The sequence below is a fragment of the Chiloscyllium plagiosum genome, unplaced genomic scaffold (assembly GCF_037043375.1).
Source record: "Chiloscyllium plagiosum isolate Xiang-an unplaced genomic scaffold, Cpla_swu_hap1 HiC_scaffold_8, whole genome shotgun sequence".
Taxonomy (NCBI): domain Eukaryota; kingdom Metazoa; phylum Chordata; class Chondrichthyes; order Orectolobiformes; family Hemiscylliidae; genus Chiloscyllium; species Chiloscyllium plagiosum.
Genome location: NW_028270146.1, coordinates 61,793,458 through 61,865,546, shown reverse-complemented (window position 1 = coordinate 61,865,546; position 72,089 = coordinate 61,793,458).

The window sequence follows — 72,089 nt, the reverse complement described above, 5'->3', positions numbered from 1 at the left end:
CATTGATCAGAATGTCTCTAAGCATCAGAGAAATAGCCAGCCTCTCAAAGGTGGAAACTCAAGATCCATACTGTAATAAATCTTCATACTCCTTGCATTTAGCTTGGAAATCTGACTGGCAGAAATATTAACTACCGTTTCCTGTCCTTGAACCTTCTGTGCAGCAATACTCCTGGGCCAAGGAAATACCCATCAGTTTCCACTATAAGAGGGATTTGAAAATATAGATAGCCAAGGACAAGCTGCTAGCTGAGGATGCAAAAAGAATTTTCATCAGCTGGGGTCCAATTTCCTGTGATGTTCTGTGAAGGATCATGCCTCATACATTCTTTCCTATTCTCTCCTGGAACATTCCCTGATTTCCTCAGTAAATCTGGGAGCGGAGCTGCCAACTGCATATAGCTTCGCACAGGCCTCCTCTAGCAATCTACAAGACGAAAGTACCCACACAGTTCCCTGCCTATATTAAGCTGGGACCACTCATCTACCATTGGATTTTCTCACTGTCAGGAGTAAATCCCTGCAAATGAAGTTGCTGTACTCTTGCCCAGGGAAGTTGGCCCTTCTCTAGTTTGACGTTCAAATTAAACTGTAACAGCTGGGCAAGACAGTGTCTCGTCATGGAAAGGTCTCCTCGATTGATGAGCCAGATGAGTATATTGTTCAATGATATGAGGAGGGAATGGAAACTAAGGTCACAAAAACTTTTATACATCATACACATGAAAAAGATTGGAGTATTACAAAGCCAAAATGACATTCTTGTTTACTCAAAAAGTCCTCAGGTCCCTATTCGTACACTAATGCTTTCAATGTCTTGTTCTATAGTAGGGAGCTAGTTATAGCTGTGTTTAAGATTAAGACTGCAGAAAAACAATGCACCTTTGAGGACTTCCAATGCTTCCTTGTTCTTAAGTAAAGATTAAGATCCTTATAAGTCTTTGCATCGAGTGCCCAATAATTGACGTAGAATCTCAGTTTTCCATTGTTCTTCCTCCCCAGGACTTTGGGGGCAGATATGGTCTTGCTGACTCATGGATGATACCCTGCACCAAAGACTTTTGCAGATAGAGTCAGACTTCATCTAAATGACGGGGTAAGGAATTTTTACAGATTGTCATTTTTAGTCATAACCCTGTGAATTAGCAGATCAGAATACCCATGAGCCTTCAAGAACAGTGATGGTGCAGGCAGGTAATACTGCCTGATGACCGAGCACTCTAACAGCTCTAGATACATACAGGGTCTTACACCTTGAGTGCATGGAGAAAAAGTCAAAAATTTCTGGTCCCATAAGCTGATGTTGTATTCTGCTGTTCATGGTTGTCACTATACATGCTTTCCAACGATACCCAGATATCTCTCAGTACACTCATCCCCAAAACTAAGGGTACTCCTAACTTCATTGCTTTCATTAATCAGGTCCTGAACTTCCACCAAGCTGAGGCAATAAAAGGTGTGATTAAACACAGATCGGTAGAGCTCAATGTAGCCATAACAGGGGATGCCCAACATCTGAAAGGTAGATGTAAAGATGAGAGAAGAGACATCAATTAGCTTTACACCTAAGAGAGCTGCCTCATGGTAAAACCAATGAGTAATGGTTGATGTCCTAACTCTTGTGTCAATTAGGCATGATGCTTCTTCCTTGCCAAGTTTCATGTCACCTTTCGGACAAGTAATGTTTGTTCTATGTAAAATCTGCCTCGTCCTGAAAGAACCTTTCTCTCTGCCTGGCTCTCAGTGGGATCCCAATTGGTTTACCACCTTGTGACAAGGGAAGGCCATTTCATTAGGTGGAATGATTTACAGCATCCATAGTTCTTTTGGTTTTGGTTTTTATACACACTCGTTCACCTGCTCTAATATCTCTTTCCATGTTTTTATGTCAAATTCGGGCTGATAACTCTGCTTTAAAGTATCTTGAAACATTTTGTTAAGATAAAGGTGCTATATAGAATGTTCTAATCAAACTATTCGCATTGTTAAAACTCAGGTGAACCCAATTCCCCTGGCCCAAAGGTAGGGAGAGTACCACTGTGCCCCAAGGACCCTGAAAGATGCTGCATAAATGCAAGCTGTTAATGAGCATTATCTGCAGGAGTTCTTCATCTCAAGTGATTTCAACAGAGTCTGTACTCATTACATTTAGAATACATTTTTGAAAGAATCATCAGTTTACTTTTGACTACTTTGAAACAGTATCACAACTCCAATCAAATAAACTACATGTTTAAACTATTGTTGTGTCACCATGGACTTACCAGACCATATAGGCTGCTCTCTCATTAGAAAGAAGCAACTGGTGGCAATTTAACCTGAGGGCCACCAGACCTTAGGCAAGGGGAGAGGTTGAGAAGGAGAGTCCTTCAGGGTAATCTCAAACCAGTGATGGGAATTGAACCCACAGTGTGTTGGCGTCACAATACTCTACAAACCAATTCCCCATTTCAACTAAAATAACATTATAAAGATATGTTTTCTGACATCAGCCAATATACTACCCTGTCGTATTACTGTTACTTGTCTGAAATTTCACATTGCTATTCCCAACAGAGATGTTCCAATCTTGTGATAAGCTTGACAAATTTTATAATTTTTTTTTCAGTTTTAACTAGGTCACTACCTGGAATGGTTCATTTCTGCTCATCTACTACATTCTCCATTTCCCGCTTCCCATGTTGCTCACATGGATTATCATTTTTTGTATATATACATTACCAGCACAATCTATAGCAGAGTTTATTATTGTTTCTGCCAAAAACAGAAATTGGGTAATTTTATTTACATCACAGCGATAGTGGGAGGCATTTCTGATCATTGATAAAGCATCTTTTGTTTTATTTTCCAAAGGTAACATTTGTAATATCAACATTTGATGTCATCCTTAGTTCCTCACTGCAGCAGTTCAGAGTTTACCACATTGTTGTGGTGCAGAGTTACACATAGGCTAGGCCAGATTAAGCCGGCAGATTTTCTTCCCAGTTCGTCATTAATTAACCAAATGCATTTAGGATCATTGATGACACCACTGAAAATAGTTTCCAATTCCAGATTTTTAAATTTACTTAAGTGAATTTATCAATTGAATTTAAATTCCATCAGCTGCAATGGTAGGACTTGAAGGTGCGGATCCAAAGAATCAACCTGGCTTTCTGGGTTATAAATTCAGTGAAATTAAAGCTGCACCACTGTAGGCAAGCTAGGTACTTAGGGGCAGAGGTTTCCCGGGCATTTAACAGATTGGACAATGGCAAGGAAGTTGGGAAAATACAATGAGCATGAAAAAAAAGCAAGATCTTGCTGATACAGAAAAATAGAGATTATTTTCCTTAAGAATTTAGTGGCAAGTCCCAAATTTCATGAATGTGTGGTGACTACGTTAGATTAGATTACTTACAGTGTGGAAACAGGTCCTTCGGCCCAACAAGTCCACACTGACCCGCCGAAGCGCAACTCACCCAGACTCATTCCCCTACATTTACCCCTTCACCTAACACTACGGGCAATTTAGCATGGCCAATTCACTTAACCTGCACATTTTTGGATTGTGGGAGGAAACTGGAGCACCTGGAGGAAACCCACGCAGACATGGGGAGAATGTGCAAATTCCACACAGAGAGTCGCCTGAGGCGGGAATTGAACCCGAGTCTCTGGTGCTGTGAGGCAGCGGTGCTAACCACTGTGCCACCGTGCTGCCCAAAATGAATTTTTATTCATTTTTTTATCTTATTAATAGCTAATCTTGCCTCATTTCTAAGCAGCTCTCCATTGTCCCCTCCCTCCATGGGAATCTAGATGACACCAATTCCTAATGGCACAGTGGCTCAGTGGTTAACACTGCTGCCTCACAGTGCCAGGGACCTGGGTTTGATTTCAGTTTTAGGCAACTGTCTGTGTGGAGTTTGCACATTCATGCATCCGTGTCTGTGTGGGTTACCTCCGGGTGCTCCGGTTTTCTCCCACAATCCAAAGATGTGCAGGTTATGTTAATTGGCCATGCTAAATTGCCCACAGTGTTCAAGGATGTGTAGGTTAGGTGCATTAGTCAGGGGTAAATATAGGGGAATGGGTCTGGGTCGGTTATTCTTCAGAGGGTCAGTGTGGACTTGTTTGGCGAAATGGCCTGTTTCCACACTGTAGGGATTCTATGATTCTAACATACATGTGAAAATTTCCTCGTGCCACAGCTCACTGCACAGCACCATCACCCACTATTTCTCTGTATATTCCAGGGATGTCATCCTCTCCCAGTTTTCCTCCATGCAGCTGGGCATCACCAAACCACCAACCTCACCATATCTACATTGGTTTCTTTCAGAATAAAGGCTTATGGCCGAAATGTCACGTCGATTCTCCTGTTCCTTGGATGCTGCCTGACCTGCTGCGCTTTTCCAGCAACACATTTTCAGCTTCTTTCAGAATAAATCACACTCCACTTCAACTGTTCAGCACTTCACTTTGGAGTTCATGGACATTTATGTTCAGCATTTGTTTGTCTAATTGTTTTACACACATACAAGCATCTACAAAGGCTGCCTGGTATGCCTCCAGATTATGTTTGTAGTTCTTACTCACTTTGTGCTGACTTCAAGGGTGCCAGCCTCCATAACATATTAGCAGCCAGTCTATGTGGCATGCATTGCTCTTTAGCACAGATGGAGAAACAAGCAGATTATCATGGTCCAAAGCATTCAACAGTTAAGGGACTGGCCATTTTACTGTGCAATACCATGCCACATCATTGCCACCTATAACAATGTGCCCACTCTCACTATCTCTCTCTTTCTCTCGCTCTCTCTCTCTCTGTCTTGCGTGTTTAGCTGGTGTTGGTTCTCTCTCTGGTGTGATGTTTTGTATGGTGTTTGCTCTGTCTCACAGTATTTTATCTGCTGTATATACTCTCTCTGTTTCTCTCGCTCTCTCTCTCTCTCTCTCTCATCTCGTAGTGTTTCATCTGGTGTCTCTGCTCTCACTCTGTCACAGTGTTTTATTTGGATAATGGAGGATGAGCAGAGAACTGGTGAAATGGCACAGCATCCTCTATTCCTGACCTTTGCATTAATATCAGATGGCAGTGTTTTGTAATTTACATTTATACATTTTATTATTTTATAATAGCTTTCAAAATTTTAGAATTAGCATTAAAACAGGCTTGAGTATAATATGCAAATTTTTCATAGCTGAAGTCTCAGACGACACTAGAAGAAAATTATCAAACTCTGTCACAGAGTTGACTGCAATATTATAATCACATTACTCTGAGAAAGACCTGTACGTTTCTATATTCATGACATATCAGGCTATATATTACATTTCATATATCTTCTTTTGTAAAAATTATTTAGTCCACAATAAAATGCTTCAAAAACAGAATAAATAAGATTCTATTTCAGCAGATAGATTTTATTTGTGTATAAGCACAGTAATTGGAATCTCTTGTATTCTATGAATGAAAAGCTTCAATAATAATTTGAACAGTACAAAATAAATTGAATCATATACAGCAAAAGGATTATCAGTTAAATAGAATGTAGCATTAAGCAAATCTTTCACTCCTTTTGAATTCTTTCTAAATCCAGAATTTTCCCAAAATACTGATCAATCAAGCCTGAACCATATTGGGGCATTTTTTTTGTGAACTGCATACCTAGAAAGATAGAAAGAATTTTAAATTAAATAGTAGGGGCAAGCGATCAAGTGTGAAAAGATTTATATCTCAAAAAGTAAAAACAATGTAATTACAAAAGATAGTAATATGGGAAATGAGGATCAGAGAATGGCAGGAAGGCACAGGGAGGAAAATCCTAGGATTATACCAACAATTAAGACTAGATATTACAAACTAAGAAAAAGACCAAATGTACAGCTCTGTTTCATAATGTACATCACATACATAACAAAGTAAATGAATTGATAGTGCGCATGGAAACAAATGAATAAAATCTGATAGCCACTACAGATCCATGCTTTCTGGATTTCAAAGACTGAGTTATGAATATTGGTAGGTGTATCACATTCAAGAAAAATATGAAGATAAATATGGAGGAATGGAACTACTAATCAAGGAAGGAATTTGTGTAATGGTGAGAGATAACCTTGGTTCAGGTCAGGAGTAGAGGGAAAATGTTATTAGTAAGAGTGGCTTCTAACAGTAACTAGAATGTGGGGTAAGTATATAAGAAGAAATATTAGGTGCTTGAGATAAAGGGACAGCAAAAGTCATTGGTGAATTTCACTTCCATTCCAAGGAGAAAAATCAGATTGACACTAGATACTGCGACAAAAATTTTATAAAGTGTTCCTCAGATAATTTCTTAGAGCAATACATTTTGGAACCAACCAGATAGAAGATTATACTTAGACTTGATATTTTCTCTGTGTCAAGGTACCTCTATGTAACAGAAATCATTTTATGACTGAATATTACATCCAGTTTGAAAGGGAGAATGTGGGTCTAAGACTAGTTTTTTAAGCCAAGATAAAGAAAATTGTATTGGCATGAAAGCTGATCTAGTTGAATTGATCTGGTATATGTGGCTAGGGAGTATATCAATAGAGACAGAGTGGAAAACATCTTTGATATATTTCAGAATAATCAGTATATTCCCAATATCAAGAAAACCTTTGAAGGGAGGACGATGGTTAACTGAAGAAATTAACAAAAACACAAGATTTAATTTAAAAATGTGTATAACTGAACATAGATGAGTAATTGGTCAAAATATAAAGAATAGCAGAGAATGACTAAAAGATTAATCAGGACGCAGAAATTAGAGCACAAGAGGAAGTTAACTTGGAGTTTAAAAACAGATAAAAAGAATAACTATGGTTATAATTGTAGTTATAAAGGAAAAGGCTAAATAAAGTGAAAGTTGGTCTTCTAGAATGTGAGAATGGTATATTTAAATAATAAGGAAATTACAGATGAAATGAACAAATATTTTTCTTCTGAACTTGCTGTAGAAAATACAAAATAAACATTCCAACAATAGCTATAAATCAGGAGGTGGAAGAGAAAGAAGGAATTGACAAAAGTACAATCACAAAGAAGTGGTACTAAGCAAACAGTTGGGAGCTGCAGGCTGCCAAGTCTCAAGGTCCAGATAGACTTTATCCCACAGTCTTAGTGATATTGCTATTAAGGTACTAAATGTGTTGGTGTTAATTTTCCAAAATTTACTAATATCAAGAAAGAGTCCATCTTACTAGAAAAAAAACAAATGTAACCCTTCCTCTCAAGAGTAGATGGACACAGCAAACAGTAAGATAATGATTAATTAGCTTGTTGTTATTTTATCATGGATAGAAGATTGGCTAACTTGCAGAAACCAAAGTATGCATAAATGGGCCTTTTTCTGATTGGTAGGTTGTGACAAGTGGGGTCACACAGGGCTCTTTGGTGGGACTTCAAGTCTTTACAATTTACATCCATGACTTAGATGAGGGAAGTAAAGCTTATTTCAAAGATATACCAAGAGAGGTAGGAAAATATGTTGTGAAGTAAACATAAAGAAGTTGGAGACAGATACTGATAGATTGACTGAGTAGGCAAAAGATTAGCAGATGGAGTATAATGTGCAAAAATGTAATATTGTTCACTTTGATAGGAAGAACGGAAAGGTTAAGTGTTATTTAAATGGAGACCAACTGCAGAATTCTGAGGTGTACAGAGATTTAAGTGCTCTGGTGCATGACTCACAAAAATTTGTATACAGGTATAACACGTAATCCAGAACTCTGGTGTGTTGCTAACATTTGTTACAAAATTAATTGAAGATAAAAGCTATGCTTCAGTTCTACAGAACATTGGTGTGACCACATCTCGAATACTGTGTGCAGTTTTGGTCTCCTTATTTTAAAGTGGATGTCAATACATTGGTATAGTTCAGTGGACGTTTACTTGATTGATATCCAGGATGAGCGGATTGTCTTATGAGGGCAGGCTGAGAATGTTTTGACTGGGATTTAGAACAGTGAGGATTAATTTTATTGAATAGCAGAGCATGCTCAAGAAGAGTCTCTTTCTATTCATATTCCATATGTTCATAAGATGATTTACATCAGTTATGACTACCAGTGAAATCTTGGGTTAAACTTTTTCCAAAAGACTGACATACAGCTATTTTATCCCAATGTATTAATAAACTCTTTTCCAACATGCGCACAAAATGTTAGAAGTGAAACTGGTTATAAACCTAATCAAATCTTATCAATGCCCCTGTCAGAAGGAAATACACAAATCTTTTGTGCAGGTCAGAATAAATTCTGCTTGAATACTTAGAAATTGAAAAAAGCCTGATGAAACCAAGAACAACACAAATGTTGTTTATGTTGCATCTGTCGATAGAAAACAGAGTTAACATTTCAAGTCTCATAACCTTTCTCAGAAGAACGGTCACTGGACCTGAAGCATTAACTCTGATTTCTCTCCACAGATGCTGTCAGACCTGATAAGTTTCTCCAGTAATTTCTGTTTTTGTTTCATGTTTCCAGCATCTGCAGTTTTTTGTTTTGCTTTATTGTTTATATTGTATATTTATGGATGATTGTCATAAACAACACTTGATAAGGGACTCTGTACTAATGAAATCATCCTGCTTGGAAACAAGGAAACTGTGCATTGATGCAAAGTGAATAGTATCTGTTTGCTTAAAATTATGAAGTGATTTCCCTATGCCAGCATAATTTTCAACAGCAATACTGGTCTTATCAATTGGAAGGAGAGAGCTCTGCACTTCAGCCTTGCGATTTCCTTTCCAAAGCAATCAGTCTGTTTCAAATTATTCCTGTAGATTACACTAACTGTCTTGAAATTATATGTATGCACACTGCATGCCATTGAAAATGAAGGCATTTGCAATTAGCTTCACTTGTTAGCAATTATTGGATGAAATTAGCCCATTTCGGGCCCAAGCTAAATGGATTGTGAGACTGTTTGGTTTAGATGCAAGGGAGAGATATCTATTTAAAAATTAGTTGAAGAACCTTTCCTGGCTATTATTATTCTTTGAATGTGTTTGGTCTGTCAGTGAAAGAAATGCTTGTATTTTTAAATTCTTATACTGATAACATAGAATTGGAACAGATAGATTAGCAGCAATGCTTTTAATACTTACACAGAGCAGTGACAGCTTCAACATGAGAGGCTTAAGATACTGTGCCAAGTGATTATTTCTTTTCTCTGAAGGCTGCTCATCCATGCCTTTCAAAGCCATGCTTGTAGAATTCATGCACAGCACCATGAAAGTAAATGATCCATCTTCCTTGAAGTTCATAACATTTTCATTAATGAGATAGCATTACAGAAGAACTTTCCTTTTTAAAAAAATGCATGAATTACCAAAATCCTTCCTTTGCTGAATATATTAGTTTATGTGACTCTGAAATAAATGGCCAGAAACATTCTAGTGTTTACTTCCAGTTAATGCTGATCTCTGTGCAAAATGATCGCTGTGCCCCTGGCAAACAGAGAAAGATCAGCCAGAAGTTTTCTAGACTTTTTGGTCACTATGAGGTGTCTCTGCTTTAGAATGTACCATTGAAAATAGGGTAGGGGCAGCAAAAAATTGACTGTGATAACTTCAGCAAGGATTCTTACTAAGAAGTACTCCAGCTTGATTCCCCCCTTACTCCCATTCCACTAACTCACACCCCTACTTCCCACACCACAATCACCCTGATCACCCCCACCCCCAACAGTGTACCCCCCAACAACAAACCTACCCGATTTGCCAATCTTTCAAATCAATCCTCAAAACTATCCAATGCCATCACCTACTTATCAGCCAACTTAATGGACTATCCACCTTACCACCCATGTACTATGCACCCTGTCCTTCATTCACCAGCCTCCTCTACCTCCTTACCTACCTGACAACCACCCAGTTGGCACCATACCAACTCATTCACCCTACTACTTCATGCACCTGTCACCCTACCCCCTTACATACCTCACATAGACACTTACCCCCTCACAGGAAATGTCTCGGTGGCTCCAGGATCCATAAGCCACAGAATATAGAAACTACTGATAAAAGAATTGTGTGGTTTCAGTGTCAATCTACCCCACTGCTGCCTGGGTGGATTCTCGAACTCACTGCTGCTGTTTTAGCCTCCTGGCTCATACTTAAGGCTGAAACTCACCTTCAAAAGTAAAAGTGGGCAACTTTTGTCGGACTTGGATTAGATCCACCTCAGATTGGAAGGTTTGGATCATTACCATCAGAATAGAAAAAAAGGATAATGGGGAAAAATATGGTTTGCTGTTTTTTTTTTTAACTGGAATGGAGCATTGGGGCAATTGAATCAAGTGACTATCCAATTTCTGTGTAATTGTACTAACCATGATGTTAATTCGACTTCATTTATGTAGCTGAGGTACTGACTGAAGCAGAGGGCTTTGAGTAAAAGGTTATTTACATCTTTAGATGAAGAAGAGTTGTGTCATAGTGATGTCAGATCACATGGGATTGAAATCTGAAGGATGAAAGTGAAGCACTACTTGACCTTCTTTTGTATATAGCTCATAGTTAATAAATGTTGAGCGTGTATTAAGTTCAGTCTGTTCCCAGAAGCATCTAGTGATATTCGTACAGTGGCTGCCTTATTAATAAATTAAATCAGGGTCTACTGTAGGTAAAAACAGCAAGAGTTATCAAATAACTACTGAGAAGAAGATGAACATGTGTGATTTCTGTTTGCTTTATGCATATTGAGAAGGAAGAAGATGTATTATGTGTATGCCTAGTAGGTCCCAATGATTTTAAAATAATCACACTTGTTATATTTTGCAAAAATATAATTTATTCATAAAAATAAATCTTTGGTTGGCTAGAATCCAGGGGCACAGCTTTTGAGTGAAGGAACGACCTGTTGGAACTGAGATGAGAAGGAATGTCTTCAGCTCGAGGGTAGTGATTCTGTGGCAATCATTGTCACAGAGGGTTGTGGAGGCCAAGTCTTTAAGTGTTTTTAAGGCAGAGATAAATAGATTCTTGATTAGTAAAGGGATCAAGGATTACGGGGAAATGGCAAGAGAAAGGTGTTCAGAAACTTATCAGCCATGATCGAATAGCAGAGCAGACTCAATGGGCCGAATGGCCTAATTCTGCTCATATAACTTATGGTCCTATGGAAAAAGGCATTTTTGTTTGCAAGTTTTTCCATGAAGCACAAATGACATGGAACAGTCCAACTACGGGTGGCCCAGTGACTCTGTGGTCAGCACTGCTGCCTCACAGCGCCAGGGACCTAGGTTCAATCCCAGCTTTGGGAAAATGCCTGTGTGGAGTTTGCTCATTTTCCCCGTGTCTGCGTGGGTTTCCTCTGAGCGCTCTGTTTTCCTCACACACTCCAAAAATGTTCAGGTTAGGTGGATTGACCATGCTAAAAATTGTTTCCAGGGATATGAAGGCGAGGTGGATTAGCCATGGGAAATGCAAGGTTATAGGGTAGGAGTGGGAAGCTCTCAGGAGGGTTGGTGTGGACTCGATAGGTCAAATGGCCTGCTTCCACACTGTAGAGAATTTATGTTTCGACGTGAAGCATTCCACATTGCCAAGTCCAGACCCATCCTTCATAACACCGGAGAAAGGTAGAATCTCAGCACCTAATGACACTTGGTGTTTGTGTACTGACGGTCTGCGCACTTCTTCATGAAGCCACACATAAAGGTGACCATCAGAATGAGGGCAGAGTTGGGGACTTTCCTCCCCTCCTTATCCAGATCTTTGTACAGGTGACCCTGTGGACACAGTTCATCTTTGTATCCATGATTTTTTTTAAATTTGAAAAATATACTTTGTTCATACAAAATCTTTAACTATATTCACAGGTACTAACGCAGTTCTGTACAGTCTTTGAGTGTCAAGAAAAACAAACATTAGTGCTTGACATTCCCTGCAGTTGCAAAAACTGAAGGTGTTTCTTACTCATGCAGAATGCTGCAGCTAACACAGACTATACTGCTCCTAGCCCTCTACCAAGTTGGTAAAGAAATATAGTTAATATTGCTAATTTGATATGCACACTGTAGTGTTGTGGTGAATGACACAGCATTATGGACACTTAGGCATACATGCTCTTAACAATATAGTGCCTGACCATTTTTGAATGTGCAATAATATAACAACATGCAAGCAGGGTGGAGATATTAAATGGAAAGCAAATAACTCGAGTGAGACAGCAGACATCAGAGGAGTTCTTTTTTTCTGCAATTGCTATCATGTGATGAAAATTGATGTCAGCGTCCACTGAATGCCACAAACTAGAGTTGAGATTGTATTCCAGCTTTCTTCCTAGGTTCTTGCGCTGATAGTCCTAAAAGAAATGATCACTGTCATTTCTCTCTCGGCTGGTCAATGCCAATTCTTTCAATTTTCCTGCTGCTGGGAAAGATTTCTCATTGCCCTGATATCTTTCAGTTATACACCTGACATTTATATGAGCTTTGTACGACCAATAAATGTCTCAAAATTTTTGACAACTATTTATATATTATAAACAGGTTCTGTTGTAATGTTTATTTGGGTTTGCTAATTTGAGCATGGCAAACAAGACCATAAAGTTGTAACTCTCAATACGTGTCTTTTTGATAAAAACATGATCCGAAGTTAAAATTAGCAACAATCTCCACCAATCATGCAGCCTCTAACTTTATCTGGCTCTCTGATCAGAACAGCAAGTTACCCATCACAGTGTAACTGACTGCAGCTTTAACCATGGAATCGAGTACGAAAGCAATTGCAGCATATAGAGTCATAGAGTCATAGAGATGTACAGCATGGAAACAGACCCTTCGGTCCAACCTGTCCATGCCGACCAGATATACCAACCCAATCTAGTCCCACCTGCCAGCACCTGGCCCATATCCCTCCAAACCCTTCCTATTCATACACCCATCCAAATGCCTCTTAAATGTTGTAATTGTACGAGCCTCTACATATCTTCTGGCAGCTCATTCCATACACGTTCCACCCTCTGCGTGAAAACGTTGCCCCTTAGGTCTCTTTTATATCTTTCCCCTCTCACCCGAAACCTATGCCCTCTAGTCCTGGACTCCTCAACCTCAGGGAAAAGACTTTGCCTATTTATCCTATCCATGCCCCTCATAATTTTGTAAACCTTTATACGGTCACCCCTCAGCCTCTGACGCTCCAGGGAAAACAGCCCCAGCCTGTTCAGCCTGTCCTTGTAGCTCAGATCCTCCAACCCTGCCAACATCCTAGTAAATCTTTTCTGAACCCTTTCAAATTTCACAACATCTTTCCAATAGGAAGAAGACCAGAATTGCATGCAATATTCCAACAGTAGCCTAACCAATGTCCTGTACAGCCGCAACATGACCTCCCAACTCCTGTACTCAATACTCTGACCAATAAAGGAAAGCATACCAAATGCCTTCTTCACTATCCTATCTACCTGTGAGTCCACTTTCAAAGAGCTATGAACCTGCACTCCAAGGTCTCTTTGTTCAGCAACACTCCCTAGGACCTTACAATTAAGTGTATAAGTCCTGCTAAGATTTGCTTTCCCAAAATGCAGCACCTCGCATTTATCTGAATTAAACTTCATCTGCGACTTCTCAGCCCATTGGTCCATCTGGTCAAGATCCTGTTGTAATCTGAGGTAACCCTCTTCGCTGTCCACAACTCTTCCAATTTCGGAGTCATCTGCAAACTTACTAACTGTACCTCTTATGCTCGCATCCAAATCATTTATGTAAATGACAAAAAGTAGAGGGCCCAGCACCGATCCTTGTGGCACTCCACTGGTCACAGGCCTCCAATCTGAAAAACAACCCTCCACCACCACCCTCTGTCTTCTACCTTTGAGCCAGTTCTGTATTCAATTGGCTAGTTCTCCCTGTATTCCATGAGATCTAACCTTGCAAAACAGTCTCCCATGGGGAACCTTGTCGAACGCCTTACTGAAGTCCATATAGATCGCATCTACTGCTCTGCCCTCATCAATCTTCTTTGTTACTTCTTCAAAAAACTCAATCAAGTTTGTGAGACACGATTTCCCACGCACAAAGCCATGTTTACTATCCCGAATCAGTCCTTGCCTTTCCAAATACATGTACATCCTGTCCCTCAGGATTCCCTCCAACAACTTGCCCACCACCGAGGTCAGGCTCACCGGTCTATAGTTCCCTGGCAGGTCCTTACCACCCTTCTTAAACAGTGGCGCCACGTTTGCCAATGTCCAGTCTTCCGGCACCTCACCTGTGACTATCGATGATACAGATATCTCAGCAAGAGGCCCAGCAATCACTTCTCTAGCTTCCCACAGAGTTCTTGGGTACACCTGATCAGGTCCATTTATCCACCTTTAACCTTTTCAAGACATCCAGAACTTCCCCCTCTGTAATCTGGACATTTTGCAAGATGTTACCATCTATTTCCCTACAGTCTATATCTTCCATATCCTTTTCCACAGTAAATACTGATGCAAAATATTCATTTAATATCTCCCCCATTTTCTGTGGCTCCACACAAAGGCCGCCTTGCTGATCTATGAGGGGCCCTATTCTCTCCCTAGTTACCCTTTTGTCCTTAATATATTTGTCAAACCCCTTTGGATTCTCCTTAATTCTATTTGCCAAAGCTATCTCATGTCCCCATTTTGCCCTCCTGATTTCCCTCTTAAGTATACTCCTACTTTCTTTATACTCTCCTAAGGATTCACTCGATCTATCCTGTCTGTACCTGACATATGCTTCCTTCTTTTTCTTAACCAAACCCTCAACTTCTTTAGTCATCCAACATTCCCTATACCTACCAGTCTTCCCTTTCACCCTGACAGGAATATACTTTCTCTGGATTCTTGTTATCTCATTTCTGAAGGCTTCCCATTTTCCAGCCAACCCTTTACCTGCAACATCTGCCTCCAATCAGCTTTTGAAAGTTCTTGCCTAATACCGTCAAAATTGGCCTTTCTCCAATTTAGAACTTCAACTTTTAGATCTGGTCTATCCTTTTCCATCACTATTTTAAAACTAATAGAATTATGGTCACTGGCCCCAAAGTGCTCCCCCACTGACACTTCAGTCACCTGCCCAGCCTTATTTCCCAAGGGTAGGTCAAGTTTTTGCACTTTCTCTAGTAGGTACATCCACATACTGAATCAGAAAATTGTCTTGTACACACTTAACAAATTCCTCTCCATTTAACCCTTTAACACTATGGCAGTCCCAGTTGATGTTTGGAAAGTTAAAAGTCCCTACCATAACCACCCTATTATTCTTACAGATAGCTGAGATATCCTTACAAGTTTGTTTCTCAATTTCCCTCTCACTTTTGGGGGATTTATAATACAATCCCAATAAGGTGATCATCCCTTTTTTATTTCTCAGTTACACCCAAATAACTTCCCTGGATGTATTTCCAGGAATATCCTCTCTTAGCACAGCTGTAATGCTATCCCTTATCAAAAATGCCACTCCCCCTCCTCTTTTGCCTCCCTTTCAATCCTTCCTGTAGCATTTGTATCCTGGAACATTCAGCTGCCAGTCCTGCCCATCCCTGAGCCATGTTTCTGTAATTGCTATGATATCCCAGTCCCATGTTCCTAACCATGCCCTGAGTTCATCTGCCTTCCCTGTTCGGCCCCTTGCATTGAAATAAATGCAGTTTAATTTATTAGTCCTACCTTGTCCCTGCCTGCCCTGACTGTTTGACTCACTTCTGTTCTCAGCTGTACCCGTCTCAGATCGATCTCTTTCCTCACTATCTCCCTGGGTCCCACCCCCCCCCCCACCTTACTAGTTTAAATCCTCCCAAGCAGTTCTCGCAAATTTCCCTGCCAGTATATTAGTCCCCTTCCAATGTAGGTGCAATCCCTCCTTCTTGTCCAGGTCACTTCTACCCCAAAAGAGATTCCAATGATCCAAAAATGTAAATCCTTCTCCCATACACCAGCTCCTCAGCCATGCATTCATCTGCTCTATCCTCCTATTGCTGCCCTCACTAGCTCGTAGCACTGGGAGTAATCAAGATATTACTACCCTTGTGGACCTCCTTTTTAAAATTTTACCTAACTCTCTGTAATCTCCCTTCAGAGTCTCAACCTTTTCCCTTCCTATATCATTGGTTCCAATGTGGACAATGACCTCCTGCTGGCCCCTCTTTCCTGTGAGAACATTCTGCACCGTCTCTGAGACATCCTTGATCCTGGCACCAAGGAAACAACACACCATTCTGCTTTTTCTCTGCCGGCCACAGAAACGTCTGTCTGTTCCTCGGACTACAGAATCCCCTAACACAATAGATCTCTTGAAAGCCGACGTACCCTTCGTTGCATTAGAGCTAGTCTCAATACCAGAAACTTGGCTGTTTGTGCTACGTTCCCCTGAGAATCCATCACCCCCTACATTTTCCAAAACAGCATACCTGGTTGAAATGGGTATATCCACAAAAGACTCCTGCTCTAGCTGCCTACTTCTCTTACCCTTCCTGGAGTTAACCCATCTATGTGACTGTATCTGAGACTTCCCCCCTTTCTGTAACTGCCATCCATCACACGCTGTAGCTGTTGCAAATTCCTCATCGCTTCTATTTGTCTCTCCAACTGATCCACTCGATCTGATAAGATTCGCATCCAATAGCATTTATGGCATATATAATCCGCAGTAACCCTTAAACTCTCTTTAAACTCCCACATCTGACAAGAAGTACATATCACTGCAAAAGCCATTTTTGCTCCTTCACAATCTACAGAAAATAACACCGTCTTATTCCTCTACAAACAGTGCCCCAGGTTAAATTAATAGCTATGGCTTATATTTTAAGTTTAATCAAGAGACTTATCTCCAAAAACATATAATCAAGAAAGAATCCAATATACTCACCCCTGCAGCCTTTCTATTGGACAGACTTAAAACAACAATTAACTTATCTGATTCTGTGCTGTGAACGTCGCCCAAACCAGTTCCTCCAAGATTAGTTGTGAATTTCACTGTTTGTTAATTTTCCCAGATGCACTCCGATGTCCAGCGATACACGAATTCAAACAGCAAAGGCGGTAACTGTGCAGGTTTTTTCTCTCTCTCCTGCCCTGTCCTCACCATGTGCTTCCTTTGTCTGCCCTTCTCCCTTTTAAACTGCTATTGTTTTGATTTTTATTTTTCCAAAAGTTCCAAAACAATGCAACAGCATATAAAACAGTAATTGCTGCTCCTGGAATTCGAGGAAATCACCTCCAACACCTAAAATGCCTCAAAAAAAGGAGCAGCTCTTACAGCCAGAAATTTTTCCTGTCCTCCATCTTGGATTATCCAGAATCCTCTGCCAGGCCAACATAGTTAGAAGCAGTACCTCGAGCGGCTCAAAAAGGTAAGTGTTGTTTTTACTTCCCTTGTAGGATTTGTTGTCATCATTTATAATGTCCCATTATGTCCAAGATGAATCTCTGAAGAGCAACCCACCCAGACCCAGACACTATGGGCAATTTAGCCTGGCTAATACACTAAACCTGTGCAACTTTGGATTGTGGGACAGAAGCTGGAGCACCCAGAGGCAGCCCACACAGATGCAGGGAGAATGTACAAACTCCCCACAGTCACCCAAGGCTGGAATTGAACCTGGGTCCCTGGCATAGTGGGGCAGCAGTGCTAACCACTATCTTGCCCCAATTTGTAAACTATTTGGAGGAGAATATAGGAGGCCTGGAGATGACACCAGAATTTCTGAAGAAGGTGATCTAAGAGTGCAACAGAGTCTTGATCAACTGGGCGAACGAATGACAGATGGAGTTTAATGCTGATAAATGTGAGTTGTCGCATTTTGGTAAGAAAAGCCATGGCTTGACTTAAACAATTAAGGGTAGGACCCAGGGGATTGTTGTCGAATAAAGATACCTATGGTTGCAGGTATGTAGTTCCTTGAAAGTGGCATCACAGGTAGACAAGTTGATGAAGATGGAGTTTGGCACACTTGCTTTCATCAGTCAGAACATTGAGTACAGGAGCTGGGACATCATGTTCCAACTGTACAATATACTGGTGAGGCCACATTTGAAGTACTGTGTACAATTCTGGTTGCCCTGCTATAGGAAGGATATTATTAAATGGAAATGATGCAAAAGGGATTTACAAGGATGTTACTGAGACTGGAAAGGTTAGCGTTATCACGAGAGGCTGGTTAGCATGGGACTTGTTTTCCTTGGACTGTAGGAAACTGAGGGGTGACCAAACGGAGGTTTATAAAATCATGAGAGGCCTAGATAAGGTGAGCAGCTAAGGCCTTTCTCCCAGGGTAGGGGAGTTCAAAACCAGAAGGCATGGGTTTAAGGTAAGAGGGGAAAGATTTAAAAGGGACCTGAAGGGCAATTTTTTCATATAGCGAGTGGTGCATATATGGAACAAGCTGCTAGAGGAATTGGTGACTGGTACAAAAATGATATTTTAAAGACATTTGGACAGGTACATGGATAGGAACGATTTAGAGGGATAGTGACCAAATGCAGGCAAATGGGACTAGTTCAGCTTAGGAAACCTGGTCAGCATGGATGAGTTGGGCCGAAGGACCTGCATACTAGCTGTATGATTCTATAACTCCAGTGGTTGGTTGAGCATGTGTCTTCCAACACCCACTTCCCCATCACCCCAATTTCTGGTCCTCACATAGGTAAGGGAGTCACAATTTGTCACAACCAGTGTTTAAAAACAATGTTTAAAAGTTTGTTATTCAATGTATTTTTTTATATTCTAACTAATGCATTGAATAATTATTCATTTAACAAGAATGATGAGGAAATGAATCTTAAACATTTGATACCCAGAAAAGAATACCTATTTATCAGTCACTCACTGTGTTTTATTACTTGACAAACGTGTTCTTATCGGAGGTACTGCAATTATCTTAATTTTAACTTTCTTGGATTACTGGTACAGATGTTGTATTGATTTTGCTGAGCGAGTAATGTATGTTTCACAGAAGATTGAACAAATAAATTAGTTGGTTTAGATTGTGATTAACCCAACCCAAAATCAATCGATGAAAAGGCCAAGATGGCACTCATCTAGTTAAGGTCAATTGACATTTCTAACTGATATCCTACAATCTAAATATACAATTACATCGATCAGATCAAGGCAATGAGCACTGTCTTCTCTAAAACACATGAAGAAAGGCTGACACTTATCGAGCAACTTTCCTAATCTCATGACATTTTAAATTACTTTACAGTCAATGAAGTACATTAGAAGTGTAGCCACTCTTAAATTGAGGTAAATATGGTAGCCAATCTGCACACAAAATTGCCACATAATATCAATATGATAATAATCTCTGTTGTTTTTATCTTAATTGAGGAGTAAATCTGGGCTTGGGCACTAGAAATAATTCTCTTATTATGCTTCTAATAGGATATTTTACACCCAACTAAGAGAAAGACATCAGTTCAATATTTCACCGAAAACTGGGAAACAAGCAATGCAGTACTCCCTCAGTGCTAGCCTGGATTATATGCTCACTTTCTGGAGTCACAAATTACAATTCTACACAGAAGCAACAGATTTACAGCCTGCAATTCGTTGTCCATTCAACATCTTTATTCATGATATTCAGTACACATCTATGAGTCTCTGGGCTGCATTGAAGAATGTTGTTAAATGGGGCAAAGAGCCTTTTAAATATTAAACTATATCTCACATTAGATTTATTTGAGGCTAAACATCTACATTTTACATATGCTTGCTGCATATTCAATAAAGTCTTTTCTACAAAATATCACTTGCCACTCTAATTTCAATAATACCATCTCACTGCACTGCCTATCTATCATAACTATCTCAATCCCTCTCAGAATTTGTCTGATTGTGCATACTCCCCTGTTTGCTCTGTATGTTGTTTTTTCCCTTCAGGCTAAAAAATAATAGAGGAGAAAATATTATGTGGTATGAAGCTGTGCACAGTACAGATGCTGGGTGATATAGTCTTGATCATTTCACTTGCTTGAAAAGATGTACTGCAAAAGAAAGAGGAACTACTTTTATCTCCATCTGTTTTATTATTTCTAACCTTTTAAAAGCCAAGATTTTGCTGTCAGAATTGCAGTGAGTCTAATGGTGCAAGTAGTTATTTATTTGCAAACGATACAGCAAATTTAAGTGAAGGCAGGTGCCAGGTTAAATACAATATTCGAAAGTCTTAGTTGACAGACTGTACTGTTAGAACAAAGAAAATGACAGTGCATGAACAGGCCCTTTGGCCCTCCAAGTCTGCGTCAATCCATAGCCTCTATCTAAATCTGCCGTTGATTTTCTAAGGATCTGTATCCCTTTGCTCCATGCCCATTCATGTATCTATCTAGATACATCTTAAATGACACTATCATTCCCACCCCTACCACCTCAGCTGGCAATGCATTCCAGGCCCCCACACCCTCTGCGTGAAGAACTTTCCACGTATATTTCCCCTAAAGTTTTCCCCTCTCACTTTGAACTCATGATGCCGAGTAATTGAGACCCCACTCTGGGAAAAAGTTTCTTGCTTTTCACCCTGTCTCCACCTCTCATTATTTTGTAGGCCTCAATCAGGTGTCCCCTCAACCTCCTTCTTTCCAATTAAATAATCTTAATTTACTCAACCTCTACTCATAGCTACCACACTCCATTCTAGGCAACATTCCTGGTGAACATCCTCTGCACTCTCTCCAAATCCTTTTAGTAATATGGTGTCCAGAACTGTATGCAGTATTCCAAATATGGCCAAACCAAAGTCTTGTACAACTGTAACATGACCTGCCAACTCTTATATTCAATACCCCTTCTGATGAAGGAAAGCATGTCGTATGCCTTTGTGACCACTCTACTGACCTGTGTTGCCACCTTCAGGGAACAATGGACCTGAACACTAAGATCTCTATGTACATCAATTTTCCCCAGGACTTTTCCATTTACTATATAGTTCACTTTTGAATTGCACCTTCCAAAATTCATCACCTTGCATTTGTCCGGATTGAACTCCAATTACCATTTCTCTGCTCAAATCTCCAATCTATCTATATTGTGCTGTATTCTCTGACAGTCCCCTTCACTATATGCTACCCTATCATTCTTAGTGTCATCTGCAAACTTGCTAATAAGACAACTTACACCTTCCTCCAAATCATTTGTGTATATAACAAACACCAGTGATCCCAGCACGAATCCCTGTGAGACACCACTGGTCACAGGGCTCCATTTTGAGAAGCTCCCTTCCACTACTACTCTCTGTCTCCTGTTGTCCAACCAGCTCTCTATCCATGCAACTTCACTTTCTTCATCAGCTTACCATGGGGAACCTTATCAAACCCCTTACCAAAGTCCATGTACATGAAATCTACATCCCTTCCTTCATCAATCAACTTTGTCACCATTTCAAAGAATTCTATTAGGTTTGTAAGACATGACCTTCCCTGCACAAAAACATGCTGCCTATCACTGACAAGCCCATTTTCTTCCAAGTGGATATATATACTATGCCTTAGTATCTTCTCCAGTAGCTACCCTACCACTGGTGTCAGGCTCACAGGTCCAGTTACCTGGATAATCCCTACTACCCTTCTTGAACAAGGGGACAACATTAGTAATTTTCCAGTCCTCTGGGACCTCCCCGTTTTCAAGGATGCTTGCAAAGATGTCTGTTAAAGCCCCAGCTATTTTCTCTGTCACTTCCCCCATCTGATCCTGGGGACTTGTCCACCTTAATGCCTTTTAGAATACACAACACTTCCTCCCTCCTCATGCTGACTCGACCTAGAGTAATCAGGGATCTATCCCTAACCTCAACATCAGTCATGTCCCTCTCCTCGGTGAATACCAATGCAGAGTACTCATTAAGAATCTCTGACTCCATGCATATATTTTGTCCTTTGCCCTTGAGTGGGCCAACTCTTCCCCTCATTACCATCTTGCTCCTTATATATGAATAAAAGGCTTTGAAGTTTTTCTTAACCATGCTTGCTAAGTATATCTCATGACCTCTTTCAGACCTCTTAGTAACTCATTTCAGATTGGTCCTACATTCCTAATATTCTTCCAAAGCTTCATCTGACTTTAGTCGCTTACACCTTATGTCAGCATCCTTTCTCTTCTTAGCTAGTCTCACAATTTCACCTGTCATCCATGGTTCCCTAATCTTGCTATTTCTATCCCTCATTTTCACAGGGACATATCTCTCCTGAATTCTAATCAACCTCTCTTTAAAAGTCTACCACATATCGAATGTGGATTTCCCTTCAAACAGCTGCTCCCAATCTACATTCCCCAGCTCCTGCTGAATTTTGCTATAGTTGACCTTAGCTGAAAATGTGTTGCTGGAAAAGCGCAGCAGGTCAGGCAGCATCCAAGGAACAGGAGAATCGACGTTTCGGGCATAAGCCCTTCTTCAGGAATAAGGAAAGTGTGTCCAGCAGGCTAAGATAAAAGGTAGGGAGGAGGGACTTGGGGGAGTGGCGTTGGAAATGCGATAGGTGGAAGGAGGTCCAGGTGAGGGTGATAGGCCAGAGTGGTGTGGGGGCGGAGAGGTCAGGAAGAAGATTGCAGGTTAGGAAGGCGGTGCTGAGTTCGAGGAATTAGACTGAGACAAGGTGGGGGGAGGGGAAATGAGGAAACTGGAGAAATCTTAGTTCATCCCTTGTGGTTGGAGGGTTCCTAGGCGGAAGATGAGGTGCTCTTCCTCCAACCGTCGTGTTGCTATGGTCTGGCGATGGAGGAGTCCAAGGACCTGCATGTCCTTGGTGGAGTGGGAGGGGAGTTGAAGTGTTGAAATCAATATAGTTGACCTTACCCCAATTTAGCACTCTTCCTTTAGGACCAGTCTCATCTTTGTCCATGAGTATCCTAAAACTTACGGAACTGTGATCATTATTCCCAAAGTAATCCCCCATTGAAACTTTAACCACCTGGCCAGGCTCATTTCCCAACATCAGGCCCACTCTGGCCCCTTCACGAGTTGGACTACTTCCATACTGCTCTAGAAAATTCTCCTGGATGCTCCTCACGAATTCTGCTCCTTCCAATCCTCTAACACTAAGTCAATCCCTGTCAATGTTGGGAAAATGTTAGCTTTGATGAAAACAGAATCTCACTGCCTGTCTCACCCATGAAATGTATTTATTTAATGTTTTGTTCTGCTAGCATGGTCCATACAAACTAAACTTACACATAAAGTCTTCCCTTTCCCTGTATAAATGCTCTTTATGTTAATTATCATTGATCAACCTGTCTGGCTATTTCAATGGTGGAGTTTCATTCGTTTACATTACAATTGATGCCAGAGATTTTGAACATGTGATTTATAAAAAAATAACTTTCCTTTCTGCTGCTTTGTTTCATATCTTAATCCAAACTTTTCTTTTAAAATCACTCATGGGGTGAGGGCTGGGGCAGTATTTATTGTTCATCGCAAATTGCCTCGAGAGCAGTTAAGATTCGACTGTGAGTCTGGAGTCACATGTAGGCTGGACGGCATAAGGATGACAGATTTAATTTGTTAAAGGTCTTTAATGAATCAGAATGGTTTTCCCACAATAGTTGACAATGGTTTCATGGTCATCATTAGATTCCTATTTCCAGATTATTTTTATTGAATTTAAATCCCACCACAGGATTTGAAGCCAGGTCCCCAGAACGTTAAATGAGTTTCTGGAATAATAGCTTAGCGATAATATCACTGAACCATTGCCTCCTCAATGGTAAGGTTGCAGCAGGGACCTATTGGACAAAGTGTTAAATTTGCAGGCTAAAGGAACACTTGCAACTGAGCATGTAATGGTGTTATTTATGTTTATTCATGGATGTTGGTATCTCTGGTTAGGCCAGTATTTATTACTCATCCCTAGTTCTCCTAGTGAAGATGGCAGTGATCTGCCTTCTTAATCTGCTGAAGTCAATGTACTGTAGGTAGACCCAGAATGCCATTAGGGGGAATTTGGGATTTTGACCCAAAAATACTGAAGGAACGGTGATATATTTCAAACTCAGGATGTTGCATGGCTTGGAAAGGAACTTGCAGGTGATAATATTTCCATGTGTATATGTGTATCATTGATTAAATGAGGCAGGGCATGTTTACAGGGAGCATTTAATAAAGAATGCAGTGTTTATGCTTTCTTAACAGGGAATAGAGCAAAAAAGCAAGGAATTTATGGTTGAGTATGGAGCAGATATGATGAGCTGAATGGCCTCTTTCTGTGCCATAGTTTTTCTATGGTTCTGTATAGAAGGTACTAGTTAGCCTTAGCTGGATTCAGCTCTGGGCACTGTATTTCAGAAAGATGTGAAGGCATTAGAAAGAGTGCAAAAGATATTTCTGAGAATGGTTCCAGGGATGCAACACTAACTTTGGTTATGAAAATAGACTGAAAAGTTTTCCAAGGGTGAGAGGAGATCTGCCAGAAGGACTCAAAATCATGTGGGGTCTGAACAAAGTAGATTGGGAGAAACTGTTCCCTCTCATGGAAGGGTTCAGAAAAGGGCAAAAGTAATTGGCAGAATGAGCAAAAAGAATATCAAAAAATGTTTTTCACATCAACAAACAATTAAGGTCAAGAATGCACTGCATGAGGTTGTGGTAGAGGCTGATTGAATCAAGGTATTCAAAAGGGAATTACACTGTTGCAGAGTTATGGGGAGAAGTCATGAGATATTAGCATTCAGGGAAATGCTAATTTGAAGAACTTGTGCTGACATGATGAGCTGAATGGCTTCCTTCTGTGCTGTAATAATTCTGTGATTTTGTGATGAAATGTTAGTAATAGGCCCCAGTTAGAAAGCTTGTGTAGGAGTTAGTGTCCTTGAATTGATAGGTTCAGTTCAAGGAGACCAACATGCTGCCTTTATGACAAGAAAGGGCATGTGAAGCCTGAGTGCTGCAAGTTAAATAACAAGCATGTCACATTTGTCCAATCAAGTAATAATATCTTGACCTGTAAGGTACACACAAACCAAGAGTGTCCCTATATGCATTGAGAAGATGACCAGGAGATGGAAAACCTTGGAGAATTTGGTTCGAGGGTAGTACAGTGGCACAATGTTCATCTGGTGCGGTTGGCAAATTGATTATTACCCTTAGAAATAGGACCAGCACAGTCACTGTTATCAAATTACATAAAGCTCTTTCAAAAGTGAAAAGGTTTTGATTTGAAGCATTGATGGAAGTTGGTCTCCTGTTCCTTCACATGAAGTGAATTTAAAATGTGACGTGGCCGACAATATAAAACCATCTGAACTGAAAATGCATAAAAAGTATGATTCAGGCTTTTTTTCAATCCTTTACTGGATGATGTGGTCAACTCTGGCTAGGCCATCTCTAATTGGCTTTAGGATGTTGGTGCTGAGATGAAGCAAAGCAGATGGCAACCATATTCAAAGCTGAAGATGAAACACAGGGGAAACATGCTTTGAAGGAGAGATGAAAAGGCCCTGCATTGACATTGTAAAACACCAAGGGAGGGTACTTAAAACTTCAAATTAAATGGGCAATCCCTCTTGCTAGAAAGAAAACAGACAAAATAATTTGCATTGAATAGATCCAAAGCAAATAAAAAGGCAGTTAAAACAAATAATGAACTAACTGAAAAAAGAGTATGAAGCTTTCTTAGCTGATCATCCAGATTATATGAATAAACTTATTAAAGGAGTTAAAAAGGATTTTTACACAAAAAAATGAATTCCTTGTGCAAAAGGAGAGCAGTTTTAAACCTGCATCTCCTGGGAAAGAAAACCAATGGGATAAATCAGGAAAAAGAACCTGAAGTCGAAAATGATCCTGAATTTAACTGGAATGAGAGGAATGCAATTATTATAAGTAACATTTCAGATGTTTCCTGGTTGAGACTTTTTATTAATATATGGACATTATAAAACAGACATGGAAAACAAAATGGAAGTGAAGAGTTAAAACTTGAACAGTGTGGTTCAGAGTATCCTTTGCAAAGTGAAAACACAGATGACAATGTGACATCCAGCTTTAAAAAAGAACAATGGAAATTATTGAATCCTCACAGTAAGAAATGATGTGATAAGGTTTTTTCCTTGGATTCTAATTCTCAGCTTGTGGTACCTTGTTGCCAGGCAATTTGCCAGGCTTCAGTATTGTTGCTTTTGACAATCTTATTCAGACTAATTAGGTGATGAATCATTGTTTTCATATACTAGGCACAATTAAGTTTTGATTGCCACCTTTATAGAAAAAAATTAAGAAGTTTGAATATAGCAATTTGAACCAAGAATAGTACCTATTTTTAAACAAAAATGGTTTACTTTATTACTGGAATGATCAATTGACTACAAATGTAGAACTAAACAGCTACATTTTTAAAAAGGACATCTTTATATTTAGCTAGAAACATTTGGTCTTGATTGCTTTAATATTCCTAGGAATGTTAAATAAATGATTTTAAAACACTTGGCATCTTTGTACATCTCTGTACGTCTCTGTATCTCTGCGTGTCAATGGTTTGAGCAATGAAATGTTATTTCTGTGGTATACAAGATGGACGTTTGTTGAGCCTGTAAGACTCTACAGAGTTGGGGACCCCGTTCATAAGCCAATAAAAAGCACTTCTTAGTAATGAATAAGACACCCTCAGAATTAAAAATCAGAGGTGGAAATTTTGTGTTGAATTTTCACATACAGGATTTTGGCTAAACGTCAGTTTTAGTCATAGAGTCAGAGAGACATAGAGATGTACTGCACGGAATCAGTTCCTTCAGCCCAACTCATCCATGCTGACCAGATATCCTAACCCAATCTAGTCCCATTTGCCAGCACCTGACCCATATCCCTCTAGACCCTTCCTATTCGTATACCCATCCAGATGCCTTTTAAATATTGTAATTGTACCAGCCTCTATCACTTCCTTTGGCAGCTCATTCCATACACGCAGCACCTTCTGTGTGAAAATAATTACCCCTTATATCCCTTTTATATCTTTCCCCTTTCACCCTAAACCTATGCCCTCTAGTTCTGAACTCCCTCACTCCAAGGAAAATACCTTGTCTATTTACCCCATCCATGCTCCTCATGATGTTATAAATCTCTATAAGGTCACCTCTCAGCCTCCAACGCTCCGGGGAAAACAGCCCCAGCTTATTCAGCCTCTCACTATAGCTCACATCCTCCAACCCTGGCAACATCCTTGTAAATCTTTTCTGAACCCTTTCAAGTTTCACAACATCTTTCTGAAAGGTGAGTTTTATGAAGGAGTTTCATGAACATTGGTGAGTTATCTCACACAATTTTTACACTGTTCAACATATCCCCCCTCTTGTCTGCTCCTTTTGCATGGAGCACAGTGTGTTTAGAATACGTGGGACAATTTGGCTAGACTGTACTGCAAGATTCCCCCAACACTGATCCAACATCAAAACTTCATCTTGGGGTCTCCATTATTTGCTCAATGATGGCAATGTGAAAGAATGGGCTGCATTGTACCAATACTCTGCCTCAGACGTAATGTGTATTGCAGCATTCAGCCATGGTGGCAGAGAATAGGCCTTGTCTTCCAGCAGTCACCTTTGAAGAAGCAGAGAGTCCTCAAAAATGGTGTCATGGCAGCTTCCAGGGTACGTACAGCAGACTTTTAAGATGTTGTAATGATGATCATATATGATTTGGACTTCGATCCAATGCAAGTCTTTCCTGTTAATTAAATCAGCCCTGTATGAAATGGCACTTTCAGCATGAATGCATGCAATCAATAACACTCTGCAAGTGGGGGAAGCCAGTTGTTTAGGCAAAGATTCCTGATGAAGAGTCATTGGACCTGAAATGTTAACTCTGGTTTCTTTCCACAGATACTGAGTTTCACCAGCAACTGCAGTTTTTATTGAATGAGGTCATGGCATATATTGGCCAACACCTGGCCATAAAACTTCTATGTCATCTTCAATGCTTTTCATAAACATATGTTTAAATGTTTGCTCAATAAAGTTTGCCGTGAGTCTGAGCAATAGGTGCTATGGTGACATTTGTGACAGAATCAGATGGGAAATCTGGTGAGTTCTGTCTTGACTTGGAGAGCACTTCACGTCATCTTTCATTCTTTTCACAAGGGACATGGTGGGTTTGTCACTCAGTAGCAGTGCGCGGCCAATTAAGGGGATTATAGCTTGTTAAAAATCTACATGACCTGGTGACTCTTGACCTAGAAGTTTTGTTTTGTTCATTTGTGGGACATGGGCGTCGTTGGCTGGCCAGCATTGATAGCCCATCCTTATTTGCCCTTAAGAAGGTGGTGGTGAGCTGCCTTCTTGAATTGCTGCAGTCCACTTGCTGTGGGTTGACCCACAATGCCAGAAGAGAGGGAATTCCAGGATTTTGACCCAATGACTGTGAAAGAACGGCAGTACATTTCCAAGTCAGTGTGGTGAGTGGCTTGGAGGGGAACATGTAGGTGGTGGTGTTCCCAAGCACCTGCTGCTCTTGTCCTTCTAGATGGAAATGGTTGTGGTTTGGAAGGTGCTGTCTAAGGATCTTTCATAAATTTCTTGTAGATGGTACATACGGCTGCTATTGAACGTCAGTGGTGGAGGGATTGAATGTTCGTAGATGTGATGCCAATTAAGTAACATAAGCAGGAATCCGGGATGAAAAAAATAGTAAAACTGGCCAACGTGATGGGTCCAACTTATCTTGTATGCTACAAAATGGAGGATATTAAACACCAATGCATTCATCTCTCAGTGTTCCTTTTTTTATTGATTTTTCCCTCTGGGAAGGAAAGTAATTGCCTGGTAGATACAAAGGAGAGCACCACGCAGAGTAGCTGGGTGCGAAGGTGATCCCTGCACAGGTACAGACACAAAGGGAAAGCAGACAGAAACAGAAGTCAGAAAACCAGGAAATCTTGAGAAGAAAAGCAAATTAGGTTCAAGAAAAGGTCAGTTTTGATCCTTGGTGGAAAGGAAACAGGAGCTGTTGCCTATTGGACGTATAGTAGAGGTGAAAGAAAAAGTCAACATAGTCCTACCAGATCATTGGGCTGATCTCTCTTCAGAGAGAGAGACAGACAGACAACTGGTGATGAATTAACCTGAGGGTCACCGCATTTCAGTTGAAGGGAGAGGTTCAGAAGGAGAATCCTTCAATGGCAAGCTCAGCTGATGCAGGAATCAAACCCACGGTGTTGATATCATTCTACACCAGAGAGCATCAATCCAACCAACTGAGGTGTCAGTTATCTATATTCCATATGTAATATGTGGTGGTTCTGATTCATGGTAAGTGATAGCTACAACAAGTAGAACCTTGTTGGTATTTTCTTCATTTTGGGAAAGTTTAATAAACGTAATTATTTTGTTTTAAGGTTCCACCTTGGGGATCATAACAGTCTAGGTTTCAATAAAGGTGCCAGCAAAAATAAATACCAGACATAATTACATAATTATAACAATGTTGTATTTAATATTAATTGAAATGATTTAAATTAATGTGTTAGATATTTCTGAATTATATTTGTGACGAAAACGAATAGGTTATAAAGGTTTTAAACTAATTAATTAGAACTTACAATAGGACAAAATGTTTAATTAATTTATTTTTAAATATCTTTTTACAGGTGCAACATACTTTTGTTTTATGTGTGCCTTAATTTATGTTACATTTGGAGTTCATTCAATAATTTTATTCATTTGAATACAGCTCTATTGTATACAAACGTTTGCTTTCTGAATGATGTTATATTATTGAAGTCTTTGAATACAACATTATAGATATTACAAGGTACTATCTAGATATGCTACTATATGGAGGATTCACGTTAACCTATATTATTAGCACATGGTGGAAAACAAATGGGATGGATTTGCAGCAGGTAAATATGATAGTTTTATAATTTTTGCACACTATGTTCTTCCACATGTTTTGTTAGTCTGATGTGAAGAGACTAGAACCTTTTGTATTATAAAGTTGTATAAATCAATCTTACCCTGCAGTTTCAAAGTATACAAAGCTGAATCATTTACTTTTTATGGCAAAAGTGAGTTGTATTATTTTTTAAAGGGATTCTCACCTTGAGGTACAGTGAGATTTCTCTTTGTATCTTGTCAAATTTTCATATTAATTATCTATGCCACCTCATGGTAGGCTTCAGGTTTAATTCTGGCTCAATCGCACCAACCATTATTCTCAGAAGAATACATCCATCAGTGGATATCTACCAAAGTCCAGCCTGCATGGTGCCCAGATCATATTTTAAAAGCCGGACAACTGTTGGCATTCTGAAACTGTCTTATTCATTGAAGGATAGATCCCAAACATATCAGAGAAGGGGAAGAAGGCAGAGCAATTGTCTGGCAGGGTCCTAGAGGTTCTGATGATTGGGGTGGTGCAAAGGAGCGAAGTCTTCTTTGTGCTGGGCCAACAGGGAGGAAACACAACTGGATTCTGGTAGCCTGATCCAAAGTCACCAATGGTATCAGTGCTGTCTCAGTGGGAAGAGGAATAGCCAGCAGTGCTAAAAAAGCTCAATAACCTTCTCTGTTCCACCAGGCTAAGTCCCACACCCTTCTCTCTGCTGCCTCACTTTCACTATCTCTCTGTTACCAAGCCTCACACTCTGCCACTTTGACTATTGCATGCACTCTAACTCACTCTCACAAATCCCCAACCTTTCACACTATTAACCCTGTATGAACTCTATACCGCCTATTCAATCTCTCTGAACACCTCACCACCTTTCTCCCACTTGCATCAGCACTAACAGTTGTTCACCCACTTTGACCTCACTCAATTCGTTCTTTACTCTGATTTCAGAATACAACAGCCCTCAATAGGGCAGACATGGACAGATGGATCCACCAAGAGAAAGTGAGGTCTGCAGGTGCTGGAGATCAGAGTCCAGACTGTATTGCTGGAAAAGCACAGCAGCTCAGGCAGCATCCGAGGAGCAGGAGAATTGATGTTTCAGACCAGAGCCCTTCGTCAGGAGATGGGTCCACCATCAGATTTCTCAGCCACTGTGACGATAGAATCTTGACACTTGCAGCAGACCGGCACTGCTCCCATGTCTGGTCAAGTGAGTAAATATCGTTCTTCTTTCCCCTGTAACTTACACAGTCAGCTCACTGTCAATGTCTTACATTGTGTGCCACTCCTAATCACTGGCTGGGGTGCCTTCTCTCTCTTTACCTTGCAGAGATGTCCACACCGCCATGGAGAAACAGCCTCAGCCTCTTTCTCACAAGGAGACCACATGCACCCAGTAAGAGGAAGGACCACATTCTGGACCCTCAGAAGTATCCTCTCAAGAACGTCCAAATGAGGCCAGGCCTTCCACTTCCAACCTGCTTACTCCCGCTGCAAATCAACAAAGGCACTGTTGGAGACGGTCTTTTCCTTGGTGCTGAAAGTCAACACAACTTTGTTGTAAAGGAAATAAGATGTAACTACGGCAAACAAAATTTAAAAATTTAATGCACCTAGCCCTGTGGACATAAAAAATGACACTCATTTGCATGTGAGGTTGAAAATCAAAGGTCATTTGAATCATATCAAGACACTTTATAACATCTCTGCGTCTTATTTAACACTGTTATTTAACACCCGAAGTCATTACAAACTCATTGCTAATTTCCCCTGTTTTATTGTAGATTTGTACTCCAGGACTAATTACTTTTTCAGCCAAGCTACACCAGGACAGTTGATTAATGCTGATTTACTGACAATTCTTGCTGATGTAAATCAGATGGGAAGGAAATTGGTGAGATTATTTTCCAGTATGTTGGCCGTGCAGTAAGGTCAATGATGTGATTACCTGAGTGGCCCTTCAGAGAAGGTATGAAGGCCTGATTTAGACTCACCCTTGGGAATTCCAATAAGTAGTAAGCGTTTTAATGGGTGGGCATTCCAATTGGTTACAATTGTAAATCAGAGCTCTGACTCACTTCTTGACTGCCAAAACACTTAGGCAAAAGTGAGTAATGCAAATGCCGGAGATCAGAGTCAAGATTAGAGTGGTGCTGGAAAAGCACGACAGGTCAGGCAACATCCGAGGAGCAGGAAAATCGACGTTTCGGGCAAAAGCCCTTCATCAGGATTCCAGATGAAGGGCTTTTGTCCGAAACATCGATTTCCCTGCTCCTTGGATGCTGCCTGATCTGCTGTGCTTTTCCAGCACCACTCTAATCTTGCCAAAACACTTGCCAATTTCCAAGGCACAAGTCTAGCCTTTGATGAAATTTTCACCATTTCCTTAGATGACTATAGCTCCAAAAACACCTCAATTGGTCCATATCATCAAGGTAAAAGCAGCCCATTCATTTAGCACTCTATGCATCATCTTAAACAGACACTTTCTGCACCTTTAGCATTCAGTCACAGCAATATGCATCTTACAGTAAATTCACTGCAGTAACTAACCTACATTTATTCAATAGCATCCTGTAAACACTTGACTTCCAACTTCCAGGGAAAAAAACACGCACAGCAGGTGCATAGGAACACCATCAGCTACAAATCTCTCTCTAGGTCATATGCGTACTGACTTGGAACTTTAGTGGCATTCCTTCACTAACCTTTGGCCAATGCCTTTACTAACCACAAGTAAATGCACCCATACCATGTAAACTGCATTGGTTCAAAAGGTTATTCACCATGACCTTCTCCAGATTAATTACAGACATACAATAAATGCTGGCCTTTCTAATAATACTCACATCTTGAGAATGACTGAAAGCAGAATATTCCACCCAAATTCCCATGGTAGCAGTGTGACATTTATCACTAAAATAAGAATTTCATGTAGAATTTAAATTGATTTTCCTAATTTCCTAATGTATCTTCAGCAGAATTCTGAAAGAAATAGTCTTTACGTCTCTTCTTCAAAATTTTCATTGGTTTTTCACTGACATTGTGGTAAGAGGTTAGGAGAAGCTACAGTGAAAAAAAAACTATCTATTATTACTCTCTACATCCACTGACTTGAGTGAAGAAACAAAAAAGCAACTGGAAGAAATGGGAGGGATCTTTGAATAGTTTTAATTGGCTATTTTTTTTTTACAATGCCTTGCTACTTAATGGAGCTTATGAAGTAAAGTTGACGATTTGCTGCTTTTTACTTATTTTACTTTTTCACATTTTTGGTTCTTAACCCCACATTTTAACAGTGAAATATTAGTAATTCAATAAATAAGTGGTATTTAAACCGATAAAAACATTTTGATCTGGGGAGATGCAATGCTTTTGAGACCAGACAATCATATTTGAAAAGTATGATAATACAGATATGGAATTTCAATTAACATTCATCGGAGCACAGCAGAGGCAGATTCTTTAAATTAAATGGAAAGACATAAATGTTGTTGTAACAGTTGCCAGGTTAAATCACTAGAATCATGTATACACAATTACACTGTTTCATAGCTGTTTAGAATGAAGTTAACCTCTTGACCAAGCAATGAATATTAAAAGTTCTGCTCATCCATCAATTAGAAAATAACAATTCACATTGATTGTTGGTATCAATTCAACTGCATGCAAGTGAATGATTCTGAAATTTAACTCATAAGAATTGCTGATCAACCCTTTCAATCCATACCTAGCTCTTCAGTTTGAGTAGAATATTGTTTCTGTGAATCTTGATGGTTGATAAAGAAGCTTTGCACCAGTCATAATTTGACTAAAACTGAGCAAGTCTAAATCAATTACCAATATACTGAATTCCAAAATTCTCATGAAATCTTGCTGAATATAGGAGAGAGGCTGCTCTCCATAGAATCCAAATATTAGGCATCCAAAAGCTCTCTGGATGTTCATAAATAGAATCCTAGATGTGTATAGGCAATTCTAATTGAAATTGCATAAGATGTCATCTTGTAAATGGACTTCTATGCACATATCTAACAACAACTAGCAACATGTAGACTAAGCAAACTATGATATTAATCATATGCAAACTATGATATTAATCACTGATTTGTTGATGGCCTTTCCATTTCTGAAGCCCAAACCCCAGGTTACATGTTGTCTTAGCTTTGCACTGTTGAGAATGTGTCAAATGAGTTGGAGGACTTCACCCAATGCCCCACAATTGCTATTTAAAGGTACCTTAAATTACTTGCAGGTTAGTCGCTTGATTGTATAGCTAGTGTCTCAGATGTTTTAAGCATTTCCATCCTTGAGTAAATGTTCAATAGTCTGCAGGGAATTATCTGGCTGGTGCTGAATTCCTAATTTGACTGTTTAGAAATTTAAGTTGAAATAAGTTGTCTCCAGACATTGAAGGCAGTGCTCTCTATGGGAATCGAACAGGACTTGGAAAATGAAAAGATGGCATACAGAATAGGATAAACTATTTGAAAAGAGGAGGGTGAGGTAGCATGACCCTCTGCATAGATATAATGTGCACAGGTCTTTGGGTAACCATTTTCTTATATCAACATCCGTGATAATCAATTCTTATTATATTATCACCTCACAAAGGAGGTAATGTCTGAAATCTGTCAACTGTTGCAGCCACAAATGCAAAACCACAATTTGGCAAAGTACTCTCTTTGACTGTCAAAGTGACTCTGGCTTTTAACTCCTATGAACCTGGTTTTTCGGGGTGGTTGCTGAAGAGACAACACATTTCCCAAAATGTCAATTTTCCTGCTCCTTGGATGTTGCCTGACCTGCTGTGCTTTTCCAGCACCACTCTAATCCAGACTCGGGTTTCCAGCATCTGCAGTCCTTGTTTTTACCTAACACATTTTGCAGTATACAGTTGTAAAAGGAGTCACTGATATTCCATATAGACAGAAACATAACTTTAACTCATACCTTATTATCAGATATGTACAAGTGAAATGAACACAAGAAGTCGAACAGATTGCATATTTCCCCAAAATACAGGGTGCCATTGCCTCTATGTACATTGCCATTTTATGTACATTTACAGATACTGGATATATTGCCAAAAAGACTTTGACGTTGCAGCAGAACATCTTTAGATCTGATGTACCACAGCCACAATATGTTGGTCCAGAGGAACTGAGTGTTGAAGATGCTGGATGGGATAACAGTCAAGCAGGTTGCCTTGTTGGGATGGTGTCAAGTTTCTTGAGTATAACCAGCACACTACAGTTGTCAGTATTATAGGTGGTAAAAAGAGTCATTCACCTCCAACTTCCCAGCTTCTTACCTCTTGCACTCACCAAATTGTTGTGCTTGCTCAGTTAAGCATCTCTTGAACTTGGCTATTTTCATGAACTGACATTGATCTGAAATATACTGACTAAGTATTCAATTTTTAATTTACCAGCTTCTTAGTGGCATGATATTCAGAGTGTGCTTATACACACATGAAGCAATACATTAAGCTGCAGAGTAAGGAGCAGCTACTCCATGAAGTTTTATTACTGGCAATACAATTCTCTGAGGAGATAATTGGTGTTTTTGAGTCAACATAGCTATTAAACCATGGGCATACAAAAATGCACACTCATTTCTTCACTATTAAAGATATCCAAGATATGAAATTAAAATGTGTGGTCTAATAGCTCAAATCGATGAGTGGTTGACTCCAGATTATAATGTTGCATGTCAAAGGCTCAATAGTTGCTCTCAGTCACATGTCAGTAAATGAATTCCATTATTTGCCATCTGTGTCATTTGGCCAAAAGACGTGGTACCTTGGGAATCCATTTCTGGAAAAGCAATATCATCAATTCAAACTGCTTGACTCACAGGAATTTACATAGACAATGATATAGTAAACAGGTAATAAAGAGACAAGAAGGCAAATAATTAATCAAATATCACTGTCATGCTCTGCCATCTTCATATCATGATGCACATTATTTTGCAGATTGAGATGAGTTTCAATATAACTAGAAATTTTATTAGTATCATTATCATGTACAATAAAAATCTAATTGCCAAGTTGATGGGACAGTACATTATCGATGAACTGTAAGATTTCTTTTTAACTTTGTTTCCAATTCCATGCACACCATGGCTGCAGACTAAGCTCATTTATCATCTTTCCAATAATTTGAAGCTATGTTTTTCACTGACATTATCAGGAACGATATATTAAACTCTCCTCCTCTCTACTGAACACAGTTTATCATTAAAATTCTGAGGAGTTTCTGACTGATAAAAATAAACCTGGTTTAATGCCAGTAAGTTTAAAAACTCTGTTTAATTAGTCTCTGCAAATTAAAACACCCTAATCTGTACATCCTTGTCATAGCGTCAACACAATAACTATAACATAACTACTGGAGCATATAAACTTTGTTGGTATAATTCTGAACATTTAATTGGGTAAGCTGTAGTTATATGTTCAAATGACATAAAAACTTAAAAATAAGATTTTATTAAATTTTACTTGAAATTTCATAATTTTCAAGGCTATTGGAAAGTGGGATTAGTGTGGACAGGTCAGTGCAGACTTGATGGGCCAAAGGGCCTCTTCAGCGCTGTATGACTCTATGACTAAGCATGCTTTTACTCATTATATCACCCACCTTAAAGCATTATAAACATATGTTGACTTGATGTAATTGCCTATTGTCATGTTAACCTTTGTTTTGTCTCATCAGATTGCAATAGTATTCAGGCTGTACTCAAAATTGAAATTACTTTGTGGTATCCCTCACCTGATTGTGCTGCATCTGTGTTCTATCCATTCTAGAACACAAGAATTTCCTGAACTAGCTTTCCATTTTATCATAAAACAATTTTTCAATTCAGTGGATGAGTTCACCATCAAACAGATAGCTAGATAAAACAATGGTCATGAAAGATAATGCTCTTAATGATGTGCTTATTTGTGCATATTTCACACCATGGGAGAGACATGTTATGGGACAAGAGTTTTGCTCTCTCTGGTACCTGGATAACGAACAAATCTTGTACATAACTATATGCAAATGCCCTCCAGCTCAGAGAAAATTCAGCTGTAGAAGATTAGTAATTGGAATAGCAACTGATAATTTCCCTTTTTAAACAAATGTTCTTGTCAAGCTAAAATACAGGCATCATTTTACACAATCCCTGCTCTATCACAGCAGGAAGATAGACAATTTCAAATATAGTACAAATGCAGACAATCACTGACATTAAACTTTCTGTTAATGATAAATCTCTTGGTATAAGGAAACAGTTTGTATTGCATTGTTGGGCAGACAACGGTAAATAAAATAAACTGTTTTGATAAGAGATTACTATTCACACAGTCTTTTGTTGTCATCTACCTGAAGTCAGCAGTGTTATGCTTTGATCCAAGAAGTAAAGTCTTCTCTGGAAGATTTCTTTTGCACTACTCTAGTTCCAAATTAATATCATGCAAATGGTATTTGTCATCAAGTGATGACAGCTAATAGAAGACCACCTTTACAGAAGGTTGAAGGAAAAAGGAGGATTAACAACGGAATGATGAAAAACTGATGAGGAAGATTTCGAGATTTTCTTTGCCTGGTCACTGATGTCCTTACACATGTAGCCGCTGACAGAGATATCCGTAATTCACTTGACTGAAGATTGATGGATGTATGTGCGAATATTGTCACTATATACTTGACTGCAGAGTTTATGCATCAGCTGTATGTATCAACTGTCATTTAGTTGGTTGCACACTTGCCTCTGTTGCACTGTCAGAGGTTCATCTCTTAAATAAAACATTAAACTGAACCGAAAACAAACCAAAACAAAACTGCGGGTTTGAAATAAAAACAGTGTGCAGGAGAATCTGAGTAGATCTGGCAGGATTCCTTCATTCTCATTGGGTCAAAACCCTAGAATTCTCTCTCTAATAGTATTGTGGGTCAACCCAGAGCAGGTGGACTGCAGAGGTTCAAGAAGGCAGATCACCACCACCTTCTCAAGGACAACTCAGGATGGGTAATAAATATTGGCCAGCCAGCAATGCCCACATCCCACAAATGAATAAAAAAAGTTCTGGAGAGAGGAAAAGAGTTAACAGTTTGGGTCCAATATGACTCTTCTTTGTAAGTGAAGTGATAGGTTCTATGCTGGAAAATAAGGTGGGAAGTGTGAGCAGAGCTTGGGGAAAGAACAAACAGCAAAGAGAATAGTAATGGTCTTAAAGAAGTGACACAGGACCAAAGTAAGTGTTAATAGTGGGATATAGGTTAGCTCAAATCTACTAAAAACAAAACCATAAACCATGTGAATAAAACACTGGAGAATTGGTGGTGGAGGGTTGGGGAAGTGGAATATAACAACATGGAGGACAGATATCATTGTCTAAATCCATAGTTTGAGCTCAAGTTTGAGTTCAGAAGGCTGTAAAATGCCTTAGTGATAAATGAGGCACTGCTCTTCCAGCTTACGTTGCAGTGAAAAATTGCAGCAGACCCAGGACAGGAATGCAACCATGAGAGAAAGATAGTGTATTAAAACGGCAAGTGACTGGTAGGTCAAAGTCAGGTTAATGGACTGCATAAAGATCTTTTACAAAATAGTAATTCAGTCTGTTTTTGTCTCACCAATGTGGAGGATATTGTATAATTTAGATGGTTTGAAAGGGTTAACTTGGAACCTTTGGAATAATTCTGTCCACTGACATGTAAATGCCCCATGCGCCTCCTGGTACACACTTAGATATTTTCTAATTAGCCTGTTCAGAGATGCTATTATGCACCTCTGGAGCACATGGGGCTTGAATGCATGCCTCCTGGCTCAGTGGTAGGGACACTACTGGAGTCATAACTTGGTATTTTGATGTAACTAATTCACTCACAACATCTGTTTGCCTTTTTACCTCTGACTTCCAAGAATTTGCCATCCTATTAACAGAATTAGATAGTAAAATCCATATATATATGAGGAGACATTATTACAAGTTATACTATTTTGAATTTAGAAGCTTAGGAAATGATTTGATTTGTGTTTCTCAATACGTAAGAGGAAATGAAAGGGTAGGTGGACAGAAACCATTTCTGCTGATGTTATTTCTATTATCATGCATTTTCGATCATGTGCTGAAATGAGAAAAGGATTATTTTAAAAATCAAGGATTATGGAAAGATTACTACACTTTGTAGAAGTAAGTTACCTGTCACTCATTGTCAGTGCTGTTTACATTGCTGCTTATTCAGACAGTAGGAAATACATGTTTGCAGATGAGCTGGAGTCAAGCCATGTGTATCGAAACAGTTTTTTCTGGCAACAAACAGGTGACTGGTCAGGGGATTAGTGACCAGTTATGAATGGCAAAAATCTTCTGTCTGCCAACAGCTATGTGATTGGTTCCCATATAGGTGAACAGGTAGGGTGTGAATGTCCAGGACAGAAGGTATTGGACCTCCAGAAGGAAAGAAGCTGTTGCTTATTCAGCAATAACAACATCTCAAGCCTAAAGAAAGCAAGTTTATTTCCACTCAATAGTTGCTGTAAACTGTGACTTAAGTTATCCTGAGCTTCCTGCAAATAAGTAAAAGTATACAAGAAGGAAGATTGAGAAGCATCATTCTGATCAGCAAAAGGATCATCCCAGCTAATGTTTTAGACAGGGACCACTGAACTGCCATCCCAGTCTTTCCCTTCACCAATAATATTTATGATTTTTTGTGTCAGTCTATGTGAGTGTGATTGGGGGCGGTTTAACAAGTAGGTTATAGTTTTAACGAGACGAGTGATGTGTTGTGGTTCATAATTGTTTATCTGCAGTTAGAATCTATTTACTTGTAGTAAATAATAATTCTTGTTAAGGTCAGAAACCTAGTCCATGCTTTATCTAAATCCAGAGTTAAAATGATAGGTAAGTTGGAGAATTCTGCATATTTAAAAAAAAAATTATTATTTGTGATGACTGCAGAAACTGCAATAGCATTATGGGTGTTCTTTTGAAAGAAATATAATAGGACAAATGCTGACTTATTTCATTGAGTGCCTCAATTGAATTCATTATGTTAGCAGATTTTATAATCTTGAGTATCTTTTTCATAATTTTCTGAGTTGCTTAGACTACAAAAAATACTTCCAGTTCCTTTAGAAATCGGATGTTAAACTATTGTACAGTGGGTGTTCTAATGATATAACTCTCTGTGTTATCTCTCATCTCTATCACAATGGAATTGAGGCAAGTAAAAGCCCTGTAGTGACCTTGGGTAATTAGAATATACACACACGAAATTTCAAGAACTTTCACATCTGAGTATGATGATCAAAAAGAGCTGTTTTCTTCCTCGGCCTGCAATTCTACTTTTACTTAATGAAATATCCCACCAAAACTGTTTTCCCTGACTTAATTAATTGCTAACTAAAACTAAATTAATTTATAAAACTTATAGAATCATTGCATCAGACAATGGTTAATGTAGAGTAATTGGCATAAAGGCAAAAATGGCCCTCAAAATGGCTGCCTACATGTCTACACAGGTTCGATGACTTCCCTCAATCAGAATTAATGTACACACGCCTGGTCAACGTCTTTACATTCTGTTTGTATCACCGTCTGCACATGTGACTGCACTGAGGCAGACATTCTGTATATCAGTGAGCCAGGCACTGAGAATTTGGGAGTGGAAGAAAACACTGCAGACAACAGTATAAGCCAGGAGCAAGGGCAAAAGCTTGAAGGTGAGGCAAAGATCAAATAAGATTGCAAAGGATGGAAGCAGTGGCATAAGCTTGAAAATGGGACAAAGGCCAGAAATGGGATAAAGGCCAGGAGCAAGGGATCAGGCCATGAAAGTAATGCTGACCACTGAGTAGTGCAGCCAAGCAGCTCCTCATGCCATGTGACGGGATGATGGCAGCTTTAGGCTGAACTTGGACTTGGGAGAAGTGCTGACAGCACTGAGGACTTTATCTTCACTTCACCAAATGCAGAGGGCAGTCGACAGAACTAGCCATCTGGGTCAAACATCAATGCATCCCTCACTTGGCAGTGTTGGCATAGTGCCAGTTAAAGTTTATGTGCCTATGTGCTTCTAGGTGACATTCCTACAAAATACAGTCCTCATGTTATTGTTTCTGGCGGATCATTTCAGATCATTTCTATCCTATGTGACTTTTTAATGCTTTGATGGAGTGTGGGTGTTGTTGGCTGTCCAGAATTTACTGCTCATCCCTGGTTGCCTCAGAGAAGTAATGGTGTGACAATAATTTGGCTTTAAGAGGCGTATTTGGGACTTTTTTTGTGAAGAAAGACTGAGACAAAGGTCTAGAGTGGTCTGCTCAAAGCCAATAAAGTAAACAGCTTATGATGCCTTGGCGTTATTTTAAGGTTAGAACTATAGAAGCAGCCTGAAAGGGTGGAGTCAAGCGCCACAGAACCACAATTTTTAGTTTTAGCTTTCTGCAGTTGCTGACATCTTGAGTCTGGACATGGAAGCTTTTATTCCTCTCTTTGTTACAGCTAAAAGCTGGGGTTCTCTTCCGGCTGCTAGAATTGCATGTGAGACAATCTATTTTACTAATTTTGCCTTTTTAAGAATATGTTTATGGGATGTAACTGTATTGGAACAGTTAATTAGTAGCATGTATATTATTTTGATATGCATTTTGATACAGTCATAGTTAATCCAATTATTTTATTTTTATTTTGTCTTTATTTTAACTGTAGTGTACGAACAAAGTGTATTTTGCTTAAAGTTGACTAGTTTGACCAATCAATTGCATCCACAATGCAATGCCTGGCATTTGCCTTTAAAATAAATAAAAATTATGGTCTAAGCTATATATGTAATATGTTTTGAGGGGCAAGTTTTGAGAAGATTTCTAGATCAAGTTGAGGTCCTGAATGTAGGTTTTCTCACTGAGCTGGAAGGTTCATTTTCAGATGTTTCGTCACCATACTAGGTAACATCTTCAGTGAGCCTCTGGACAAAGCACTGCTGATGCTTCTTGTTTTCTATTTATATGCTTGGGTTTCCTTGGGTTGGTGATGCCATTTCCTGTGCTGATGTCATTTCCTATGCTGACATCATTTCCTTTTTCTCGGGGGTGGTAAATGGGGTCCAAGTCAATGTGTTTGTTGATAGAGTTCTGTTTGGAATGCTATGTTTCTGGGAATTGTCACACAGGTCTCTGTTTGACTTGTCCTATGATTGTCCCAGTCGAAGTGGTGTCATACCTTATCTGTATGTATGGATACTAGTGATCCGAGAAGCATGGCATTTGAACCAGAACTCTATCAAACTTGGACCCCATTTACCTCCGTCTAAGAAATAAAAGGAAATGACATCATTATTGGAAATGACATCACCACAGGAAATTACATAACCAACCAAAGGAAACCCAAGCATATAAATATAAAGCAGAAAACACCAGCAGTGCTTCATCCGGAGGCTCACTGAAGATTTTACCTAGTACGGTGACAAAACATCTGAAAATGAACCTTCCAAATCAGCGAGCAAACCAACATCCATATTTTGAGGGGATTTAGTCAAGTCCATAACAGTGGTGAGTTAGCTTCTTGAATTCCATTCCATATGCTGTAGGTTGACCAACAATGCTTTTAGGGAAAGAAGTCCAGGATTTAGACCCAACAACAATAAAGGAACAACAATATATTTCTGTCAGGATGATGTGTGGCTTGGAGGGGAACTTGCAAGTGGCACTGTTTCCATGAATCTGGTGCCCTTGTCCTTCTAGATGGAAGTAGTTCTGGGTTTGAAAGATGTTGTCTGAGGATGTTTGGTGAATTTCTGCAGTGAATGTTACAGGTAGAGTACACTGCCGCTACTGAGCATCGATGGTGGAGAGAGTTGATGCTTGTGAATGTAATGCCGATCAAGCATGCTCCTTTGTCCAAGATAGGGTCAAGCCTCTTGAGTATTTTTGGATGAATCCATCCAGGCAAGTGAGAAGTATCCATCACACACTTGACTTGTCCTTGTAGATGATGGATAGACTTTAGACAGTCAAGAGGTGAATTACCCATTGTAGTATCCCTAGACTCTGAACTGCTTTTGTAGCCACTGTGTTTACGTAATGAGTCAAGTTCATTTTCTGGTTAACAGTAACCCCAAGAATATTAATTGTAGGGAATTCATTATGGTAACATCATTGAGTGCAAAGGGGTGGTAGTTAGATTGTCTCATATTGGAGATGGTCATTGTCTAGCATTTGTGTGGTGTAAATTTTACTTGCCACTTGTCAGCCCAAGTGTGGATGTTGTTCAGATCATATTGCATTTGAACAAGGACTGTTTATTATCTGAGGAGTTGCGAATGGTGCTGAATATTGTGCAATCATCAGCAAACATCACCACTTCTGACCTTATGATGGAGGTAAGGTCATTGATGATGCAGCAGATATCTGAGACACTACCCTGAAGAATTCCTGAAGAGATGTCCTGTAGCTGAGATGACTGACCTCCAACAACTACAATCATTTTGCTATGTGCCAAGTCTCTTTGACAGGGCTTGCTAGGGCTCCTTGATGCCATATTGTCAAATCCAGTCTTAATGTCAAGTGCTGTCACCCTCACTTCACTTCTGGAATTTAGCTCATTTTGTCCATGTTTGAACCAAGGCTGCAATGAAGTCAGGAGCTGAATGGATCTGGTGGAACCCAAACTTGGCATCACGGAGCAGGTTATTGCTGAGCAGGTGCTGCTTGATAGCACTGTTGATGATATCTTCCATCACTTTACTGATGATCAAGGGTAGACTGATAGGGCTGTAGTTAGCTGGTTTGGAACTTTCCTGCTTTTTGTATAAGGGCATACTTAGGCAATTTATCCACATTGTCTGGTAGATGCTTGCATTGTAAGTCAACTGGAAGAGGAACAGCAAGTTCTGGAGCACAAGTCTTCAGTACCATTGCTGGGATGCTATCCTAGCCTTTGCATTATCAAGTGTCTCCAACCATTTCTAGATATCACATGAAGTGAACTGAATTGATTGAAAACTTGTACCTGTAATGCTGGAGGAGACTGAGATGGATTATCCATTTGGCAATTCTGCCTGAAGATTGCTTATCTTTGGACTGATGTGTTGGGATTTTTATCATTAAGGATGGGGATATTTGTGGAGCCCTCTGCTCTACTGAGTTGATTAATTGTTCACCACCAATTATGACTGATCGTGGCAGGACTGCTGAGCTTATATCTGATCCATTGGTTGTGGGATCGCTTGCTTCTGTCTATCTTGCTACTTCTGCTATGCTGTTTCGCACACAAGGACTCCTATTTGGTAGCTCGATGGTAATGGTTGGGTTGGGGATATACTGGGCCATGAGGTTGCAGATTGTGCTGGAATACAAGTCTGCTGCTGTTGAACATCCACACAACCTCACGGGTTCCCAGACTTGAGCTGCTAGATCTGTTCGAAGTCTGTCCCAATTACCACAGCAATAAAGCCACACAACATAGTGGAGGATATTCTTGATGTGAAAGCAGGACTTTGTCTTCATAAGGATTGTGCAGCGGTCACTCTTAACAATACTATAATGAATAAATACATCTGCAGCCAACAGTTTGGTAAGGGTGAGATCAAATATTTTTTCCCCACTTTTAGGTTCCCTTACCAGACTCAGTCTGTTGTCAAGGAAGCTTTTGCAATGGGACCATTCTTCACTCTTTTGGTGGGAGAGTGGAGAGTTTTATCAAAACTTCAGATAATAAAATGTACAAACAAAACTGATCACAAATCATATATTGCTATAAGCCCTTGCTTACTAGCTTCACCCTCAGAATCTGAAATGCTGTTATGAACAGAACTGATGATTCATAGAATTTTAAAATTATTAAATATTATTTGGCTGGTCAGCAAAAGTAGTCAATTGTCTATTTAGGGGAATGTAAGAAATTGCATGAATCTTTTTTGGTTCATCTTTCAATCATGCTGATCACTAAACAGCAAAGGCTGGGCAAGAACTTCAGTAAAAAGTTGACAACTCCTTATCACATTCAGATTGTCTTTATGTTCAGTATTGATAGCAAGTAGTTATTTTTAAAACAATAATGCATTTTTTTAATATTATGAATACTTATTTCAGGGCCACAGTATGAGCTGAAAAATAATGAAAACATGTCAACTGCTGAAGACAATCATTTTCCTGGAGTTTGTGGTGATCTGAGCACTAAAACAATACATTTGTAATTCCCAATATGAATAGCACTTGCATGTCAGACCAGGAATACAGTACTAAACATCTCCATTTACAGAGTCATTTCACCATCCTCTACCCACCTCCAACCACACACCAACCTTTAACAATATGCCTGACTCCTACTATCACTCTCCCAACACCCAGTCCTTCTCCATGACTGTCACCCTTTCCTCTCAATCCCTTAACTCCCCCCCTCCAATTCTCCCTTTGCACTACTCTGCCAGGAACCTGCCTACAAAATATAAGTAAGGTTGCCTCCAGAATTTGGACCAGATTCAGTACTGAGTTACACTGTACTTTCTGCACCAATCCCACTGGAGCAGCATATCGAGTTTGACAAAATAGCACTGCAGTGCCCGAATTCAATAAAAATGCAGAACACCTCCTCCTCTGCTTTTCAGTCCCAAAACAGTGACAATTTCCCTTCTAAAATGAAGCAGCTGCAGATACAAGCAGCAAGTGAGCAATTAGTCAGTGCTAAAGCTTAATGGGATCAATCTGTTCAAGCAGCAAATGGGGACATTTAACAGTAAATATAACCTGCTACTGTAATTAATCCTTATATGAAGCTACACTTACTGATTATCAAGTGTATTTGTTTCTGTGTGGGCAAGGTAAATGGTTTGGTGTTTGCACTTTCCCAGTATTGACAACACAATTCATTCAATCTTCAACTGGAACTTATTTCTTTCACAGGATCTCAGAACTGTAAAAGTGGTTTTCTCTTCCAGAATTCATAGAATTTACGTACTCCAGCCTGGGGTTATTCAGTCTTTGTTCCCAGATTCAGTCTCTCTTTTAGGGAGAAAGTGAGGACTACAGATGCTGGAGATCAGAGTCTAGAGTGTGGTGCTGGAAAGCACAGCAGGTCAGGCAGTATCCGAGGAGTAGTAAAGTCAATATTTCGGGCAAAAGCCCTTCATCAGGAATGAGGCTCATTCAGACTTATGCCCGAAACATCGATTATCCTGCTCCTCGGATGCTGCCTGACCAGCTGTGCTTTTCCAGCACCACACTCTCGACTCAATCTCTCTTTTCATTGATAATGTCTTGCTTTTGACTATGGTTTTTCATAATTTTTTTAAAAAAGGTAATTTAGATATTAATGTGCAGATCACCCATAAAGTGCATGATATAAATTATTAAATTATCTGTATTTCCGGCCTTTTTAAAATTTGAACTCTTCTACACACTTGATTTTTTTGTATATATGAGAAATTGTACATTATTTGATGCTGGAACAAATATATTGAGGCACAGGTACACCTGGTAATAATATCCTTTATAGGCGAGTAGCAATTATCTAGTTTTCTGGCCAATCCCTTGTCAGGAATGTCCATTTCATATGCATGTTTCTGTAAATCGTAGCGCTGCAGAATTCTGTCAGTATATATTGAGATTAAGGTGATATGGTGAGTGGCCCAATAACCACAAAGCTGGGTTGCAGATTCTCAATTACAAGAACTAATTTAAAATTCCAGTCTGAACTGACATTCGCATTCAGCCTCCCTGTCAGAACAGGTTTGCAAAGATTACCTTCATTTGGGTGGAGAAATCCTTTATTGCCATGGTCAAATGTGATTCTGACTGATTAACAAATGAGTTACATTGATATATCCATGGAGAGATTTAAGATTGGATCAGGCTAACCATCTGACTTTAAGATTTGACTGAAACATTTGGAAAGATCTCAGAGTTCCAAAGAAAGGATTGCACAAATAATTTAATAAAAGCTCAGATTTCCTAATTCTTTGAAAGGACGCATTGAGCTACTTTCATTCAGGACAAGTGTATTTGTTTTTTACATTTTGAGTCTGATACCACTCTTTTTCAGAATTAATGAATGTTCTGAAGCAGAATTACATCAGACTTGAAATCTTAATCTGTTTTTCTCTCTCCACAGATGCTGCTAAATCTGCTGAGTTTCTCCAGCATTCTCTGTGCTTGCTATTCAAATTTCATATTTCCCTGACACACACAGCTTGCAGAATAACATTAAATGATTCAGCCACTAAATCTCTTCTTTTATGTGCCTGGTTCAAACAATGCTCAGTTAAGAGACAGAATGGAAAAGATATGTCCATGATACTGTTGATGTATATTTGATTCCACAAATTTGGATGACACAAGTTTCAGTACAATGGTAGATGATTTATTATCGGAGAGCCGGAGAGATATTCTCAATGTCCCCAAAAGTAGTCGTGCATCTACTTGTGGTGACACTTCTCCACAAATCTCTGCTCTACACACAAAAGCAGTACTTTTTATTGGAATAATACAAAAAGTCTGTAAGTCACATGGTTGATTGTCGTTACATTGTTTAAATGGGCAATTATAATTTTACAAGGCCTGGTGAATGTTGATGTCCTGGGATAACGAGTGAATGGATTGCAGGGACTCATTATCGTATTCTTCATGATCATGTATTGATGGGAAGAGATTAAAACAGAAGGGTTTTGCCTGTTCTCAATGGGGGATTCACATACCTATGCGAATACAGAGGGGAAGCAAGATAATGGGAGCAGGAGGCAGTTTAACAGGGTTATGGCCAAAGCTATCAGTCTCTTCTGGGGAGGACAATACCTTTGCCTGAGGCTGCAGAGGATTCCACATGTGTGGCTCCAATGGATTCCTGTTCTAACATTCAGAGAGACTCCTCCCTACTGCAATGTTCAATCTATCCTGTAAGAAGACAGACATGCAATTGATACTGCAGTGAGTCTCTTTGGTAGTAGAATGTTTAACCCTTGAGTCCCCAGTATGCCTTAAAAGAGAAGTAAAAGAATGAACTGATCCCTTTGTGGCTTTCTAACTTCCTCAATACAATATCACCCTGTGAGACTGGTAGGTCTTCAGTTCAAATTTAACGCTTCCATAAATGCTAGGGATTCATATTTTGACTTCACTTCCCACCACCCCTATCCCACCTCATGAAAATGCCTTCTGTAAACCTTGGGTGAGATATTTTGTTTTCAATTTACCAATTTCCACTACTGATTCAAGATTAAGAAAGATGAAAGAGAAAAAAGCAGGAAACTATATACCAGTTAGTCCAAATTTACAATATTGCAATATACAACACTCTCAAACACATTTTTTTTACATTAAAATGTAAAGTGATATTTGTACAGAATTTACCAGAACATAATGATAAAAATAATATCAAGAATATCTAAAAGTTTAATAGAATTATTGAAGAACAGAGTGAGTGAACACTTAGAGAAATGTGAGCCAATTGGAAACAGACAGAAGGGATTTCTTAAGAGTAAAATCTAGCCAAACACATTTATTTTTCAAAAAGGTACAAAAGGCGGTAGACTAAAGGTCTGTGAACGTGGTTCATGTGGACTTTCAGAAATCCTTTGAAGAAGTTTGAGCCAATTAGCTAAAATTTAAGTTGGAGGAATTCATTGAAAGTTATTAACATAGTTTGAGATTGGGTAGACAGTAAAAGGCAGAGATCGATGATAATGGAAATGTATTCAAGTTGGAAAGAAGTGAAGTTGGTGTCTCATGAGGATCTGTGTTGGGGCCTCAACTATGCATTGTTGTTATTAATGGCTTGGGTTTACAGTTGTGTATTATGCCAAGAAAAGCTGGTAGCTATAATTGAACTAACTATACACTTTCCTAACCTAGAGGGCAAATAACAAAAGTCAGATCTTGTAATATATAACACTGTCAAAGACATTTTTTTACATTAAAATGTAAAATGATATTTGTACAGCATTTCCCAGAATATAATATGATAAAAGCGTTATCAATAATATCTAAAAATTTAATAGGCTAGCTTTCTTATTAGTTTCTGTTGTAATCATACCTAAAACACAAATATGCTTCCAAAGTAATTTAACATAAGAAGACAAGTCTTTTTCATTAACAGCATGGGATTCACATAGTATCATCATTTGACAACTAATAAAAATAGCAAATTATTTATTCTTCCTTTTTCCATACATTTAGTTAACATATTTGGTATCTGATAAACTGGTCACCAAAATCCATTACAAACCCACTGACTCCCACAGTTACCTTGACTATATATCCTCACACCAATTTTCTTTAAAGACGCTATTCCATTCTGCCATTTTCTCTGTCTCTGTCACAAATGTTCTGGCAATCTTTGTCAGGGAGCTTCAGAAGTATCTACCTTTATCCTCAACCAAGGATTCCCTAATGCTCTGGTCCTTAGTCGTGTCTGACCTATTTCCCACACTTCTACCCTCACCCATTTCCTTCTCTGCCATAATATCAATGGTGCCCCCCTCACATTCCATCCCACTGGCATTTGCACTCAAAGGATGATACCATTTCTGCTGCCTCCAACAGGATGCCACCACCAGACACACATTCCACTGTCCTCTCCTGTCAGCCTTCCTTGGGGACCATTCTCTCCCGGACACATTGGTCCACTTATCCTCCACTTGCAACACTTCCTCACACCCCCACAGTACCTTCTCATGCCATTGCAGAAGGTGCTACACTTGCCAATTTGCTTCCTATCTCCTCACTATCCTAAGGTCCAGACACACCTTCCCAGTGACACGATGATTTTACATGCACTTCAAACAGTCTAGTCTACAGTATTCGCTGCTCACAATGAGGTCTCCTCGACACTGGGGAGAGGAAACACAGGCTGGGTGATTGCTTTGTAATACACCTATGTTCTGTCTGCAAAAATGACCCTGAACTTCCAAGTGCCTGCCGCTCTAACACACCACCATGTTCCCATGCCAACATTTCTGTTGCAGGCCTGCTCCAGCAAGCTTCAGTGCAAGTTGGAAGAATATCATCTCATCTTCTGTTTGGGGACTTTGCAGCCTTCAAGACTCAGTATCAAGTTCAATAATTTTGAACACCTTCCACCATGTCATTTACCTCCCCCCCCCCCCCCCCGCCCCCTCCCCCACACACACCTCAGGTTCAGTCATGACAAAGGCTGCTTTCAGCACAGCTGAAAATGTGTTGCTGGAAAAGCGCAGCAGGTCAGGCAGCATCCAAGGAGCAGGAGAATCGACGTTTCGGGCATGAGCCCTTCTTCAGGAATGTAGGGTATGAGCCCTTCTTCAGCACAGCTGATCAATTTTCACCTATTCATCGCTGGCTTACTTATAACTATCTCTTTGTCTACGTAACTTTCTTTCTCTCTCTCAGCTCTGTCTCCATCTCACTGCTCACTCCTTCCACTACCCTGCTCACCCCTTCCACTTCCCTGCTCGATCCTTCCACCTCCTCCCATCACACCCCAATGCCACCACCTCTTATTATCAGCATATATAATCACTTTTTCAAAGATACTATCAGTTCTGAAGAAGTGTCACTGGACTCAAAACATTAACTCTGCTTTCTTTCCAGGATACTGCCTAATGTGTTTCTCCACAATTTCTGTTTCAGATCTTCAGCATCCACGATTCTTTGTTTTCTGGTTTCTTTCACTTTCAATTGTTCCTTGCATTTTCATTGTTTGACTCTGGTAACTTAACATCTCTGACTGTGTCAAACCTGAACTTTGACTTTGACTACAATCCACATAGTATTTGCAGTTTTGACATTTTCTCTCTTTCGATGTTTCTATTAAAAACACTGACTTATTTTGTTCTATTTATAGATAGTCTACTGCTGGCAAACCTTCAGTTCCTTTTGACTTTAACTTTCTTCCTGACTTTGTGTTTCTACAGTAGGAGGAATTTTGACTGTGGGAAGGTTATCATGCTCCTTCATGCAAATGGTCTACATGATACCCACAGAGACTCTCTTCAGCCTTAACTAAATAAATAAATGCATCTAGTATTTTTACAACAATTCCAATCACATATTTCTCCTTATCACCAAAGTGGCAATACACCATGATCTTCTGACCATCACTGGACTCTTTTACGTTTCATACTTGGTTTATCACGACTCATTGTCTTTTTGTCTTGCTTTTTTCTTATCTGCGTATTGTGTCAGTGTAAAGCAAACTTTCTCTTAGATGCACATTCCAATATTCACTTATAAGGTGAACAACATGATGTAGACTGCAGGTTGATTTTACAAGAGAATAGAAAACTACCTACCCGATATAGAACCGAAAATGCTGCCCAACTTGTCACTTAGCAAATACCTCTGCAAAAGTCATTTCATAATCTGCACACTTATTTTTCCGCAGTCAATGCTCCATGATATGGTCATATTAGAATTTTATTTCAGTCTATCCTTATTTAGGAATAGTTCAACCTCATTTGGCATAAACTGTGGAATATTATTTGATGCAAACACCTCTAAAGGTTTTGGCAATTGCGATACTCATTGTTCATCTATAATTTCCCTCGAACTTGCGAAACCATTTCATAGGGCAGTTAATATTCAACCACTTTGCTAGGGATCTGGTGTCACATGTAGACCAGACCAGGTAAGGATGAGAAGTTTCCTTCACTTGCTATTGATCAAAACAACATAATCTTTCCGTTCCACTTCAAAGAAGTCAGCGCATACTTGGTCCCACAATTTTCAGGAGTTTGATCATAGAATGAAGGAAACTTAATGGATCATTTCTCATTCTGATGCACATTTCACAACCTTTTACCAACTTTTCAATATCTCTATCGACCTTTGGATACCAAAAACAGTTTCTGGCTACACCTTTCATACAGATTGCCCTGTGTGCTTTAGATGGATGTTCTCTAACAATATATCTCTGAAGCTTGACAGAATAATAACTCTTAAATCCCACTGGAAGCAGCTCAGTTCATTTCCGAATGCGAATACTCCTATGTGATTTCTCATTGTCACACCCCCTTGGCCATACATTTAAAACTTAATTGATCGCTTTACCAAGCTTCACATGCATGTGAGGTTCTTCACTAATGTTGGACTGCGGGGAGGTTATCATGCTTTTGCATGATTAAATTTCATCTTTCAAACAAGCCTGTTCCAGCGAGCTTCAGCGCAATTTGGAAGAACATCATCTCATCTTCTGCTTGGGGACCTTGCAAGCCTTCAGGACTGATCAATGTGTTATTTATGCATGAAAAGGAATTCACATGCACTCTGTGTCTAAAATGTTTGAAACAATGTCTGCATTTGCATGATGTGCTAACTTATGATATTTAATTTCAGGTTGATGGCTAATTTTATAATTTGATATTCCTTGCACTAAGATGGCTTTGTCTCTCTTAGCTCATCCTCAATGTCAGACATAACCTTACCGCTCCCTATTGTAAATAACTTGGCCCAATTTAATTGCATCTTATTAAAGCAATTCATCCCATCAGAGACTTTGTTCTCAGCTATGTGCGCTAATTGGAATTAATAGGGTGCATTTTACCCTAACATTAACTGGAACTAGAATTAGAAATTATTATTTGATCGATAAGGCAGCTTTGTGTAAAGGAATGTGACTTGGAGATACCTATATTCTCCTTCAATGATCATCGTTAAGGCTACATCTGTACCAACAATCAAAGTGAGTGATGAATTTCTGACTTTCATATTTTACATTCTAACCTGTTACTTTCATCTTCAACATGCTGTTTTTCTTGTTCTCTGACTGAGTGAAATGCTTGATCTTCCTAGCTTGATAACATTGACTTCTGTTTCCACATTTATCGTGCCCACATTCGATGATTTCCAGACTCTTAAACTTTAGATCTGTTACAGCAACTATTACAGAAACAGAATTTCCTTGCAATTTCAAACTACATGCATGTTTCTGCTATTTCCATAGCAGACATCCTTTTATATCAGCTTATCTCTTTTATTCTTTGAATACAACACATTTTTAGTTGTGCAATATTATGAGTCCAGAATTTCAAAAATGTGAGCACTTTACAACCAATTGTCTCTTAAGTAGCTTTGCTTGAATACCACATCCCCTCTAGCCCCATCAAGCTGATTGAAACATTTACTTTATCATCATTACCTTTTTTATTTCCTTACAGCCAAGTGTGTAACCTTCACATATTGCATTCCCCCATTGTTCTCCAATATGCCTTCATGTCATTTTTTTCAGTTGCGTGTCATGCTGACTCATTGTGTACCTGAGTAAAACATAGACATGGAACAATTATTTCAGTTGCTCAAACGTCCTCAAAATCAACTTAAGAAGTTTCAAAAATGTATCACAACTTTCTACAGTCCTTAATTTGTCAAATGACATGTAAAAATAACTCCTTCCTAGCTATGTCACTGCTGTGTACTGTACTGAGAAAAGATTAACTCACCATCGTGACTTGGAAATACATCACAGTTCATTCGGTGTCATTGGGTAACCGTTCTGGAACTCCTTCAACAGCATTTTATTTTACATTGAGTAGACTACAGAAGTTCATGAGGGCAGCTTACTACCACCTGTTCAGGGGCAACTGGGGATGGTCAATAAATTCTGGCCCAGCCAACGATGCACACATCCAATGCTAATGAATGCATTTAAAATAACATGCGGGCTCATTGCCAATAGCTATAATCAAACTAATTTTATTTGCACTTTCCTAACAGACAGGATAGCAGAAAGGGGTCCATAACAAAATCCTAAGATATTGCAATATTTATACAGATATATGATCCTGTATTGTGATAACATTGTTGTGTAAGACAAATAGAGATTTAGCAAACAATGTAGATGAGAACTAAAATGATGAGAAAAACCAGAGGGTCACTGGACCCAAAATGTTACCAGACCTATTGAATTTTCCCAGCAATTTCTGTCTTGTTGCCAAAATGACTTTGCTGAATTAAGTAACTTGGCAAAAGTGGCAGATGGATTTCAATGCAGACAACTGTACAATCATCCATTTTAGAACAAAAAGACTAGGTAAAAGTAATATTTAAATGTTGAAATGCTAGTAAGGAAGCCCAAGAAGATTTAGGTTTCAATGTACAATGATCACTCATTGTTATAGTCAAGTATGAAAATTAATTAAAAAGTAAAATAAAAGCAACAAATGAAGATTGCATAGTTATTGCTTTATTTGTCCAATAGTGAATGACAGAAGATTTTTCGTATGCCTAGTCCTCTTCATTGCTGCATTCTAACTTCCCAATTAAGAAAAAAAAGACTTAATCAGAGTGGCACATCCAGATTGGAATGAGTATGGAATTTGTGTTTGTAATGAAGTGATGTATGAAAGTGATACTGCATTGTGCTTGGAGGTGGAGTACTAAAACATTTCAGGTAACAGTGCCATAAAGCTTTAGGTTTTTATCTATTCCGATAAGCTTTCCTAAGCTTCCTTCAGCCAAATGTGTGCCGAAGGTATCTGTGTCTACAAATGCTTATCCATCTCCTCTCTTTGTCATACTCCTCATCCCATGTTCAGAAGATAGAGTCACAAAGTCATAAAAAATGTACGGCAAGGAAACAGACTCTTTGGTCCCACTCATCCATGCCGACCAGATATCCTAAATTAATCCCATTTTCCAGGACTTGGTCCATATCCCTCTAAACCCTTCTTACTCATTTACCCTTCCAGATGACTTTTAAATGTAGCAATTGTACCAGCCTCCATCACTTCCTCTGGCAGCACATTCCATACACGTACCACCCTCTGCGTGAAAACGTTGCCCCTTAGGTCCCTTTTAAATCTTTCCTTTCTCACCCTAAATCTATGCCCTCTGATTCTGGACTTCCCCACCCCAGGGAAAAGACCTTGTCTATTTACGCTATCTATGCTCCACATGATTTTATAAACCTCCATAAGGTCACTCCTCAGCCTCCGACATACCAGGGAAAGCAGCCCCACCCTATTCAGCCTCACCTTATAGCACAAACCCTCCAACCCTGGCAAGTCCTGCTAAAGCTTATCTGAATGCTTTCAAGTTTCACAGCCACAACATGACCTCCCAATTGCAATACTCAATGTTGTGACCAATAAAGGAAAGTATACCAAAAGTTTTTCAGACTGGAGGTCTGTTCCAATTGGGCGCCACAATGATCGATGCTGGGACCACTACTTTTCATTATTTATATACAGGGTAAATGATTTCGATATGAGCATAAGAGGTATAGTTAGTAAGTTTGCAGATTACACCAAAATTGGAGGTGTAGTGGACAGTGAAGAAGGTTACTTCAGATTACAACGGGATCTTGATCAGATGGGCCAGTGGGCTGGGAAGTGGCAGATGGAGTTTAATTTAGATAAATGTGAGGTGCTGCATTTTGGGAAAGCAAATCTTAGCAGGACTTATACACTTAATGGTCAGGTCCTAGGGAGTGTTGCTGAACAAAGAGACCTTGGAGTGCAGGTTCATAGCTCCTTGAAAGTGGAGTCGCAGGTAGATAGGATAGTGAAGAAGGCATTTGGTATGCTTTCTTTTATTGGTCAGAGTATTGAGTACAGGAGTTGGGAGGTCATGTTGTGGCTGTACAGGACATTGGTTAGGCCACTTTTGGAATATTGCGTGCAATTCTGGTCTCCTTCCTAATGGAAAAATGTTGTGAAACTTGAAAGGGTTCAGAAAAGATTTACAAGGATGTTGCCAGGGTTGCAGGATTTGAGCTATAGGGAGAGGTTGAATAGGCTGGGACTGTTTTCCCTCAAGTGTCAGAGGCTGAGGGGTGACCTTATAGAGGTTCATAAAATCATGAGGGGCATGGATAGGATAAATAAACAAAATCTTTTCCCTGGGGTGGAGGACTCCAGAACCAGAGGGCATAGGTTTAGGGTGAGAGGGGAAAGATATAAAAGAAACCTAAGGGGCAACTTTTTCACACAGGGGGTGGTACAGAAATGAGCTGCCAAAGGAAGTGGTGGAGGCTAGTATAATTGCAACATTTAAAAGGCATCTGGATGGGTATATCCAGGTGCTGGCATGTAGGACGAGATTGGGTTGGGATATCATGGACAAGTTGGACCGAAGGGTCTGTTTCCATGTTGTAACATCTCTATGACTCTAAATGCCTTCTTCACTATCCTATCTACCTGCACCTCCAATTTCAAGTAACTATGAACCTGCACTCAAGGGTCCCTTTGTTAGAACCACTCCCCAGGTCTGTATCATTAAGTATATAAGTCCTGCCCAGACTTTGCAGCCAAAATGCAGCACCTCACACTTATGTAAACTAAACTCCATCTTGCACTCCTCGGCCCATTGGCCTATCTGGTCAAGATACCGTTGTAAGCTGAGGTAACCTTCTTTGCTGTCCACTACACCTCCAATTTTGGTATAATCTACAAACTTACTTTCTATACCTCCTACTTTCACATCCAAATCCTTTATATAAGTCTCCATCTTCTCTGCAGTGCTGTGATGTGTAAGCCATACAGACTGCCATCACAGTGGAGATTACTGTTGAAAGGTGCTCCCAGATGTGTCATTGATTGCAAGTTAACAGCCTGCTCAGTGATCTCCCTTGTGGTGATGTGGCTCCTGCTAGACCTCTCCTCAGCAAAACCAACCAATGTCCAGTCCTCAGGGTGTAGCCCTTTATTTCAGGAAGTCGCCCACTCAATCAGCTGACAGATGCAAACACACGTGCTAGATTTGACTGGCCCAATACATTGAAGTCATACCAGTTTCCAGAAAACATTGCATGTACATGAATGATAACCCTGACAAGGAGGTTAAATTGTTACTTCCTTGACATATTTAATTGCCTGCTTCAACAACTTTACAAGGGTTACAAGTTCACTTCTTTTCCAAATGTTCTTCAGTTACTTACAAAAGAGAAAGTGAAAACGCCATACTCCTCACACACTGCTACTTTTCTGAGCTTAACACTACGTAAACAACAAAGCAGTTTAGATTCCTCTGAAATGTCAGAAATAGATTCAGTATTGTCTGATTGGATGCTTGTGCATTTATAAATCTATATCTATTTATATATGTAAATAATTAATAAGTTGTAAACACTTTTTCTTTCAATGCAAGAAAGTTTGATTCTTTCTTTATTCGCAATGGTATAATCTTATTGCTCATGTGCTGAGAGAACAAAACCAGGGTAAATTAGAATCTAATCATATTCCTGTATACATTTCTTTTCACAATTTTCAAAAAAGTCACCCAGTTGCTTCATCGTTGCAATATGTTGTGTCACTGTGAAAGTGACTGATAGAATCAATTCTGAAACATTCAAATAACATTATTAACTGCTGGCCAACTATAAAGGTAACAGAGGGAAGTGTATGCACCAACAGTCTGAAGGCTCTCTCAAAATATCACACCTAAAACAGCTGGACTCTGTTTGGCACTCCAGTTAACGGTGTTGCTGATTATACTATAGTGCTCTTGAGAATAGGTAGCAATAAATAGGCATGATGTATAAGTATAGTTAAACATATTGTCACAAGGGATTTTCCTATTATGATCATTTCTGTTAATTAATTTCAGAAAATGATAAAAAGTATGTGTTGTAAAATATGTTTGAGAATAGTGTGGACAGTATTTCATATTAAATACAGTTACTTATCTGAAAGTAGTCCGTTATGCCATTGTGCAGACAATTTAAATGAGGATTCTTTTGTGAAATCAAAGTGGAAAAACACCAGCTGGTAGAATGAGCTTTGAAAATTTAAGTCAACAAGTCTTGGGCCCAGCAACATGGATTGCATACAGAAGGACCTTGCTGCTTTATTACCCAAAGTCTATCTACACCATCTGCTGGCCAAACTCTCATATACTGTTTCTCAAAACAATGTTAATGATTTTAACAAGATGCTTTTTTAATATCTTGGGCAAAATTTTGCAAGACTCTGTCAGCAAAATTGAATCTCACTGATGGTGAAACATCTATGCTGCCCAATATGAGAGGGCTCAATGAAGGTGCATAACTGGCCTTTGTGAGGCTGGTCCTCATTGTGCAGGTAACTGAGTGCAGATTGATGTCAACAGCAATGGGTTCAGCCTGGGATTCCAACAGGTAGGGAGGGATTGGGTCCTTGTACCTAGAGCCGTGAAATGGACTAAGTTGACATTGTCTTAAATTCTCCTTTTTTCTTTATTATATTATGATGGAAGCACTGTTATTCTGATTTTTAAAAATTTCTTTATTTCTCTAATTTATAACAATGATTTTGTACTTTTGAGGATCACAGGTCGGCTTTCTCATAGGAGAGATGTCTGGTGGGGGATAACCTGAAGGTCACTATGCATCATGTGAGGGGAGAGTTTGAGAAGGTTGATTCTTCATGGTGGCCTAGTTTCTCCACCTGACAGAAACAAATTCTCAGCGTCCACCCTTTCTAAGCCATGCATTATCTTGTAAGTTTCTATTAGATCTCCCCTCAACCTTCTAAACTCTAATGAATGCAATCCCAGGATCCTTTGCCATTCAGTGTATGTTAGGCCTACATTCCAGGGATCATCCATGTGAATCTCTGCTGGACATGCTCTGGTGCCAGTATGTCCTTCCTGAGGTGTGGGGCCCAGAATTGGACACAGTATTCTAAATGGGACCGAACTAGAGCTTTATAAAGTCTCAGTAGCACATCTCTGCTTTTACATTCCAACTCTCTAGAGATAAATGACAACATTACATTTGCTTTCTTAACCATGGAGTCAACCTGCAAGTTAACCTTTAGACAATCCTGGACTAGCACTCCCAGATCCTTTGGTACTTTGGCTTTCTGAATTTTCTCACTGTTTAGAAAATAGTCCATGTCTGTATTCTTTTTTCCAAAGTGCAAGACCTCGCATTTGCTCACGTTGAATTTCATCAGCCAAATCTTGGACTACTCTCCTAAACTGTCTAAATCTTTCTGCAGCCTCCCCACCTCCTCAGGACTACTTGCCTGACCCCCTAACTTTGTATCATCAGCAAACTTCGCCAGAATGCCCCCAGTCCACTCATCCAGATCATTAATATATAAAGTGAACAGCTGCAGCCCCAACACTGAAACCTGCGGGACACCGCTTGTCACTAGCTGCCATAATGAAAATGAATCTTTTATCCCAACTCTCTGCCTTCTGTCAGACAGTCAATTACAACATCTCATCGTCAGACTAGGCACTTTACATTTATAGTGCCCACGCCAGAGAAAAATATTTTTTCTATCACCTCATTAGGGTTTGAATAGCTGTGAATTCAACCTCCAGTCTGTAAACATCTGTTAACCTTTTCCTAAAGTTTTCATACCAACATCACAACTGAGTTTAAATATTCTTAGCTTCAAATTACCTCTTTAGGGTTTTATTCAGACACTTCTGATCTGGGATTGTCACTAAACTCTTTAATCTAAGGTAATCAAGTCTTACAATTTTCACCCCTTTCTCAGGAGCACAAATTTATCCATCCATCTTCTACAGGACAGACCCAAAACTAAAAATAAGAAAGAACCTCTTTCCAAGCTATGAGTGTTTACTGTTCAAAATAAAATCAAATGTTTTTAACAGAAACTTTAAGGCACAATTGTTGACCTTAGTTGAGAACAACAAATGCTGGAGATTACAGCAGATTAAACAGCATCCGTGAAGAAAGAGTAAGCTAGCGTTTCGAGTCTAAATGACTCTTCATCAGAGCTGAAATGAAGTGTGGAGCGGACAGCATTTATGAAATATTTGGGGGGAGAGGTGTGGAGGTAGTGGAATGTAGGTCGGCTGTGGGAGAAAAGATGTTGATAGTTCAGATTAAATGATCAGAATGTGAGAATGGCAGAACAATGGTATGTCCAACTGTCAGACTTGGAAGAACACTGGAGTGGGTGGGAGGGGACAGAGGACATGGTGACTGAGAACATAACAAATAAAGCTAATAGAACAAGAAGAAGTGGGAATTGGTTCACAATCTGAAAGTGTTGAATTCAAGATAAAGTGCCTGGGCTGAAGATGAAATTTTGCTCTTCCAGCTTGCGCTGTGATTCACTGGAATACTGCAGCATGCTGAGGACAGACAAGTGGACATGTGAGCAGGACTCTGTGTTAAAATGACCGGCTATGGAAAGGTTAAGGTCCTCCTTGTGCACATACTGAAGGTGTTTCACAAAATGCTCATCCAGTCCGCATTTGATTTCTCCAATGTCGGGTAGGCCCCCTTGGGTGCAGCAAACACAATATACAAGATCGGAGGAGGTACAGATGAAATGCTACCTCACCTGGAAAGAATGTTTAGACCATTGAATGGTGAGCAGGGAGGAGGTGAAGGGGCAGGTGCTGCACTTTTTGCGGTTACATAGGAAGTCAAGGGAAGGGGGTGATGGTGATAGTGGTCGGTGAATGAACTAGGGTGTTCCGGGGGGAAGGATCTCTGCAAATGCAGACAAGGGGAGTGAGAGGAAGATGTGTTTGGTGGTGGTGTCCTGCTGGAATTGTCTGAAATGGCAGAGAATGATCCTTTGAATACAGAGGCTGGTGGGATAAAAAATGAGAACGGGGTACCCGATCATGCTGTTGTGAGCGATGGGAAGGAGCAAAGGCCAGATTGTGTTTTCCATACAGAATCTCACTACCTCAATCTGAAACACCACGAATACAATTGTGTGAGCTCCCTGTGATAGGTCCTGAACAAACAGGCAGCAAGGTACAAACAAAGCTTGATGCTAAAATTGATTGGGGTACACATGGTTGGACAAATAACTCACGTTGTATTCTTAAAGCCTCTTTTTCTCTATTTCTATTGAGGGTTAGTTTTCATTTTTGAGGGAAATTTTCTCATTCTCATTATTTCCTTTATTAGATGATATAATCATGTTGTACATTACGTTTTCTATATTTGAAGGTTTCTCTTACCATAGTTGTGAAAAAGATTCAGTTTCTAACTGGCTCAATGCAAGAGACGTGCGGTTATTTACCATGTAAGTTACACAACTTCATGACATCCAAAACTCCTAAACTCCTAAAAAATTACAGTTCAGTATCTGGGCCTATTTCAGAGTATTGGTCTACCTACTGACCACCGTCATCAGGTCAGACGCTCTGCAGCTTCACCTCAAAAACACTTTTCTTTCTGTCACCTTTGCAACCTCTAAAGTCAGAGAATCTGTCAGTTGACCAAAGGAATTTGTGATATTGAGCACAAGACAGAAAGAATCTGCTTCTCATATATATAGATATAACTCTTCTCTGACTGGTTGCCCCTACGTTTGAATTGTTCTGGCAACTTTGATTGCTTTCAGGGTCAGATTAGCCCACTTCCCCTTCTTATTTTGAGTGCTGTTAGGCAGGTATATGACCACATTGCCCATGATGTCAGCAGGATGGGGAGCTATGTTATTCCATAGCTGCAGAGGGAGAGGCCAACTCAACCGCAAATGTTTACTCTGGGCACAGCAGCTGGCATGATATCCTGCCATCAATGAGAAAAACTATGGCAAGAAGTCTAAGACATTAGCACTTATCACAAGACGAGAGAAAAGTTGTTCACAGAGTAGGTTGCAACTCAAAATGTACTAGAGAGCATTGTTGTTCTTGTTTGGCATCCATAAATTGGAGTTTTGGCCATTGAAGGAGAGAGTTCAAGAACCGTGATGAAATCATATTAGTGGAGGGCAAGAGGACACTGTAGTTAAGATTATTCGTGCAAAGATCAGAATTTCTTATTAGGAGAAGCTTCCCTCTAAGTCTGTCATTTCAGATGATTCAAAGAGCCCCTATAAAGGTTTCAGTGTAATGATTCTGTTGTTACTTATGATCTCCTTGATGCATCTGCAAGTCTTTCTGCTCCAGAGCTCCTACATTAAGACATCCTCCAGGATGAAGTTGTGCAGTGTGCAGCAGACTGTCATCACCCTTGACGTTCAAGACAGGCTGCCTGTGAATCTGTACAAGCAAATGAAACTCTGCTCTAAAAATAGTCTTCATTACACACATTTCCAACTGATACTGCAGAAGTGTCAGGTGTCAAGACTGTAGAGAGTAAATCTGGATAACTCAAACGTCATACTGCAATTTTGTGAATCAGACACTGAATTCCTTTAAACAAAACATTATAGTAGCTGCCTGGAGAGTGTGAAGTATTCATATAAAAATTTGGGGCAGCACGGTGGCTCAGTGGTTAGCACTGCTGTCTCACAGCACCAGGAACCTGGATTTGATTCCGGCCTTGGGCAACGGTCTGTGTGGATTTTAAACATTCTCCCGTGTCTGAGTGTGTTTTCTCCGGTTTCCTCCCACAGTCCAAAAGATGTGCAGGCCAGATGAGTTGGCCATGCTAAATTGCCCAGAGTGTTAGGTGCATCAGTCAGAGATAAATGTAGGAAAATGAGTCTGGGTGTGTTACTTTTCAGAGGGTTGGTGTAGACTTGCTGGGCCGAAGGGCCTGTTTCCACGCTGTAGGGAATCTAATCCAATAAAAAAAAGCTATGGTAGTAGTTAAGTGGCAAAGGAATAGAATTTGCTCCAATTGATATTGATGAAGGGCTAATGTGAGGGGAGATGGGAGACTTTTGAATCTCCATAAATAATACAACACCTCTTCAATCTTGACTTTGAAATCTAATTTACTTGCTCAATCAAACAATACATTAATAACTTTTAAATAATAATTAGTTAAGGTAGGCTGGGAAGTCGATAGGTAGGCAAAGGTGGGGGTGATGGTGATAGGTTGGAGTAAAGGGTAGAGGAAATAGGTGGGAAGGAAGACAGACAGGTAGGACAATTCGAGTAGTCTGTGCCAAGTTAGAGGGTTGGATATGGGATAAGGTGGGTGGAGGGCAGATGAGGAAACTGGTGAAATCGACATTGATTCCATGTGGTTGGTGAGTCCCAAGGCAGAAGATGAGGTGATCTTCCTCCAGGTGTCAGGTGGCTAGAATTTGGCGGTGGAGGAGGCCTAGGACTGGCAGGTCATTGGTGTAGTGGGAGGGGGAGTTAAAGTCTTCAGTTGTTTGGTGCATGTGTCCCGGAGATGTTCTCTGAAACATTCTGCAAGTTGGCGTCCTGTCTCCCCAATGTAGAGGAAATCCGCGCTCTTCAACGGTCCTATCTGTCCATCTACCTTCCCATCTATCTGCTTAACCCTCCTATCCGACATATCACCAGCACCCCCCCACCTTTGTCTACCTATTGCATTCCCAGCTACCTTCTCCCTTCCCCCAGCCCCACCCTCTTCCCATTTATCTCTCTGCCCCCGTTCCCCCCCCCCCGCCCCCCTCAACCGCTTCCCACCCACATTCCAGAATAATAGGGTAGTTATGGTAGGGGATTTTAACTTTCCAAACATTGACTGGCACTGCCATAGTGTTAAAGGTTTAGATGGAGAGGAATTTCTTAAGTGTGTACAAGACAATTTTCTGAGTCCATCTGTGGATGTACCTACGAGAGAAGGTGCAAAACTTGACCTACTCTTGGGAAATAAGGCAAGGCAGGTGACTGAGGTGTCAGTGCGGGAGCACTTTGGGGCCGGCAACCATAATTCTATTCGTTTTAAAATAGTGATGGAAAAGGATAGACCAGATCTAAAAGTTGAAGTCCTAAATTGGATAAAGGCCAATTTTCATGGTATTAGGCAAGAACTTTCGAAAGCTGATTGGAGGCAGATGTTCGCAGGTAAAGGGACGGCTGGAAAATGGGAAGCCTTCAGAAATGAGATAACAAGAATCCAGAGAAAGTATATTCCTGTCAGGGTGAAAAGGAAGGCTGGTAGGTATAGGGAATGCTGGATGACTAAAGACATTGAGGGTTTGGTTAAGAAAAAGAAGGAAGCATTTGTCAGGTGTAGGCAGGATAGATCGAGTGAATCCTTAGAAGAGTATAAAGAAAGTAGGAGTATACTTAAGAGGGAAATCAGGAGGGCAAAATGGGGACATGAGATGGCTTTGGCAAATAGAATTAAAGAGAATCCAAAGGGGTTTTACAAATATATTAAGGACAAAAGGGTAACTAGGGAGAGAATACGGCCCCTCAAAGATCAGCAAGGCGGCCTTTGTGTGGAGTCACAGAAAATGGGGGAGATATTAAATGAATATTTTGCATCAGTATTTACTGTGGAAAAGGATATGGAAGATATAGACAATGGGGAAATAGATGATGACATCTTGCAAAATGTCCAGATTACAGAGGAGGATGTGCTGGATGTCTTGAAACGGTTATAAGTGGATCAATCCCCAGGACCCGATCAGGTGTACCTGAGAACTCTGTGGGAAGCTAGAGAAGTGATTGTTGGGCCTCTTGCTGAGATACTTGTAGCATCGATAGTCACAGGTGAGGTGCCGGAAGACTGGAGGTTGGCAAACGTGGTGCCACTGTTTAAGAAGGGCGGTAAAGACAAGCCAGGGAACTATAGACCGGTGAGCCTGACCTCAGTGGTGGGCAAGTTGTTGGAGGGAATCCTGAGGGACAGGGTGTACATGTATTTGGAAAGGCAAGGACTGATTCGGGATAGTCAACATGGCTTTGTGCGTGGGAAATTATGTCTCACAAACTTGATTATGTTTTTTGAAGCAGTAACAAAGAAGATTGATGAGGGCAGAGCAGTAGATGTGATCTATATGGACTTCAGTAAGGCGTTCGACAAGGTTCCCCATGGGAGACTGATTAGCAAGCTTAGATCTCGTGGAATACAGAGAGAACTTGCCTCCTCCATCGCCAGACCGTGGCAACATGACACCTGGAGAAAGAGCACCCCATCTTCCCCCTAACCACAAGGGATGAATGCAGATTTCTCCAGCTTCCTCATTTCCCCTCCCCCCACCTTATCTCAGTCCCAACCCTCAGACTCAGCGCCGCCTTCTTGACCTGCCATCTTCTTCCCGACCCCTCCGCCCCCACCCCCTCTCCGGCCTATCACCCTCACCTTAACCTCCTTCCACCTATCGCATTCCCAACGCCCCTCCCCCAAGTCCCTCCTCCCTACTTTTTATCTTAGCCTGCTTGGCACACCTTCCTCATTCCTGAGGAATGACTTATGCCCGAAACATCAATTCTCCTGCTCCTTGGATGCTGCCTGACCTGCTGCGCTTTTCCAGCAACACATTTTTCAGCCCATTTGGATACAGAACAGTCTCAAAGGTAGAAGACAGAGACTGGTTGTGGAGGGTTGTTTTTCAGACTGGAGGCCTGTGATCAGTGGAGTGCCACAAGGATCGGTGCTGGGCCCTCTACGCTTTGTCATTTACATAAATGATTTGGATGCAAGCATAAGAGGTAAAGTTAGTAAGTTTGCAGATGACACCAAAATTGGAGGTATAGTGGACAGCGAAGAGGGTTACCTCAGATTACAACAGGATCTGGACCAGATGGGCCAATGGGCTCAGAAGTGGCAGATGGAGTTTAATTCAGATAAATGCAAGGTGCTGCCTTTTGGGAAAGCAAATCTTAGCAGGACTTATACACTTAATGGTAAGGTCGTCGAGAGTGTTGCTGAACAAAGATACTTCTGAGTGCAGGTTCATAGCTCCTTGAAAGTGGAGTTGCAGGTAGATAGGATAGTGAAGAAGGCGTTTGGTATGCTTTCATTTATTGGTCAGAGTATTGAGTACAGGAGTTGGGAGGTCATGTTGCTGCTGTACAAGACATTGGTTAGGCCACGTTTGGAATATTGCGTGCAATTCTGGTCTCCTTCCTATCGGAAAGATGTTGTGAAACTTGAAAGGGTTCAGAAAAAATTTGCAAGGATGTTGCCAGGGTTGGAGGATCTGAGCTACAAGGAGAGGCTGAACAGGCTGGGGCTGTTTTCCCTGGAGTGTCGGAGGCTGAGGGGTGATCTTATAGAGGTTTACAAAATTATGAGGGGCATGGATAGGATGAATAGACAAAGTCTTTTCCCTGGGGTTGGGGATCCAGAACGAGAGGGCATAGGTTTAGAGTGAGAGGGGAGAGATATAAAAGAGACCTAAGGGGCAACTTTTTCACACAGAGGGTGGTATGTGTATGGAATGAGCTGCCAGAGGATGTGGTGGAGGCTGGTACAATTGCAACATTTAAGAGGCATTTGGGTGGGTATATGAATGAGAAGCTGAAAATGTGTTGCTGGAAAAGCGCAGCAGGTCAGGCAGCATCCAAGGAACAGGAGAATCAATGTTTCGGGCATAAGCCCTTCTTCAGGAATCTATACGAATCTATATCTTCAGGAATCTATATGAATGGGAAGGGTTTGGAGGGATATGGCCCAGGTGCTGGCAGGTGGGGCTTGATTGGGTTTGGAGATCTGGTCGGCATGGATGGGTTGGACCGAAGGGTCTGTTTCGGTCATGACTCTATGACTCTATGAACAGCTTATGATTGAAACTTCAACTCTCCTGCTCTTCGGATTCTGCCTGATAGTCTGTGCTTTTCCAGCACCACACTTTTAGACACTGTAAATGTTGGTGTGGAGTAACTTTGGTACAGTCCAACCCGCCTAGTATTTTGTTAGTGGTGCTCCACGAGAAACCCTTTTGTACTGCAGTTAAGGTTTTAGATAGAAAATGGTAGCAGTTCATAAAAATAATAACCGAGAAACTGGGATAGAAATAAATCTGGTAGCGATGGATCTTTATCTTATTGACTATTTTACATGATGATGACTGAACTGATTTAATCCGTATTTACACCACCCATACTCAATGTTTAGTTATGTTTGTGATTCTTTCCATGGTGAATTTACTCTAAATAAAATTTAAATCAGGTACTTTCAACTTTAAGAAATATAAGATCAAAAGTACAATTGAGTATGTATTGTATTTTATAAACACATAGCTAGATTATATGGAAATATTTTTAAACAAGAGTTTGATTTTTTACAGCTCAATATAACTTGTTTCAGATCTAATTGTTTCAAATCTGGTGAATAAGTCTTTTCTTCCCCTTACCCTTGAAATTTAAGTCCTATGCTTGATTGCTGGATAACCTAGTGGCAAGTTAAATGTGATATTGCTCACCACAGAACAGAAAAGTGCTTGTTTTGTCCTTCATTGTCCACAGAATTGTCTGGTCCTCACTTGACTTTTGTTTGCCATAGAACTGAACAAATTGCATCATCACACAAGAGACGAAAACTGATTCTTCCAATTTAGACCTGTGGGTTTGAAACAGCATTGAATCCACATTGGGAAATTGCTTTTACTGAGTTGATGACCTGAGTTTAGGAATAGACAGAGATTATTTTGTTGTCTTGTTTTAGTTAGTAAATAGCATGATGCTGCAAAAACCTTTTAGCTGACCATTATTTCTGACCAAATGAAATATCAAATGAGAACAATATTTCTCTTAGTATCTATTGGATCTGATTGTTTTAAAAAGAATTGGTAATGGAGAACATTCCTTCCAGAAAATCCAATGGCAGACAAATTGGGACTCAGACCAATATCTACAGATCTTTAGCTGCAACCATCCTTTATGAGACTTAAAATGTCATGTGTTGCCTGAAACCTTATGCGGAGATTAATCTAATGGGAGATTTTGTACAACACATCGATGATGACTTGAATATCGTATTATAAAACTAGTGACCGAGAAGCTTTTAATATCAATGTCTGAGCAGCTGTGCATCCAATATGTCTTCAGCCAGAGTTGTCTTTGTAAAATTATCTTGTATTAGCTATTCATTTGTTACCTGTTCCCTTAAAATTAAACTTTTTGCTCATTTCAATCACCTTATGATTTACAGGATACCGATATGTCATAACGTATTGAACCAACCATATCGTAATTTCTTTGGATAATACAGTGTGAAATGTGCTTTGAAACACGGAATCAAGGTGTCAAACCTTAAGCCGCAAATACAAATTATGCACCTTCCCTCCTTGTTCTAACAATCAGATATATTTAATAAGAAAGTATCTTTTAAGAGATTCAACACCATCAATTGCAGTCATCAGTTGCTTTTCCACATCCTTTTCACTCCACTCCTTCAGGCAGTGACTTGTGATACAGCACAAGGCTCAGTGTTTCGGCCAGGCTATTCACATTCTGTACAAATGATTCTTGAGGGAACCAAATGCAAGATTTTCATGTTTGTTCACAACATAAAGCTGGCAGGATTGTGAGTTGTGAGGAGAATACAAGGAACCTTCAGAATGATCAAGACAAGTTGAGTGAGTGCGCAAGCACATGGCATATGCAGGAAAGCATAGACAAATGTGAAGTCACTCACTATGGTACGAAAAACAGAGGCGCAGAGTATTACTTCAATGGTGTCATTTGGGACACGCGAGTACATAATGGGTTTTGGGTGTCCTACTTTTCTGGTCAAAGCAAGTAAATAGGTAGGTGCCGCAATACTTGGAAATGCAATGCTTTGTTGGTCTTCATTTCAAAATAATTTGAGTTCAGAAGTAGGAAATTTTTCTGGCAGTTATAAAGGCTTTTGTAAGATCCCACCTAGAATATTGCATGTAGTTTTGGTCTCCTTACTTAAGAGATGCTGCTCTTGCCATTGAGACAATGTTGCAGAAGTTCACTAGGCTGATACCAGGGAAGGCAGGACCGTAGTATGAAGATAGATTGGTTTTCCTGGGTCTGCATTAACCAGAATTTAGACGAATACAAAGGGATCTGATTAAAACATCAAAACTTCTAACAGGACCAGATAGACTAGATGTGGGGAAGATGTTTTCCCTGACTGGGGAGGTTAGAACCCGGGTCACTGCCTCAGGACACAGAATAAGTCATTTGGGACTGAGATGGGCAACATTTTTTCACTTAAAGAGTGGTCAACCTGTGAAATTCGTTACTGTAGCAGGCTGTAGAGGCCAGGTCACTCCAGGCTCGAAGGACCAAATGGTTTACTCTTGCTCCTAGTTTTTATGCTCTTATGTTTCAGTGAAGAGCACTGAAAGTTATTTTTAAGAAATTGTTTGTTTTCGATAATGTGGTTTTACCTCCAATAGGGTATTTTACCTGATGTGGCAATGCTTATAATATGCCTCATAGTAGAAGAAACTGGACAAGGATATCATGTTATTGTAGAATTAAATGGATGTTTATTACATATGAGCATTACTTATCAAGGGCGCGCAAATGCCCCAGCTAATTTATGCAAGTAGATCACAATAAAAGAAGTTGCTTTCAATAGCATGTTAGGCTTCAGGTGATTAAGTTAAAATGCAGTCTGAGATCTTTATACCATCAGATCACTTCAATGATTCAGTGATGATGTTACGGTAATGAGTTTTAAGTGTTTGTTGATTTATTGTGTTTCTGAAAGGAGCTGCCATACTGATCATGAGACAAAATACAACAATGGGGAGCATCATAGACCAAAGCTCATACTTGAATCATTTCACAACCATAGCGACTTATCTAGTTAATGCAAATAAAAATCATAATATTTACTGGTCATTAAGTACTCTTCATTTTATAATGTCATAAAATCCTTAGATTTATACAGCTACCTTTCCAATGCTGCTACATTTTCAATATTTAGTAATGCAGGTTTTGCTTCATTATTGAATCCCACTTTTACAGGATTATAAACAATTTTTAACTGATGGCAGCCTATCAATAGCATTTTCATTTGAAAAGAAATAAATGTAAACAAAATACAGTGAATGCTGGAAATCTGAATTGAAGACATAATGCTGAAAACACATAATGTGCCTAACAGCATGCAGTTGGAAAGTGCTTGCTGTAAATTTAGAGCAAAATGTTATTTTCTCTGTGTTAGAGAGAAAACAGGCTTTATGTGTTTGTGAAGTACAAACTGGTCTAGCACTAAATAAACACAAAAATGACACATAACCTCACTTGTATAGTTAGTACACCAAACACGTGGGAGGAGTACGTGAGCAAAATGCTTGAGGCATTATTACATTTACCATGCAATGTAACATTACATTCAGTATGTTAGTCCTCTTTACAAGAAAAGCATTTATGAGGACATGGATATCACAACCAGATGAAAGTACAAAAATGGAAATTGAAGTGAAATAAGCTGATTTCTCTCATATTTTATGAGTTCCAAATAATTTCATTTGACATTTACATAAAATAGGAGGGCATTATAGTACCAAGCCAGCAAACCGATAGTTAAAAAGATAATTTGCTTTATTTTGAGCTAAGTACATGAAATTGTTGGCTCAAAAGTTTGCAATTGCAGAACATGCAAAGGCAGATGAATGTAATTAACATTTTTGCATGAATCAAACACGATGGTCACAAAGAAGACAGAATGGGACCAGATTTCATCACAAGTGTACTAGTTGTCAGTTTAAAATATTTCAGAAGCTATGCTAATATCGGCAAAATAGGACTACGCTATCATCAGTCACATTTTGTGGGCTGACTGATTTGTATAATTATCTATAGATCTGGATGCAGTTTCTGTTTGCTAAAAAAAGCATACTTGCTGTTGTGGTGCAGTGGCAGTGTCCATACCTATGAGCCAGGAGGACCAGATTAAAGTCCCACCTACTCCAGAAATGTATCATATTACATCTGAACGGGTTAATTAACAATATTTATTTGTGGTCCGAGTAGGAAACTGTTCCTGTTGAGTGATCTTTTGCCCCATTGGCTGACTCCTTCTACTGGGTAATACTTGTCCCTCTTATAAGCTTTTCTATTACTCTTCTACAGTTACAATACCATTACAATCAGAAGGAACTGCCTTTATCTTATCCGACCAAGCACTCCCCAGGAAAGATGCAACATGGATTAGATACAGAATAAAGCAAGACAATGTCCAGTTAAATTGGCAAAACATCAGAACTCGCTACCATATCCACATTTGCTTCCTCCTGCCTCCGTAACCAACTCATCCCACACGGACTCTGAACCACCTTTAAACCAGCAGAGTTTGGACCCGAACAGGACAAACAGTACAGACTACAGAGTCAAAAACACCAGCAACAGTTCTCCTTCAAGATCCTCTGCTCCACGCTTGCAGCAATGCACCGGCACCTAACCTCTCTACAGTCAGCCCTGCCTCAGCTGAGGGCCACAATCTCTCAGAATTGCAAAGGACCCACTCTGTACTACATCCTCAGGAGAATTCATACTCTCAACAAACAGTATTTCAACTCCATCTCAAACATCAAAAACTGTAAGTATAACAAACTTTTATCTACCACCTTCATAACCAGCGCTCCTCAAACTTAACAATTTCTCCTTCGAATCCTCCCACTTCCTCCAGACAAAAAGGGTAGCCATGGGCACATGTATGGGCCCCCAGCTATGCCTGTCTCTTTGTTGGCTCCGTAGAACAGTCAATCTTCCGTAATAGCACCGGCACCACTCCCCACCTCTTCCTCCGCTACATTGTTGACTGCATTGGCGCCCCCACATGCTCCCACGAGGAGGTTGAGCAATTCATCAACTTCACCAACACATTCCACCTTGACATTAAATTTACTTGGACAATCTCTGACACCTCCCTCCCCTTCCTGGACCTCTCCATTTTCATTAATGACGACCAACATTACACTGACATTTTTTACAAACCCACCGACTCCCACAGCTACCTGGTTTACACCTCTTCCCACCCTAGCTTTTGCAAAAATGCCATCCCATATTCCCAATTCCTCCGCCTCCACCGTATCTGCTCCCAGGAGTACCAGTTCCAACACAGAGCACACCAGATGGCCTCCTTTTTAGAGACCGAAATTTCCCTTCCTACGTCGTTAAAGATGCCCTCCAACGCATCTTGTCCACATCCCGCACCTCTGCCCTCAGACCCCACCCCTCCAACCGTAATAAGGACAGAACAACCCTGGTGCTCACCTTCCACCCTACCAACCTTCACATAAACCAAATCATCCGCTAACATTTCCGCCACCTCCAAAAAGACCCCACCACTAGAGATATATTTCCCTCCCCACCCCTTTCCGCCTTCCGCAAAGACCGTTCCCTCCGTGACTACCTGGTTAAGTCCACGCCCCCCTACAACCCACCCTCCCATCCTGGCACCTTCCCCTGCTACCGCAGGAACTGCAAAGCCTGCGCCCACACCTCCTCCCTCACCTCCTTCTAAGGCCCTAAAGGAGCCTTCCACATCCATTAAAGTTTTACCTGCACATCAATTAATATCATTTATTGTATCCGTTGCTCCCGATGCGGTCTCCTCTACATTGGGGAGACTGGATGCCTCCTAGCAGAGCGCTTTAGAGAACATCTCCGGGACACCCGCACCAATCAACCACACCACCCCGTGGCCCAATATTTCAACTCCCCCTCCCACTCTGCCGAGGACACGGAGGTCCTGGGCCTCCTTCACCGCCTCTCCCTCACCACCATACGCCTGGAGGAAGAACGCCTCATCTTCCGCCTCAGAACACTTCAACCCCAGGGCATCAATGTGGACTTCAAAGTTTCCTCATTTCC